At 61.0% G+C, this 61,131-nt stretch overlaps 1 protein-coding gene across 1 annotated transcript; it reads right to left on the reverse strand.

The window, feature by feature from the left end:
• Window positions 1–24,321: 24,321 nt before the first annotated feature.
• LOC140396063 (branched-chain alpha-ketoacid dehydrogenase kinase-like) lies at window positions 24,322–57,261 on the reverse strand. The gene is made up of 10 exons (XM_072484163.1): window positions 57,141–57,261; window positions 52,788–52,898; window positions 52,003–52,050; window positions 50,608–50,727; window positions 49,715–49,813; window positions 46,372–46,445; window positions 37,426–37,554; window positions 35,063–35,152; window positions 26,504–26,665; window positions 24,322–25,264 (listed from the first exon to the last, which is right to left on the reverse strand). The coding sequence occupies exons 1-10, from the start codon at window positions 57,180–57,182 to the stop codon at window positions 25,120–25,122; spliced, it is 1,020 nt and encodes a 339-aa protein (XP_072340264.1). The 5' UTR covers window positions 57,183–57,261; the 3' UTR covers window positions 24,322–25,119.
• Window positions 57,262–61,131: the final 3,870 nt, after the last annotated feature.

Here is a 61,131-nt window from a genome sequence, read left to right on the forward strand (position 1 = left end):
GGGTGGAGACGGGCTCTGTGGGTAAGGGAGGAGACGGGCTCTGTGGGTAAGGGAGGAGACGGGCTCTGTGGGTAAGGATGGAGGCGGGCTCAGTGGGTAAGGGTGGAGACGGGCTCTGTGGGTAAGGGAGGAGACGGGCTCTGTGGGTAAGGATGGAGGCGGGCTCAGTGGGTAAGGGTGGAGACGGGCTCTGTGGGTAAGGGTGGAGGCGGGCTCAGTGGGTAAGGGTGGAGGCGGGCTCAGTGGGTAAGAGTGGAGGCGGACTCAGTGGGTAAGGGTGGAGGCGGGCTCTGTGGGTAAGGGTGGAGGCGGGCTCTGTGGGTAAGGGTGGAGCCGGGCTCAGTGGGTAAGGATGGAGGCGGGCTCGGTGGGTAAGGGTGGAGGCGGGCTCTGTGGGTAAGGGTGGAGCCGGGCTCAGTGGGTAAGGATGGAGGCGGGCTCGGAGGGTAAGGGTGGAAAAGGGCTCAGTGGATAAGGGTGGAGATGGGCTCTGTGGGTAAGGGTGGAGGCGGACTCAGTGGGTAAGAGTGGAGGCGGACTCAGTGGGTAAGAGTGGAGGCGGACTCAGTGGGTAAGGTTGGAGTCGGGCTCTGTGGGTAAGGGTGGAGGCGGGCTCTGTGGGTAAGGGTCGAGGCGGACTCAGTGGGTAAGAGTGGAGGCGGACTCAGTGGGTAAGGTTGGAGGCGGGCTCTGTGGGTAAGGGTGGAGGCGGGCTCTGTGGGTAAGGGTGGAGGCGGGCTCTGTGGGTAAGGGTGGAGACGGGCTCTGTGGGTAAGGGTCGAGGCGGACTCAGTGGGTAAGGGTGGAGGCGGGCTCTGTGGGTAAGGGTGGAGGCGGGCTCTGTGGGTAAGGGTGGAGGCGGGCTCTGTGGGTAAGGATGGGGGCAGGCTCTGTGGGTAAGGGTGGAGGCGGGCTCAGTGGGTAAATGGTGGAGGCGGGCTCAGTGGGTAAGGATGGAGACGGGCTCAGTGGGTAAGGGTGGAGACGGGCTCAGTGGGTAAATGGTGGAGGCGGGCTCAGTGGGTAAGGATGGAGATGGGCTCAGTGGGTAAGGGTGGAGGCGGACTCAGTGGGTAAGGGTGGAGATGGGCTCTGTGGGTAAGGGTGGAAGCGGGCTCTGTGGGTAAGGGTGGAGACGGGCTCAGTGGGTAAGGATGGAGACGGGCTCAGTGGGTAAGGGTCGAGGCGGGCTCTGTGGGTAAGGATGGAGGTGGGCTCGGTGGGTAAGGATGGAGGCGGGCTCAGTGGGTAAGGATGGAGGCGGGCTCAGTGGGTAAGGGTGGAGACGGGCTCTGTGGGTAAGGATGGAGGCGGGCTCGGTGGGTAAGGATGGAGGCGGGCTCGGTGGGTAAGGATGGAGGCGGGCTCAGTGGGTAAGGATGGAGGCGGGCTCAGTGGGTAAGGATGGAGGCGGGCTCTGTGGGTAAGGGTGGAGAGGGGCTCAGTGGGTAAGGGTGGAGAGGGGCTCAGTGGGTAAGGATGGAGGTGGGCTCAGTGGGTAAGGATGGAGACGGGCGCAGTGGGTAAGGATGGAGGTGGGCTCAGTGGGTAAGGATGGAGGTGGGCTCTGTGTCTAAGGATGGAGACGGGCTCTCTGGGTAAGGATGGAGACGGGCTCAGTGGGTCAGGCTGGAGGCGGGCTCAGTGGGTAAGGGTGGAGGCGGGCTCAGTGGGTAAGGATGGAGACGGGCTCAGTGGGTAAGGATGGAGACGGGCTCAGTGGGTAAGGGAAGAGGCGAGCTCAGTGGGTAAGGGTGGAGACGGGCTCAGTGGGTAAGGATGGAGGTGGGCTCAGTGGGTAAGGATGGAGACGGGCGCAGTGGGTAAGGGTGGAGGTGGGCTCAGTGGGTAAGGATGGAGGTGGGCTCTGTGTCTAAGGATGGAGACGGGCTCTCTGGGTAAGGATGGAGACGGGCTCAGTGGGTCAGGCTGGAGGCGGGCTCAGTGGGTAAGGGTGGAGGCGGGCTCAGTGGGTAAGGATGGAGACGGGCTCAGTGGGTAAGGGAAGAGGCGAGCTCAGTGGGTAAGGGTGGAGACGGGCTCAGTGGGTAAGGATGGAGGTGGGCTCAGTGGGTAAGGATGGAGGTGGGCTCTGTGTCTAAGGATGGAGACGGGCTCTGTGGGTAAGGGTGGAGGTGGGCTCAGTGGGTAAGGGTGGAGGCGGGCTCAGTGGGTAAAGATGGAGACGGGCTCAGTGGGTAAGGATGGAGGCGGGCTCAGTGGGTAAGGATGGAGACGGGCTCTGTGGGTAAGGATGGAGGCGGGCTCAGTGGGTAAGGATGGAGGCGGGCTCAGTGGGTAAGGGTGGAGGCGGGCTCAGTGGGTAAGGGTGGAGGCGGGCTCAGTGGGTAAGGGTGGGCTCAGTGGGTAAGGATGGGGGCGGGCTCAGTGGGTAAGGGTGGAGGCGGGCTCAGTGGGTAAAGGTGGAGACGGGCTCAGTGGGTAAAGGTGGAGGCGGGCTCAGTGGGTAAAGGTGGAGGCGGGCTCTGTGGGTAAGGGTGGAGACGGGCTCTGTGGGTAAGGGTGGAGACGGGCTCAGTGAGTAAGGCTGGAGGCGGGCTTTGTGGGTAAGGGTGGAGGCGGGCTCTGTGGGTAAGGGTGGGGGCGGGCTCTGTGGGTAAGGGTGGAGACGGGCTCAGTGGGTAAGGATGGAGGCGGGCTCTGTGGGTAAGGGTGGAGACGGGCTCTGTGGGTAAGGGTGGAGACGGGCTCAGTGAGTAAGGCTGGAGGCGGGCTTTGTGGGTAAGGGTGGAGGCGGGCTCTGTGGGTAAGGGTGGGGGCGGGCTCTGTGGGTAAGGATGGAGACGGGCTCAGTGGGTAAGGATGGGGCGGGCTCAGTGGGTAAGGGTGGAGGCGGGCTCAGTGGGTAAAGGTGGAGACGGGCTCAGTGGGTAAGGATGGAGGCGGGCTCTGTGGGTAAGGGTGGAGACGGGCTCTGTGGGTAAGGGTGGAGAGGGGCTCAGTGGGTAAGGGTGGAGACGGGCTCTGTGGGTAAGGGTGGAGACGGGCTCTGTGGGTAAGGGTGGAGACGGGCTCAGTGAGTAAGGCTGGAGGCGGGCTTTGTGGGTAAGGGTGGAGGCGGGCTCTGTGGGTAAGGGTGGGGACGGGCTCTGTGGGTAAGGGTGGAGACGGGCTCAGTGAGTAAGGCTGGAGGCGGGCTTTGTGGGTAAGGGTGGAGGCGGGCTCTGTGGGTAAGGGTGGGGACGGGCTCTGTGGGTAAGGGTGGAGACGGGCTCAGTGGGTAAGGGTGGGGGTGGTCTCAGTGGGTAAGGGTGGAGACGGGCTCTGTGGGTAAGGAGGAGGCGGGCTCAGTGGGTAAGGATGGAGGCGGGCTCAGTGGGTAAGGATGGAGGCGGGCTCAGTGGGTAAGGATGGAGACGGGCTCAGTGGGAAAAGGTGGAGGCGGGCTCTGTGGGTAAGGATGGAGGCGGGCTCAGTGGGTAAGGGTGGGGGTGGTCTCAGTGGGTAAGGGTGGAGACGGGCTCTGTGGGTAAGGAGGAGGCGGGCTCAGTGGGTAAGGGTGGAGGCGGGCTCAGTGGGTAAGGGTGGAGGTGGTCTCAGTGGGTAAGGGTGGAGGCGGGCTCTGTGGGTAAGGGTGGAGGCGGGCTCTGTGGGTAAGGGTGGAGGTGGTCTCAGTGGGTAAGGGTGGAGGCGGGCTCTGTGGGTAAGGGTGGAGACGGGCTCAGTGGGTAAGGGTGGGGGTGGTCTCAGTGGGTAAGGGTGGAGGCGGGCTCTGTGGGTAAGGATGGAGACGGTCTCAGTGGGTAAGGGTGGAGGCGGGCTCAGTGGGTAAGGATGGAGGCGGGCTCAGTGGGTAAGGGTGGAGACGGGCTCTGTGGGTAAGGATGGAGGCGGGCTCAGTGGGTAAGGGTGGAGACGGGCTCTGTGGGTAAGGGTGGAGACGGGCTCTGTGGGTAAGGGTGGAGGCGGGCTCTGTGGGTAAGGGTGGAGGCGGGCTCTGTGGGTAAGGATGGAGACGGGCTCAGTGGGTAAGGGTGGAGGCGGACTCAGTGGGTAAGGGTGGAGGCGGGCTCTGTGGGTAAGGTTGGAGAGGGGCTCAGTGGGTAAGGGTGGAGGCGGGCTCTGTGGGTAAGGTTGGAGACGGGCTCTGTGGGTAAGGATGGAGGCGGGCTCTGTGGGTAAGGATGGAGGCGGGCTCTGTGGGTAAGGGTGGAGGCGTACTCTGTGGGTAAGGGTGGAGGCGGGCTCTGTGGGTAAGGGTCGAGGCGGACTCAGTGGGTAAGGGTGGAGGCGGGCTCAGTGGGTAAATGGTGGAGGCGGACTCAGTGGGTAAGGGTGGAGGCGGGCTCAGTGGGTAAGGGTGCAGAGGGGCTCAGTGGGTAAGGGTGGGGGTGGGCTCAGTGGGTAAGGGTGCAGAGGGGCTCAGTGGGTAAGGGTGGGGGTGGGCTCAGTGGGTAAGGGTTGAGGCGGGCTCTGTGGGTAAGGGTGGAGGCGGGCTCTGTGGGTAAGGGTGGAGGCGGGCTCTGTGGGTAAGGGTGGGGGTGGGCTCAGTGGGTAAGGGTGGAGACGGGCTCTGTGGGTAAGGGTGGAGGCGGGCTCTGTGGGTAAGGGTGGAGACGGGCTCTGTGGGTAAGGGTCGAGGCGGACTCAGTGGGTAAGGATGGAGACGGGCTCTGTGGGTAAGGATGGAGGCGGGCTCTGTGGGTAAGGGTGGAGGCGGGCTCTGTGGGTAAGGGTGGAGGCGGGCTCTGTGGGTAAGGATGGGGGCAGGCTCTGTGGGTAAGGGTGGAGGCGGGCTCAGTGGGTAAATGGTGGAGGCGGGCTCAGTGGGTAAGGATGGAGACGGGCTCAGTGGGTAAGGGTGGAGACGGGCTCAGTGGGTAAATGGTGGAGGCGGACTCAGTGGGTAAGGGTGGAGGCGGACTCAGTGGGTAAGGGTGGAGGCGGGCTCAGTGGGTAAGGGTGGAGACGGGCTCAGTGGGTAAGGGTGGAGACGGACTCAGTGGGTAAGGGTGGAGGCGGGCTCAGTGGGTAAGGGTGGAGGCGGGCTCAGTGGGTAAGGGTGGAGGCGGGCTCTGTGGGTAAGGGTGGAGACGGGCTCAGTGGGTAAGGATGGAGGCGGGCTCTGTGGGTAAGGGTGGAGGCGGGCTCTGTGGGTAAGGGTGGAGACGGGCTCAGTGGGTAAGGGTGGAGGCGGGCTCTGTGGGTAAGGATGGAGGTGGGCTCGGTGGGTAAGGATGGAGGCGGGCTCAGTGGGTAAGAGTCGAGGCGGGCTCTGTGGGTAAGGATGGAGACGGGCTCAGTGGGTAAGGGTCGAGGCGGGCTCTGTGGGTAAGGATGGAGGTGGGCTCGATGGGTAAGGATGGAGGCGGGCTCTGTGGGTAAGGGTGGAGACGGGCTCTGTGGGTAAGGGTGGAGACGGGCTCTGTGGGTAAGGATGGAGGCGGGCTCGGTGGGTAAGGATGGAGGCGGGCTCGGTGGGTAAGGATGGAGGCGGGCTCAGTGGGTAAGGATGGAGGCGGGCTCAGTGGGTAAGGATGGAGGCGGGCTCGGTGGGTAAGGGTGGAGACGGGCTCTGTGGGTAAGGTTGGAGAGGGGCTCAGTGGGTAAGGGTGGAGAGGGGCTCAGTGGGTAAGGGTGCAGAGGGGCTCAGTGGGTAAGGGTGGGGGTGGGCTCAGTGGGTAAGGGTTGAGGCGGGCTCTGTGGGTGAGGGTGGAGGCGGGCTCTGTGGGTAAGGGTGGGGGTGGGCTCAGTGGGTAAGGGTTGAGGCGGGCTCTGTGGGTGAGGGTGGAGACGGCCTCTCTGGATAAGGATGGAGACGGGCTCTGTGGGTAAGGGTGGTGGAGGGCTCAGTGGGTAAGGATGGAGGCGGGCTCAGTGGGTCAGGCTGGAGGCGGGCTCAGTGGGTAAGGCTGGAGGCGGGCTCAGTGGGTAAGGGAAGAGGCGAGCTCAGTGGGTAAGGGTGGAGACGGGCTCAGTGGGTAAGGATGGAGGTGGGCTCTGTGGGTAAGGATGGGGGCGGGCTCAGTGGGTAAGGATGGAGGTGGGCTCTGTGTCTAAGGATGGAGACGGGCTCAGTGGGTAAGGGTGGAGACGGGCTCAGTGGGTAAGGGTGGAGGTGGGCTCAGTGGGTAAGGGTGGAGGCGGGCTCAGTGGGTAAGGATGGAGGTGGGCTCTGTGGGTAAGGGTGGAGACGGGCTCAGTGGGTAAGGGTGGAGGCGGGCTCAGTGGGTAAGGGTGGAGGTGGGCTCAGTGGGTAAGGGTGGAGGCGGGCTCTGTGGGTAAGGGTAGAGGTGGGCTCAGTGGGTAAGGGTGGAGGCGGGCTCAGTGGGTAAGGATGGAGGCGGGCTCTGTGGGTAAGGATGGAGACGGACTCAGTGGGTAAGGATGGAGGCGGGCTCAGTGGGTAAGGATGGAGGCGGGCTCTGTGGGTAAGGATGGAGGCGGGCTCAGTGGGTCAGGCTGGAGGCGGGCTCAGTGGGTAAGGATGGAGACGGGCTCAGTGGGTAAGGGAAGAGGCGAGCTCAGTGGGTAAGGGTGGAGACGGGCTCAGTGGGTAAGGATGGAGGTGGGCTCTGTGGGTAAGGATGGGGGCGGGCTCAGTGGGTAAGGATGGAGGTGGGCTCTGTGTCTAAGGATGGAGACGGGCTCTGTGGGTAAGGGTGGAGGTGGGCTCAGTGGGTAAGGGTGGAGGCGGGCTCAGTGGGTAAGGATGGAGGCGGGCTCTGTGGGTAAGGATGGAGACGGACTCAGTGGGTAAGGATGGAGGCGGGCTCAGTGGGTAAGGATGGAGGCGGGCTCAGTGGGTAAGGGTGGAGGCGGGCTCAGTGGGTAAGGGTGGAGGCGGGCTCAGTGGGTAAGGATGGAGGCGGGCTCAGTGGGTAAGGGTGGAGGCGGGCTCAGTGGGTAAGGATGGAGGCGGGCTCAGTGGGTAAGGATGGAGGCGGGCTCAGTGGGTAAGGGTGGAGGCGGGCTCAGTGGGTAAGGGTGGAGGCGGGCTCAGTGGGTAAAGGTGGAGACGGGCTCTGTGGGTAAGGGTGGGCTCAGTGGGTAAGGATGGGGGCGGGCTCAGTGGGTAAGGGTGGAGGCGGGCTCAGTGGGTAAAGGTGGAGACGGGCTCAGTGGGTAAGGATGGAGGCGGGCTCTGTGGGTAAGGGTGGAGACGGGCTCTGTGGGTAAGGGTGGAGACGGGCTCTGTGGGTAAGGGTGGAGACGGGCTCAGTGAGTAATGCTGGAGGCGGGCTTTGTGGGTAAGGGTGGAGGCGGGCTCTGTGGGTAAGGGTGGGGGCGGGCTCTGTGGGTAAGGGTGGAGACGGGCTCAGTGAGTAAGGCTGGAGGCGGGCTCAGTGGGTAAGGGTGGAGGCGGGCTCAGTGGGTAAGGGTGGGGGTGGTCTCAGTGGGTAAGGGTGGAGACGGGCTCTGTGGGTAAGGAGGAGACGGGCTCAGTGGGTAAGGATGGAGGCGGGCTCAGTGGGTAAGGATGGAGGCGGGCTCAGTGGGTAAGGATGGAGACGGGCTCAGTGGGTAAAGGTGGAGGCGGGATCGGTGGGTAAGGGTGGGGGTGGTCTCAGTGGGTAAGGGTGGAGACGGGCTCTGTGGGTAAGGAGGAGGCGGGCTCAGTGGGTAAGGGTGGAGGCGGGCTCAGTGGGTAAGGGTGGAGGCGGGCTCAGTGGGTAAGGGTGGAGGTGGTCTCAGTGGGTAAGGGTGGAGGCGGGCTCAGTGGGTAAGGGTGGAGACGGGCTCAGTGGGTAAGGGTGGGGGTGGTCTCAGTGGGTAAGGGTGGAGGCGGGCTCAGTGGGTAAGGATGGAGGCGGGCTCAGTGGGTAAGGATGGAGGCGGGCTCTGTGGGTAAGGGTGGGGGGTGGGCTCTGTGGGTAAGGGTGAAGGCGGGCTCAGTGGGTAAGGGTGGAGACGGGCTCTGTGGGTAAGGGTGGAGACGGGCTCTGTGGGTAAGGGTGGAGGCGGGCTCAGTGGGTAAGGGTGGAGGTGGGCTCAGTGGTTAAGGGTGGAGACGGGCTCTGTGGGTAAGGGTGGAGGCGGACTCAGTGGGTAAGGGTGGAGGCGGGCTCTGTGGGTAAGGGTGGAGGCGTACTCTGTGGGTAAGGGTGGAGGCGGGCTCTGTGGGTAAGGGTCGAGGCGGACTCAGTGGGTAAGGGTGGAGGCGGGCTCTGTGGGTAAGGGTTGAGGCGGGCTCTGTGGGTAAGGGTGAAGGCGGGCTCTGTGGGTAAGGGTGGAGACGGGCTCAGTGGGTAAGGGTGGAGGCGGGCTCAGTGGGTAAGGGTGGAGGCGGACTCAGTGGGTAAGGGTGGAGGCGGGCTCTGTGGGTAAGGGTGGAGGTGGGCTCAGTGGGTAAGGGTGGAGGCGGGCTCTGTGGGTAAGGGTGGAGACGGGCTCTGTGGGTAAGGATGGAGACGGGCTCTGTGGGTAAGGGTGGAGGCGGGCTCAGTGGGTAAGGGTGGAGGCGGACTCAGTGGGTAAGGGTGGAGGCGGGCTCTGTGGGTAAGGGTGGAGGTGGGCTCAGTGGGTAAGGGTGGAGGCGGGCTCTGTGGGTAAGGATGGAGACGGGCTCTGTGGGTAAGGGTGAAGGCGGGCTCTGTGGGTAAGGGTGGAGACGGGATCAGTGGGTAAGGCTGGAGGTGGGCTCAGTGGGCAAGGGTGGAGACGGGCTCAGTGGGTAAGGGTGGAGGCGGGCTCAGTGGGTAAGGGTGGAGGCGGACTCAGTGGGTAAGGGTGGAGGCGGGCTCTGTGGGTAAGGGTGGAGGTGGGCTCAGTGGGTAAGGGTGGAGGCGGACTCAGTGGGTAAGGGTGGAGGCGGGCTCAGTGGGTAAGGGTGGAGGCGGGCTCTGTGGGTAAGGATGGAGACGGGCTCTGTGGGTAAGGATGGAGGCGGGCTCTGTGGGTAAGGGTGGAGGTGGGCTCTGTGGGTAAGGGTGGAGGCGGACTCAGTGGGTAAGGGTGGAGGCGGGCTCTGTGGGTAAGGGTGGAGGTGGGCTCAGTGGGTAAGGGTGGAGGCGGACTCAGTGGGTAAGGGTGGAGGCGGGCTCTGTGGGTAAGGGTGGAGGTGGGCTCTGTGGGTAAGGATGGAGACGGGCTCTGTGGGTAAGGGTGGAGACGGGCTCTGTGGGTAAGGATGGAGACGGGCTCTGTGGGTAAGGATGGAGGCGGGCTCAGTGGGTAAGGGTGGAGGCGGGCTCTGTGGGTAAGGGTGGAGGTGGGCTCAGTGGGTAAGGGTGGAGGCGGACTCAGTGGGTAAGGGTGGAGGCGGGCTCTGTGGGTAAGGGTGGAGGTGGGCTCTGTGGGTAAGGATGGAGACGGGCTCTGTGGGTAAGGGTGGAGACGGGCTCTGTGGGTAAGGGTGGAGGCGGACTCAGTGGGTAAGGGTGGAGGCGGGCTCTGTGGGTAAGGGTGGAGGTGGGCTCAGTGGGTAAGGGTGGAGGCGGGCTCTGTGGGTAAGGGTGGAGACGGGCTCTGTGGGTAAGGATGGAGACGGGCTCTGTGGGTAAGGGTGGAGGCGGGCTCAGTGGGTAAGGGTGGAGGCGGGCTCTGTGGGTAAGGGTGGAGGCGGACTCTGTGGGTAAGGGTGGAGGCGGGCTCAGTGGGTAAGGATGGAGGCGGGCTCTGTGGGTAAGGGTAGAGGCGGGCTCTGTGGGTAAGGGTCGAGGCGGACTCAGTGGGTAAGGGTGGAGGCGGGCTCTGTGGGTAAGGGTGGAGGCGGACTCAGTGGGTAAGGGTGGAGGCGGGCTCTGTGGGTAAGGGTGGAGGCGGGCTCTGTGGGTAAGGGTGGAGGCGGACTCAGTGGGTAAGGATGGGGGCAGGCTCTGTGGGTAAGGGTGGAGGCGGGCTCAGTGGGTAAATGGTGGAGGCGGACTCTGTGGGTAAGGATGGAGGCGGGCTCAGTGGGTAAGGATGGAGAAGGGCTCAGTGGGTAAGGATGGAGGCGGGCTCTGTGGGTAAGGATGGAGGCGGGCTCAGTGGGTAAGGGTGGAGAGGGGCTCAGTGGGTAAGGGTGCAGAGGGGCTCAGTGGGTAAGGGTGGGGGTGGGCTCAGTGGGTAAGGGTTGAGGCGGGATCTGTGGGTAAGGGTGGAGGCGGGCTCTGTGGGTAAGGGTGGGGGTGGGCTCAGTGGGTAAGGGTGGAGGCAGGCTCTGTGGGTAAGGATGGAGACGGGCTCTCTGGGTAAGGGTGGAGGCGGGCTCTGTGGGTAAGAGTGGAGACAGACTCAGTGGGTAAGGGTGGAGGCGGGCTCAGTGGGTAAGGGTGGAGACGGGCTCAGTGGGTAAGGGTGGAGGCGGGCTCTGTAGGTAAGGATGGAGGCGGGCTCAGTGGGTAAGGGTGGAGACGGGCTCAGTGGGTAAGGGTGGAGGCGGGCTCTGTGGGTAAGGATGGAGAAGGGCTCTGTGGGTAAGGGTGGAGACGGGCTCAGTGGGTAAGGATGGAGGCGGGCTCAGTGGGTAAGGCTGGAGGCGGGCTCAGTGGGTCAGGCTGGAGGCGGGCTCAGTGGGTAAGGGTGGAGACGGGCTCAGTGGGTAAGGGTGGAGACGGCCTCAGTGGGTAAGGGTGGAGACGGGCTCAGTGGGTAAGGGTGAAGGCGGGCTCAGTGGGTAAGGATGGAGGCGGGCTCTGAGGGTAAGGGTGGAGACGGGCTCAGTGGGTAAGGGTGGAGGCGGGCTCTGTGGGTAAGGGTGGAGGCGGGCTCAGTGGGTAAGGGTGGGGGTGGGCTCAGTGGGTAAGGGTGGAGACGGGCACAGTGGGTAAGGGTGGAGGCGGGCTCAGTGGGTAAGGGTGGAGGCCGGCTCTCTGGGTAAGGGTGGAGGCGGGCTCTGTGGGTGAGGGTGGAGACGGGCTCAGTGGGTAAGGGTGGAGGTGGGCTCAGTGGGTAAGGATGGAGACAGGCTCTGTGGGTAAGGATGGAGAGGGGCTCAGTGGGTAAGGATGGAGACGGGCTCTGTGGGTAAGGATGGAGACGGGCTCAGTGGGTAAGGGTGGAGACGGGCTCAGTGGGTAAGGGTGGAGACGGGCTCAGTGGGTAAGGATGGAGGCGGGCTCAGTGGGTAAAGATGGAGGCGGGCTCAGTGGGTAAGGATGGAGGCGGGCTCAGTGGGTAAGGGTGGAGACGGGCTCTTTGGGTAAGGGTGGAGGCGGGCTCTGTGGGTAAGGGTGGAGGCGGACTCTTTGGGTAAGGGTGGAGGCGGGCTCTGTGGGTAAGGGTGGAGACGGGCTCAGTGGGTAAGGGTGGAGGCGGGCTCAGTGGGTAAGGGTGGAGGCGGGCTCAGTGGGTAAGGGTGGAGACGGGCTCTTTGGGTAAGGGTGGAGACGGGCTCTTTGGGTAAGGGTGGAGGCGGGCTCTTTGGGTAAGGGTGGAGACGGGCTCTTTGGGTAAGGGTGGAGGCGGGCTCTTTGGGTAAGGGTGGAGACGGGCTCTTTGGGTAAGGGTGGAGGCGGGCTCTCTGGGTAAGGGTGGAGGCGGGCTCTTTGGGTAAGGGTGGAGACGGGCTCTTTGGGTAAGGGTGGAGGCGGGCTCTGTGGGTAAGGGTGGAGGGGGGCTCTCTGGGTAAGGGTGGAGGCGGGCTCAGTGGGTAAGGGTGGAGACGGGCTCAGTGGGTAAGGGTGGAGACGGGCTCAGTGGGTAAGGATGGAGGCGGGCTCAGTGGGTAAGGATGGAGGCGGGCTCAGTGGGTAAGGATGGAGGCGGGCTCAGTGGGTAAGGGTGGAGACGGGCTCTTTGGGTAAGGGTGGAGGCGGGCTCTGTGGGTAAGGGTGGAGGCGGGCTCTTTGGGTAAGGGTGGAGGCGGGCTCTGTGGGTAAGGGTGGAGACGGGCTCAGTGGGTAAGGGTGGAGGCGGGCTCAGTGGGTAAGGGTGGAGACGGGCTCTTTGGGTAAGGGTGGAGACGGGCTCTTTGGGTAAGGGTGGAGGCGGGCTCTTTGGGTAAGGGTGGAGACGGGCTCTTTGGGTAAGGGTGGAGGCGGGCTCTTTGGGTAAGGGTGGAGACGGGCTCTTTGGGTAAGGGTGGAGGCGGGCTCTCTGGGTAAGGGTGGAGGCGGGCTCTTTGGGTAAGGGTGGAGACGGGCTCTTTGGGTAAGGGTGGAGGCGGGCTCTGTGGGTAAGGGTGGAGGGGGGCTCTCTGGGTAAGGGTGGAGGCGGGCTCAGTGGGTAAGGGTAGAGGCGGGCTCAGTGGGTAAGGGTGGAGGCGGGCTCTGTGGGTAAAGGTGGAGACGGGCTCAGTGGGTAAGGGTGGAGACGGGCTCAGTGGGTAAGGGTGGAGGCGGGCTCTGTGGGTAAGGGTGGAGACGGGCTCAGTGGGTAAGGGTGGAGACGGGCTCTGTGGGTAAAGGTGGAGACGGGCTCAGTGGGTAAGGGTGGAGACGGGCTCAGTGGGTAAGGTTGGAGGACGGGCTCAGTGGGTAAGGGTGGAGACGGGCTCTGTGGGTAAGGGTGGAGGCGGGCTCAGTGGGTAAGGGTGGAGACGGGCTCTGTGGGCAAGGGTGGAGACGGGCTCAGTGGGTAAGGGTGGAGACGGGCTCTGTGGGTAAAGGTGGAGACGGGCTCAGTGGGTAAGGGTGGAGACGGGCTCAGTGGGTAAGGGTGGAGACGGGCTCTGTGGGTAAGGGTGGAGGCGGGCTCTGTGGGTAAGGGTGGAGACGGGCTCAGTGGGTAAGGGTGGAGACGGGCTCTGTGGGTAAGGGTGGAGACGGGCTCTGTGGGTAAGGGTGGAGACGGGCTCTGTGGGTAAGGATGGAGGCGGGCTCTGTGGGTAAGGGTGGAGACGGGCTCTGTGGGCAAGGGTGGAGACGGGCTCTGTGGGTAAGGGTGGAGACGGGCTCAGTGGGTAAGGGTGGAGACGGGCTCAGTGGGTAAGGGTGGAGACGGGCTCTGTGGGTAAGGATGGAGGCGGGCTCTGTGGGTAAGGATGGAGGCGGGCTCAGTGGGTAAGGGTGGAGACGGGCTCTGTGGGTAAGGGTGGAGACGGGCTCTGTGGGTAAGGGTGGAGGCGGGCTCTGTGGGTAAGCATGGAGGCGGGCTCTGTGGGTAAGGGTGGAGACGGGCTCTGTGGGTAAGGGTGGAGACGGGCTCAGTGGGTAAGGGTGGAGACGGGCTCTGTGGGTAAGGATGGAGGCGGGCTCTGTGGGTAAGGATGGAGACGGGCTCAGTGGGTAAGGATGGAGGCGGGCTCAGTGGGTAAGGGTGGAGACGGGCTCTGTGGGTAAGGGTGGAGGCGGGCTTTGTGGGTAAGGGTGGAGACGGGCTCAGTGGGTAAGGGTGGAGACGGGCTCTGTGGGTAAGGATGGAGGCGGGCTCAGTGGGTAAGGGTGGAGGCGGGCTCAGTGGGTAAGGGTGGAGACGGGCTCAGTGGGTAAGGGTGGAGACAGGCTCTGTGGGTAAGGGAGGAGGCGGGCTCTGTGGGTAAGGGAGGAGGCGGGCTCTGTGGGTAAGGGTGGAGACGGGCTCAGTGGGTAAGGGTGGAGACGGGCTCAGTGGGTAAGGGTGGAGACGGGCTCTGTGGGTAAGGGTGGAGACGGGCTCTGTGGGTAAGGGTGGAGACGGGCTCTGTGGGTAAGGGTGGAGACGGGCTCTGTGGGTAAGGGAGGAGGCGGGCTCTGTGGGTAAGGGAGGAGGCGGGCTCTGTGGGTAAGGGTGGAGACGGGCTCAGTGGGTAAGGGTGGAGACGGGCTCAGTGGGTAAGGGTGGAGACGGGCTCTGTGGGTAAGGATGGAGGTGGGCTCTGTGGGTAAGGGTGGAGACGGGCTCTGTGGGTAAGGGTGGAGACGGGCTCTGTGGGTAAGGATGGAGGCGGGCTCTCTGGGTAAGGGTGGAGGCGGGCTCAGTGGGTAAGGGTGGAGGCGGGCTCTCTGGGTAAGGGAGGGCGTGGGGTCTTGCAGGGTATCGGGGTTGAGGGCGTTGACACTGCTCCCTATGGCCCAGGAAAGAATTTGGGGAGTCAGGTGGTAGTGACCACAGTGAGGATTTGGAGGCTATTTGATTCCGCTTTAAATTGAGGGCTGGGTCAGGGGGGATGCTGATTAGGGGGAATCACAGGTCCGGGCCAGGAAGGATGGATGCAAGATTTGGAGAACGGCATCAGTGAAATTAAGGATTTGTTTCTTGGGTGCGATTTGAGAGTCCAGAAGAGTTGGGACAGAAATATGGATTGACACAGAGGGATTTAGGTATATGCAGGTACGGGACTTCACAAGTAAGGTATTCCCGACCTTCCCGGTCATGCTGGATTCTTCGTTGTTGGTGGAGTTGTTGTCAGCAGGGAGACTGAAGAAGGGAGTCTTCTCGGTGATTTACAGGAGGATCCTGGGGAGGACGGGGTGTCCATGGAGGAGATTAAGAAGAAATGGGAAGAGAAGATGGGGATGGTGTTTGAAGAGGGGCTGTGGTAAGAGGTGCTACAGAGGGTGAATGCCTTGATGTCTTGTGTGAGGTTGGGACTGATGCAGCTGAAGTTCGTGTATAGGACTCACATCACTAAATCAAGAATGAGCAGGCTGTTTGTGGGTATGGAGGAAACCTGTCAGTGACGTGGGAGGGCGCCCGCAAATCATGTTCACGGGTTTTGGTCCTGTCCGAAACTAGAAAATGTTTGGAGGTCGGCATGCAGGACAGTTTCATGTGGATGTGAAGTCCGGCCCCCAGAAGCCACATTCGGGACAGATGTCTTGGCCTTCGCCTCGTTGATCGCTCGGTGGATCGTGTTGGGGTGGGGGGTCAGCCTCACCACCCTGTGCCTCGGTGTGGAGGGGGGACCTAGAGAAGGTAAAGTTCGAACTGAGTGGGATGAAAGAGGGATTGTACAATTGTTGGGGTTTCTTTATTCTGCATTTTTGGGGATTGGTTACCATCGGCTGTTGGGGGGGGGGGGGGGGGAAAGAGGGGGGGGCGTCTCATTTGCTTGTGGGTTGCGTGGGGCTCTTGTACTATGAAAATGCATTGAATAAAAATAAATTCCACTCTCCCCACCTAATGTAATCACACTACCTCCTCGCTCCCCACATCAGTGTCCCTGCTGATTTCATCTGTGGGAAGTGCACCCATCTCCAGCTCCTCAGAAACCGCGTTAGGGAGCTGCAGCTGGATGAACTTCGGATCATTCGGGAGGCAGAGGTGATCATAGATAGAAGCTTCAGGGATGTAGTTACTCCGAAGAATAAAGATAGATGGGTGACGGTGAGAGGGGCTGGGAGGAAGCAGTCAGCACAGGAATCCAACGACATAGGTAGGAAAAGGGATCGGGATGTAAGGCAGTAATTCAGGGAGCTAGGGTGGAAACTTGGATCTAGGACAGAATAGGGAGAGGAGTTGAACACGTGGCTACAGGGATGGTGCAGGAGGGAGGGTTTCAGATTTCTGGATAATTGGGGCTCATTCTGGGGTAGGTATGACCTCTACAAACGGTATGGTCTACCTCTGGACCAGAGGAGTACCAATATCCTGGGGGGGAAATTTGCTAATGCTCTTCGGGAGGGTTTAAACTAGTTCAGCAGGGGCTTGGGAACCTGAATTGTAGCTCCAGTATACAGGAGGTTGAGAGTAGTGAGGTCATGAGTAAGGTTTCAAAGTTGCAGGAGTGTGCCGGCAGGCAGGAAGGTGGTTTAAAGTGTGTCTTCTTCAATGCCAGGAGCATCCGGAATAAGGTGGGTGAACTTGCAGCATGGGTTGGTACCTGGGACTTCGATGTTGTGGCCATTTCGGAAACATGGATAGAGCAGGGACAGGAATGGTTGTTGCAGGTGCCGGGGTTTAGATATTTCAGTAAGCTCAGGGAAGGTGGTAAAAGAGGGGGAGGGGTGGCATTGTTAGTCAAGGACAGTATTACGATGGCAGAAAGGACGTTTGATGAGGACTCGTCTACTGAGGTAGTATGGGCTGAGGTTAGAAACAGAAAAGGAGGTCACCCTGTTAGGTGTTTTCTATAGGCCTCCGAAAAGTTCCAGAGATGTAGAGGAAAGGATTGCAAAGATGATTCTGGATAGGAGCGAAAGCAACAGGGTAGTTGTTATGGGGGACTTTAACTTTCCAAATATTGACTGGAAACGCTATAGTTTGAGTACTTTCGATGGGTCGGTTTTTGTCCAATGTGATAACAGTATGTAGATAGGCCAATGAGAGGCGAGGCCATATTGGATTTGGTACTGGGTAATGAACCAGGACAGGTGTTAGATTTGGAGGTAGGTGAGCACTTTGGTGATAGTGACCACAATTCGATTACGTTTACTTTAGTGACATAAAGGGATAGGTATATACCGCAGGGCAAGAGTTATATCTGGGGAAAGGCAATTATGATGCGATGAGGCAAAACTTGGGATGTATCGGATGGAGAGGAAAACTGCAGGTTATGGGCACAATGGAAATGTGGAGCTTGTTCAAGGAACAGCTACTGCGTGTCCTTGATAAGTATGTACCTGTCAGGCAGGGAGGAAGTGGTCCAGTAAGGGAACCGTGGTTTACTAAAGCAGTTGAAACACTTGTCAGGAGGAAGCAGGAAGCATATGTAAAGATGAGACATGAAGGTTCAGTTAGGGCGCTCGAGAGTTACAAGTTAGCTAGGAAGGACCTAAAGAGAGAGCTAAGAAGAGCCATGAGAAATCTTTGGCAGGTAGGATCAAGGATAACCCTAAAGCTTTCTATAGATATGTCAGGAATAAAAGAATGACTAGGGTAAGAGTAGGGCCAGTCAAGGACAGTAGTGCGAAGTTATGCGTGGAGTCCGAGGAGTTAGGAGAGGTGCTAAATGAATATTTTTCATCAGTATTCACACAGGAAAAAGACAATGTTGTTGAAGAGAATACTGAGATTCAGGCTACTAGACTAGAAGGGCTTGAGGTTCATAAGGAGGAGGTGAAGCAATTCTGGAAAGTGTGAAAATAGATGTCTCCTGGGCCGGATGGGATTTATCCTAGGATTCTCTGGGAAGCTAGGGAGGAGATTGCTGAGCCTTTGGCTTTGATCTTTAAGTGATCTTTGTCCACAGGAATAGTGCCAGAAGACTGGAGGATAGCAAATGTTGTCCCCTTGTTCAAGAAGGGGAGTAGACAACCCCGGTAACTATAGATCAGTGAGCCTTATTTCCGTTGTGGGCAAAATCTTGGAAAGGTTTATAAGAGATAGGATGTATAATCATCTGGAAAGGAATAATTTGATTAGAGATAGTCAACTCGGTTTTGTGAAGTGTAGGTCGTGCCTCACAAACCTTATTGAGGTCTTTGAGGTGACCAAACAGGTGGATGAGGGTAAAGCAGTTGATGTGGTGTATATGGATTTCAGTCAAGCGTTTGATAAGGTTCCCCACGGTAGGCTACTGCAGAAAATACAGAGGCATGGGATTCAGGGTGATTTAGCAGTTTGGATCAGAAATTGGCTAGCTGGAAGAAGTCAAAGGGTGGTGGTTGATGGGAAATGTTCAGACTGGAGTCCAGTTACTAGTGGTGTACAAGGATCTGTTTTGGAGCCACTGCTGTTTGTCATTTTAGAAATGACCTGGAGGAGGGTGTAGAAGGATGGGCGAATAAATTTGCAGATGACACTAAAGTCGGTGGGAGTTGTGGACAGTGCGGAAGGATGTTACAAGTTACAGAGGGACATAGATAAGCTGCAGTGCTGGGCTGAGAGGTGGCAAATGGAGTTTAATGCAGAAAAGTGTGAGGTGATTCATTTTGGAAGGGATAACAGGAAGACAGAGTACTGGGCTAATGGTAAGATTCTTGGCAGTGTGGATGAGCAGAGAGTTCTCGGTGTCCATGTACATAGATCCCTGAAGGTTGCCACCCAGGTTGAGAGGGTTGTTAAGAAGGCGTACGGTGTGTTAGCTTTTATTGGTAGAGGGATTGAGTTTCGGAGCCATGAGGTCATGTTGCAGCTGTACAAAACTCTGGTGCGGCTGCATTTGGAGTATTGCGTGCAATTCTGGTCGCCACATTATAGGAAGGATGTGGAAGCATTGGAAAGGGTGCAGAGATTTACCAGAATGTTGCCTGGTATGGTGGGAAGATCTTGTGAGGAAAGGCTGCGGGACTTGAGGCTGTTTTCGTTAGAGAGAAGGTTAAGAGGTGACTTAATTGAGTCAGACAAGATGATCAGAGGATTGGATAGGGTGGACAGTGAGAGCCTTTTTCCTCAGATGGTGATGTCTAGCACGAGGGGACATAGCTTTAAATTGAGGGGAGATAGATATAGGACAGATGTCAGAGGTAGGTTCTTTACTCAGAGAGTAGTAAGGGCGTGGAATGGCCTGCCTATAACAGTAGTAGACTCGCCAACACTAAGGGCATTCAAATGATCATTGGATAGACATATGAACGATAAGGGAATAGTGTAGACGGGCTTCAGAGTGGTTTCACAGGTCGGCGCAACATCGAGGGCCGATGGGCCTGTACTGCGCTGTAATGTTCAATATCCCTCCCAGTCTAATCACACACTCCCCCTCATCCATTAATATCCCACCCAGTCTCACCCCACTCCCCACCCTTTATATCCAATCAAATCCCCCTCATTCCAGACACCCTATACTATCCCACCCAGTGGAATCTCACTCTGCCCCTCCCTCTTAAATATCCCACCTAGTCAAATCCCACTCTCACCTTACTCTCCACTACTTTTAATATCTCCCCTCACCCTTTAATATCCCACTCAATCTAATCCTTCTCTCCCCACAACCCTGAACATCCCACCCAGTCTAATCCCACTCTCCGTCTTCACATACTTTTAATATCCCACCCAGTCTAATCCCACTCACCACCTTTACCCTTTAATATCCCACTCGGTCTTATCCAACTCTACCTCTCACCGTTGCGTATCCAATCTAGTCCAATCCCTCTCTCACCTTCACCTCCCCCCCCACCCTTTAAAAGGGCAGTTTAATCCCACTGTCCCTCTCACATCCCACCCCTCAATATCCCACCCAGTCTTATCTCACTTCCCCCCCCCCCCCCCCCCCCCACTACTCCACTTCTTGGCTCAGAGTGCTGATGGTGGAGGATTGAAAGCTTGCCACCGCTCCTCCAGGCGGAGATGTCATCTGCTCCACTGTGGGACTGAGTGGTGGAGTGCCCAAAAGCGTACTTCATAATCTGCATTCAAGTGTGCATATTGGAGCGTCTGAGCACGAGAACTGGTTCCAGGCTGTTCCAAAGTTCTCTCAGAAGCTGGGCCCTAATCCTTTGCAGTGAGGTCACAGGTATAAGTCATAAACACAACAGCCATTTTACCCACAAAAGCTCCCACATACAACGTGATAATGAGCTGTTAATTGTCATCTTCATGAAGGGATAAGACAAGGTCCTCTGTTTCACCTGCCTGTGTAGCTCCCCCTTGACGCTCCGACAGTGCGGCATTGACCCTCCAACAATGCGGTGCTCCCTCAGCGTTGACCCTCCAACAGTGCGACTCTCTCTCAGCGTTGACCCTCCAACAGTGCGACTCTCTCTCAGCGCTGACCCTCCAACAGTGCGACGCTCCCTTGGCGCTGACACTCCGACCGTGCGATGCTCCCTCGGCGCTGACGCTCTGACAGTGTGTGACGCGGAACGTCCAGCAGTACGTCGCTACCTTGGCACTGACCCTCCGACAGTGCGGCACTGTTTCTCTGACTGTGATGCTCCCTTGGCGCTGACCCTCGGACAATGGGACGCCCCTCAGTGCTGACCCTGCGACAGTGCGATGTTCCCTGTGCGCTGACCCTCAGGCAGGACGGCACTCCCTCACCGCTGCCCCTCGGTTAGTGCGACGCTCATTCAGCGCTGATCCTCAGACAGTGCAACCCCCCCCCCTCAGACAGCGCTGACCCTCGGGCAGGGCGGCGCTCCCTCACCGCTGCCCCTCGGTTAGTGCGACGCTCACCCAGCGCTGATCCTCAGACAGTGCAACCCCCCCCTCAGACAGCGCTGACCCTCGGGCAGGGCGACGCTCCCTCACCGCTGCCCCTCGGTTAGTGCGACGCTCACTCAGCGCTGATCCTCAGACAGTGCAACCCCCCCCTCAGACAGCGCTGACCCTCGGGCAGGGCGACGCTCCCTCACCGCTGCCCCTCGGTTAGTGCGACGCTCATTCAGCGCTGATCCTCAGACAGTGCAACCCCCGCCACCCCCCCTCAGACAGCGCTGACCCTCGGGCAGGACAGCGCTCCCTCACCGCTGCCCCTCGGTTAGTGCGACGCTCACTCAGCGCTGATCCTCAGACAGTGCAACCCCCCCCTCAGACAGCGCTGACCCTCGGGCAGGGCGACGCTCCCTCACCGCTGCCCCTCGGTAAGTGCGACGCTCACTCAGCGCTGATCCTCAGACAGTGCAACCCCCCCCTCAGACAGCGCTGACCCTCGGGCAGGGCGGCGCTCCCTCACCGCTGCCCCTCGGTTAGTGCGACGCTCCCATAGCGCTGATCCTCAGACAGTGCAACCCCCCCCTCAGACAGCGCTGACCCTCGGGCAGGGCGGCGCTCCCTCACCGCTGCCCCTCGGTTAGTGCGACGCTCATTCAGCGCTGATCCTCAGACAGTGCAACCCCCCCCTCAGACAGCGCTGACCCTCGGGCAGGGCGATGCTCCCTCACCGCTGCCCCTCGGTTAGTGCGACGCTCACTCAGCGCTTATCCTCAGACAGTGCAACCCCCCCCTCAGACAGCGCTGACCCTCGGGCAGGGCGACGCTCCCTCACCGCTGCCCCTCGGTTAGTGCGACGCTCACTCAGCGCTGATCCTCAGACAGTGCAACCCCCCCCCTCAGACAGCGCTGACCCTCGGGCAGGGCGACGCTCCCTCACCGCTGCCCCTCGGTTAGTGCGACGCTCATTCAGCGCTGATCCTCAGACAGTGCAACCCCCGCCACCCCCCCTCAGACAGCGCTGACCCTCGGGCAGGGCGACGCTCCCTCACCGCTGCTCCTCGGTTAGTGCGACGCTCCCTCAGCGATGATCCTCAGACAGTGCAACCCCCCCCTCAGACAGCACTGACCCTCCGACAGTGCGGCACTGTTTCTCTGACTGTGATGCTCCCTTGGCGCTGACCCTCGGACAATGGGACGCCCCTCAGTGCTGACCCTGCAACAGTGCGATGTTCCCTGTGCGCTGACCCTCAGGCAGGACGGCACTCCCTCACCGCTGCCCCTCGGTTAGTGCGACGCTCATTCAGCGCTGATCCTCAGACAGTGCAACCCCCCCCTCAGACAGCGCTGACCCTCGGGCAGGGCGGCGCTCCCTCACCGCTGCCCCTCGGTTAGTGCGACGCTCACTCAGCGCTGATCCTCAGACAGTGCAACCCCCCCCTCAGACAGCGCTGACCCTCGGGCAGGGCGACGCTCCCTCACCGCTGCCCCTCGGTTAGTGCGACGCTCACTCAGCGCTGATCCTCAGACAGTGCAACCCCCCCCCTCAGACAGCGCTGACCCTCGGGCAGGGCGACGCTCCCTCACCGCTGCCCCTCGGTTAGTGCGACGCTCATTCAGCTCTGATCCTCAGACAGTGCAACCCCCGCCACCCCCCCTCAGACAGCGCTGACCCTCGGGCAGGACAGCGCTCCCTCACCGCTGCCCCTCGGTTAGTGCGACGCTCACTCAGCGCTGATCCTCAGACAGTGCAACCCCCCCCTCAGACAGCGCTGACCCTCGGGCAGGGCGACGCTCCCTCACCGCTGCCCCTCGGTAAGTGCGACGCTCCCATAGCGCTGATCCTCAGACAGTGCAACCCCCCCCTCAGACAGCGCTGACCCTCGGGCAGGGCGACGCTCCCTCACCGCTGCCCCTCGGTTAGTGCGACGCTCCCATAGCGCTGATCCTCAGACAGTGCAACCCCCCCCCCCCCTCAGACAGCGCTGACCTCGGGCAGGGCGACGCTCCCTCACCGCTGCCCCTCGGTTAGTGCGACGCTCCCTCAGCGCTGATCCTCAGACAGTGCAACCCCCCCTCAGACAGCGCTGACCTCGGGCAGGGCGGCGCTCCCTCACCGCTGCCCCTCGGTTAGTGCGACGCTCCCTCAGCGCTGATCCTCAGACAGTGCAACCCCCCCCTCAGACAGCGCTGACCCTCGGGCAGGGCGACGCTCCCTCACCGCTGCCCCTCGGTTAGTGCGACGCTCCCTCAGCGCTGATCCTCAGACAGTGCAACCCCCCCTCAGACAGCGCTGACCTCGGGCAGGGCGGCGCTCCCTCACCGCTGCCCCTCGGTTAGTGCGACGCTCCCTCACCGCTGCCCCTCGGTTAGTGCGACGCTCCCTCAGCGCTGATCCTCAGACAGTGCAACCCCCCCCTCAGACAGCGCTGACCTCGGTTAGTGCGACGCTCCCTCACCGCTGCCCCTCGGTTAGTGCGACGCTCCCTCAGCGCTGATCCTCAGACAGTGCAACCCCCCCCTCAGACAGCGCTGCCCCTCGGTTAGTGCGACGCTCCCTCAGCGCTGATCCTCAGACAGTGCAACCCCCCCTCAGACAGCGCTGACCTCGGGCAGGGCGACGCTCCCTCACCGCTGCCCCTCGGTTAGTGCGACGCTCCCTCAGCGCTGATCCTCAGACAGTGCAACCCCCCCCTCAGACAGCGCTGACCTCGGGCAGGGCGACGCTCCCTCACCGCTGACCCTCGGTTAGTGCGACGCTCCCTCAGCGCTGATCCTCAGACAGTGCAACCCCCCCCTCAGACAGCGCTGACCCTCGGGCAGGGCGACGCTCCCTCAGCGCTGCCCCTCGGTTAGTGCGACGCTCATTCAGCGCTGATCCTCAGACAGTGCAACCCCCCCCCCCACAGACAGCGCTGACCCTCGGGCAGGGCGACGCTCCCTCAGCGCTGCCCCTCGGTTAGTGCGACGCTCCCTCAGCGCTGATCCTCAGACAGTGCAACCCCCCCCTCAGACAGCGCTGACCCTCGGGTCGTGCAACATTCCCTCAGTACTGACCCTCCAACAGTTTGATGCTCCCTCAGCGCTGACCCCCAGACAGTGCGACGCTCCCTCAGCGCTGAGGCTCCGACAGTGCGGCATTGACCCTCCAACAATGCGGTGCTCCCTCGGCGCTGACCCTCCGACAGTGCAACGCTCCCTCAGCGCTGACCCCCAGACAGTGCGACGCTCCCTCAGTACTGACCCTCCAACAGTTTGACGCTCCCTCGGCGCTGACCCCCAGACAGTGCGACGCTCCCTCGGCACTGACCCCCAGACAGTGCGACGCTCCCTCAGCGCTGAGGCTCCGACAGTGCGACGCGGAACCTCCAGCAGAACGTCGCTACCTTGGAACTGACTCTCCGACAGTGTGATGCTCCCTTGGCCTGGACCCTCGGGCAATGCGACACCCCCTCGGCACTGACCCTCAGGCAGTGGGACGCACCCTCAGCGCTGACCCTCAGTGTGACGTTCCCTCGCTGGCCCTCGGGTAGTGTGACATTCCCTCAGTACTGACCCTCCAACAATTCGACGCTCCCTCAGTACTGACCCTCCAACAATTTGATGCTCCCTCAGTACTGACCCTCCAACAATTCGATGCTCCCTCAGCACTGACCCTCAGACAGTGCGATGCTCCCTCGGTGCTGATCCTCTGACAGTGCGACGCTCCCTCAGAGTTGACCGTCAGACATTGCGACGCTCACTGAGCACAGACCCTCAGACAGTGCGACGCTCCCTCGGTGCTGATCCTCTGACAGTTCGACGCTCCCTCGGCGCTGACCCTCAGACAGTGCGACGCTCCCTCGGCGCTGACCCTCAGACAGTGCGACGCTCATTGAGCACAGACCCTCAGACAGTGCGACGCTCCCTCAGCGCTGACCCTCAGACAGTGCGGCGCTCCCTCAGCGCTGACCCTCAGACAGTGCGACGCTCCCTCGGTGCTGATTCTCTGACAGTTCGACGCTCCCTCGGCGCTGACCCTCAGACAGTGCGACGCTCCCTCGGCGCTGACCCTCAGACAGTGCGACGCTCATTGAGCACAGACCCTCAGACAGTGCGACGCTCCCTCAGCGCTGACCCTCAGACAGTGCGGCGCTCCCTCAGCGCTGACCCTCAGACAGTGCGACGCTCACTGAGCACTGACCCTCCCGACAGAGGGTCAGCTCTGTGGGGTGCCGCACTGACAGTGCGGCTCTCCCTCACGCTGACCCTCCGACAGAGAGCCGAAGGTTGGGAAGCACCCATTTTCTAGGCCTGCCCATCGATTGCCTCCACGCCGATGGCCTTGCTCAGTGGGAGACAGCCTCATCTTGAAGAATCAGGCCAGGAACGGGCAATGGTCCATGCCACCATGTCCTTGTTCCCAGCTTCAACCTCTCCACCAGCCACAGAGAGAGGGAGAGAGAGAGAGAGAGAGAGGTGCACCTGCAACCAATGCCAGACTTTCCTGTCGGGGGACGGCTGCTCGCAAACATGAACAGCAACAAAAAACACAAAGACAGATAGTTGTGACAGGCTGAGAAGAGAGAGAGAGAGAGATTGATTCTTGCCAATTGGCATCACTCACAGCAAAATGGCTTCTAATTGAAAATTAAATGAAAATCGCTTATTGTCACAAGTAGGCTTCAAATGAAGTTACTGTGAAAAGCCCCTAGTCGCCACATTCCGGCGCCTGTTCGGGGAGGCTGGTACGGGAATTTGGCCCAAACATCTTGGGGCAGAGCGAGAAGTGGTGGTCTGGGGGAAGCAGAGAGCAGGCCCCAACAAAATGGCCACCAGCTTGATGATTCGCTAATTGGAGTGTTGTTGATCCTGTCCAAAGGGTCCCAAAAGTTTGAAAATGGAATGCCGTTGGGAGTTGAAGGGAAAGTGGTCTGGGAATTTATGGGAGATGCCAGACTTGTCGATGCATTAATTGGAGTGTCATGGTCCCTGTATTTCTCAATGGCTGTGATGTTAACAGGTGGTGTGTCGGGGGGGGGGGGGGACGCGAAAGAGGGATGGCTTGGGAACGCCAAAATGGCCGACAGACTAACAAAGCCCAACTCGGGATGCCATGTTGCACCTCGTGGAAAAAAAGGCGCACTGACGACCTCCGCACGAGCCAACACCATGCAGTGGACGGGCTACATTGTAAACTCTCTCTCAATCCTCCTGCTCCTTTTATTTTCCTCAGTTTGGTTTCTTACTGTTATTTCCTCCCTCGCCCTGTCCCCAATCTAACCCCGTTCCCCACCCCCCCATCCTCTCAACACGTGGCGACCTCAGGAGATCGCGGCGACCCCCACCAATCCTATCCATCCATCAAATTCGGAAGCTCTCCTCCTTCCCATCGATGTGTCTCAGGCGCAGGTAGATATCAGTCCCGATGCCCTGGAGCGATTGGACCACCAGAGAGCCGCCCAGGTACTCGGAGTAAGCATGTGAGGTGGGCAGTCCGAATCCAAATCTGCAGGCAAAACGTAGAGAAAGGAGGCATCAGATTTGGGACTCCTCCTATTAAACACGCAACAGTAGTGAATGGCAAGATGTCTGGGTCCATTGGGATTGTGTACAGTGGGAGTGAATGGCAAGATGTCTGGGTCCATTGGGATTGTGTACAGTGGGAGTGAATGGCAAGATGTCTGGGTCCATTGGGATTGTTACAGTGGGAGTGAATGGCAAGATGTCTGGGTCCATTGGGATTGTTACATGGGAGTGAATGGCAAGATGTCTGGGTCCATTGGGATTGTTACAGTGGGAGTGAACGGGAAGGGGTTTGGGTCCATTGGGATTGTTACAGTGGGAGTGAACGGGAAGGGGTTTGGGACAATTGGGATTGTGTAGAGTGGGAGTTAACGGGGAGGAATTTGGGTCCATTGGGACTGTGTACAGTGGGAGTGAACGGGAAGAGGTTTGGGTCCATTGGGATTGTGTACAGTGGGAGTGAACGGGAAGGGGTTTGGGTCCATTGGGATTGTTACAGTGGGAGTGAACGGGAAGGGGTTTGGGTCCATTGGGATTGTGTACAGTGGGAGTGAACGGGAAGGGGTTTGGGACAATTGGGATTGTGTAGAGTGGGAGATAACGGGGAGGGATTTGGGTCCATTGGGACTGTGTACAGTGGGAGTGAACGGGAAGGGGTTTGGGTCCATTGGGACTGTGTACAGTGGGCGTGAACAGGAAGGGGTTTGGGTCCATTGGGATTGTGTGCAGTGGGAGTGAATAGGAAGGGGTTTGGGTCCATTGGGACTGTGTACAGTGGGAATGAACGGGGAGGGGTTTGGGTCCATTGGTACTGTGTACAGTGAGTGTGAACGGGAAGGGGTTTGGGTCCATTGGGACTGTGTACAGTGGGAATGAACGGGAAGGGGTTTGGGTCCATTGGGATTGTGTACAGTGGGATTGAACGGGAAGGGGTTTGTGTCCATTGGGATTGTGTACAGTGGGAGTTAACGGGAAGGGGCTTGGGTCCATTGGGACTGTGTACAGTGGGAGTGAATGGGAAGGGGTTTGTGTCCATTGGGATTGTGTACAGTGGGAGAGAATGGGAAGGTATTTGTGTCCATTGGAATTGTGTAGAGTGGGAGTGAACGGGAAGGGTATTGGGTCCATTGGGACTGTGTACAGTGGGAGTGAATGGGAAGGGGATTGGGTCCATTGGGACCGCGTACAGTGGGAGTTACTCGGGAAGGGTCAGACTACATACCCATGCATAGGGTTGGACTGCCCACTGTTGACCATGTCCACCATGTTCCCCAGGATGGTGTTGTTCGGCAGTTCCTGAGTGCTGCTCTCTACCGTGGTGAAGTGGTAATCCATGACTTTATCCAAGTGTTTGTGTGGGATTCCTCCTCCCCGGTCGGAAATCCTGTCAGAAATCAGGAAGGTTGGGGGGAGAGGGGTAGAAACAAAAATGATTGGTTGAAGAAACTCTTTCCTCCCAGAACAATCAACGCACCGCATCCAGTGGGGCTATTGGAGGGAGATAAGAAATCGGACCCCATTCGGCCTCTCAAGCCAGCTCTGCTATCCAATACAATATTGGCTATCCTTTCGCCTCAACTCCGCCCGCCTGGCTGATCCCCCTCGATTTCCCCGAGAGACCAGAGATCAATCGATCCTGGTCTTGAACCTCCTCTGCGACGGAGCACCCACATTCCTCTGGGGTAGAGAATTCCAAAGATTGACGACCTTCCGAGTGAAGACATTTCCCCTCAGCTCAGTCCAAAATGGCCGACTGCTTACCTTAGACTGTCTCCACTCCCCATCGTCCGTGTTCGAGATTCCCGAGCCCGGGGCGGGTGGGTAAACAAATTCTGTGTCTATCCTGTCACACCCGGTCAGAACCGTGAATGTTTCAATCAGATCGGCTCTCTCTTATAAACTCCAGAGAAAATGGAATTGACTCAGCCTCTCATTATGGGGATGGCACGGTAGCACAGTGGTCAGCATTATTGCCTCACAGCACCTGGGTCCCAGGTTCGACTCCCGGCTTGGGTCACTACTGATGTGGAATCTGCATGTTCTCCCCGTGTCTGTGTGGGTTTCCTCCGGGTGCTCCGGTTTCCTCCCACAGTCCAAGGATGTGCAGGTTAGGTGGATTGGCCACGCTAAATTGCCCTTTGTGTCCAAAAAGGCTAGTTGGGGTTACTGGGATAGTTGGAGGTGTGGGCTTAGGGAGGGTGCTCTTTCCGAGGGCTGATGCAGACTCAATGGGCCGAGTGGCCTCCTTCTGCACTGTAAATTCTGTGATTCTATAGGACCAGATCCTCATCCCAGGGACCAATCCAGTGAACCTTCTCTGCCACCTCCGATGCAAGTGTATCCTTCTTTGAACATGGAGACCAAAACTGACCCCGTTATTCCGGGTGTGGCCGCATCAAAGTCCCGTAGAATTGTAGCAAGCGTTCCTGAATCCTGCAATCAAATTCCCTTGCAATAAAGGGGAACACACCATTGCACATCTCAATTGCCTCCTGCACCTGTAGCTAACTTTCTGCATTCCAGGCGGTGGGTGTTGCCCATGTGTCTGCTGCCCCTTGTCCCTCTAGATGGTAGAGGTGGCGGGTTTGGAGGGTGGCGGTGGCGAGGGCGGCGGAGAGGGCGGCGGCGGCGAGGGCGGCGGCGGCGAGGGTGGCGGTGGTGAGGGCGGCGGTGGTGAGGGCGGCGGTGGTGAGGGCGGCGGTGGTGAGGGCGGCGGCGGCGAGGGCGGCGGCGGTGAGGGCGGCGGTGGTGAGGGCGGCGGCGGTGAGGGCGGCGGCGGCGAGGGTGAGGGCGGCGGCGGTGAGGGCGGCGGCGGCGAGGGCGGCGGTGGTGAGGGCGGCGGTGGTGAGGGCGGCGGTGGTGAGGGCGGCGGTGGCGAGGGCGGCGGTGGCGAGGGCGGCGGCGGCGAGGGTGGTGGCGGTGGCGGCGGTGAGGGCGGCGGCGGTAAGGGCGGCGGCGGCGGCGAGGGCGGCGGCGGTGAGGGCGGCGGTGGTGAGGGCGGCGGTGGCAAGGGCGGCGGCGGCGAGGGCGGCGGTGGTGAGGGTGGCGGTGGCGAGGGCGGCGGCGGCGGCCAGGGCGGCGAGGGTGGCGGTGGCGAGGGCGGCGGCGGTGAGGGCGGCGGTGGCGAGGGCGGCGGTGGTGAGGGTGGCGGCGGCGAGGGTGGTGGCGGTGGCGAGGGCGGCGGCGGCGAGGGTGGCGGCGGCGGTGGCGAGGGTGGCTGCGGCGGTGGCGAGGGCGGCGGTGGCGAGGGCGGCGGCGGCGAGGGCGGCGGCGGCGAGGGCGGCGGTGGCGAGGGCGGCGGCGGAGAGGGTGGCGGTGGTGAGGGCGGCGGTGGTGAGGGCGGCGGTGGTGAGGGTGGCGGTGGCGAGGGCGGCGGTGGTGAGGGTGGCGGTGGCGAGGTCGGCGGTGGTGAGGGTGGCGGTGGCGAGGGCGGCGGTGGTGAGGGCGGCGGTGGCGAGGGCGGCGGTGGCGAGGGCGGCGGTGGTGAGGGCGGCGGTGGTGAGGGCGGCGGCTGCGAGGGCGGCGGCGAGGGCGGCGGCGGCGGTGAGGGCGGCGGTGGTGAGGGCGGCGGTGGCGAGGGCGGCGGCGGCGAGGGTGGTGGCGGTGGCGGCGGCGGCGGTGAGGGCGGCGGCGGTGAGGGCGGCGGCGGTGAGGGCGGCGGCGGTGAGGGCGGCGGCGGCGAGGGTGGTGGCGGTGGCGAGGGCGGCGGTGGTGAGGGTGGCGGTGGCGAGGGCGGCGGCGGCAAGGGCGGCGGCGGCGGTGGCGAGGGTGGCTGCGGCGGTGGCGAGGGCGGCGGTGGCGAGGGCGGCGGTGGCGAGGGTGGCGGCGAGGGCGAGGGCGGCGGTGGAGAGGGCGGCGGCGGAGAGGGTGGCGGTGGCGAGGGCGGCGGTGGCGAGGGCGGCGGTGGTGAGGGCGGCGGTGGTGGCGAGGGCGGCGGTGGCGAGGGCGGCGAGGGTGGTGGCGGTGGCGAGGGCGGCGGCGGCGGTGGTGAGGGCGGCGGCGGCGAGGGCGGCGGCGGCGAGGGCGGCGGCGGCGAGGGTGGTGAGGGCGGCGGTGGTGAGGGCGGCGGCGGCGAGGGCGGCGGCAGCGGCGAGGGCGGCGGCGGCGAGGGCGGCGGCGGCGAGGGCGGCGGTGGCGAGGGCGGCGGTGGTGAGGGCGGCGGCGGCGAGGGCGGCGGCAGCGGCGAGGGCGGCGGCGGTGAGGGCGGCGGTGGTGAGGGCGGCGGTGGTGAGGGTGAGGGCGGTGGCGAGGGTGAGGGCGGCGGCGGTGAGGGCGGCGGCGGCGAGGGCGGCGGTGGCGAGGGCGGCGGTGGTGAGGGTGGCGGTGGCGAGGGCGGCGGTGGCGAGGGCGGCGGTGGCGAGGGCGGCGGCGGCGAGGGCGGCGGCGGTGAGGGCGGCGGCGGTGAGGGCGGCGGTGGCGAGGGCGGCGGCGAGGGCGGCGAGGGTGGTGGCGAGGGCGGCGGTGGCGAGGGCGGCGGTGGCGAGGGCGGCGGTGGTGGCGAGGGCGGCGGCGGCGACGGTGGCGAGGGCGGCGGTGGCGAGGGCGGCGAGGGTGGTGGCGGTGGCGAGGGCGGCGGCGGCGGTGGTGAGGGCGGCGGCGGCGAGGGCGGCGGCGGCGAGGGCGGCGGCGGCGAGGGCGGCGGCGGCGAGGGCGGCGGCGGCGAGGGCGGCGGCGGCGAGGGCGGCGGCAGCGGCGAGGGCGGCGGCGGCGAGGGCGGCGGCGGCGAGGGCGGCGGCGGCGAGGGCGGCGGTGGTGAGGGCGGCGGTGGTGAGGGCGGCGGCGGCGAGGGCGGCGGCAGCGGCGGCGGTGAGGGCGGCGGCGGCGAGGGCGGCGGTGGTGAGGGCGGCGGCGGCGAGGGTGAGGGTGGCGGCGGTGAGGGCGGCGGCGGCGATGGTGGCGGTGGCGAGGGTGGCGGTGGTGAGGGCGGCGGTGGTGAGGGCGGCGGTGGTGAGGGTGGCGGTGGCGAGGGCGGCGGTGGCGAGGGCGGCGGTGGCGAGGGCGGCGGTGGCGAGGGCGGCGGTGGCGAGGGCGGCGGTGGCGAGGGCGGCGGCGGTGAGGGCGGCGGTGGCGAGGGCGGCGGCGGCGGCGAGGGCGGCGATGGTGGTGGCGAGGGCGGCGGTGGTGAGGGCGGCGGCGGTGAGGGCGGCGGTGGTGAGGGCGGCGGCGGCGGCGGCGAGGGCGGCGCGGTGAGGGCGGCGGCGGTGAGGGCGGCGGTGGTGAGGGCGGCGGCGGCGAGGGCGGCGGCGGCGAGGGTGAGGGCGGCGGCGGTGAGGGCGGCGGCGGTGAGGGCGGCGGCGGCGAGGGCGAGGGCGGCGGCGGCGAGGGCGGCGGTGGTGAGGGCGGCGGCGGCGACGGTGAGGGCGGCGGCGGCGAGGGCGGCGGTGGTGAGGGCGGCGGCGGCGAGGGTGAGGGCGGCGGCGGTGAGGGCGGCGGCGGCGAGGGCGGCGGCGGCGAGGGCGGCGGCGGTGAGGGCGGCGGTGGCGACGGTGGTGGCGGTGGCGGCGGCGGTGAGGGCGGCGGCGGCGAGGGCGGCGGCGGCGGTGAGGGCGGCGGTGGAGAGGGCGGCGGCGGAGAGGGTGGCGGTGGTGAGGGCGGCGGTGGTGAGGGCGGCGGTGGTGAGGGTGGCGGTGGCGAGGGCGGCGGTGGTGAGGGTGGCGGTGGCGAGGGCGGCGGTGGTGAGGGTGGCGGTGGTGAGGGTGGCGGTGGCGAGGGCGGCGGTGGTGAGGGTGGCGGTGGCGAGGGTGGCGGTGGCGAGGGCGGCGGTGGCGAGGGCGGCGGTGGTGAGGGCGGCGGTGGTGAGGGCGGCGGTGGTGAGGGCGGCGGTGGCGAGGGCGGCGGCGGCGAGGGCGGCGGCGGCGGTGAGGGCGGCGGTGGTGAGGGCGGCGGTGGCGAGGGCGGCGGCGGCGACGGTGGCGAGGGCGGCGGCGGCGACGGCGGTGAGGGTGGCGGCGGCGAGGGCGGCGGCGGCGAGGGCGGCGGTGGAGAGGGCGGCGGCGGAGAGGGTGGCGGTGGTGAGGGCGGCGGTGGTGAGGGTGGCGGTGGCGAGGGCGGCGGTGGTGAGGGTGGCGGTGGCGAGGTCGGCGGTGGTGAGGGTGGCGGTGGCGAGGGCGGCGGTGGTGAGGGCGGCTGTGGCGAGGGCGGCGGTGGCGAGGGCGGCGGTGGCGAGGGCGGCGGTGGCGAGGGCGGCGGTGGTGAGGGCGGCGGTGGTGGCGAGGGCGGCGGCGGCGACGGTGGCGAGGGCGGCGGTGGCGAGGGCGGCGAGGGTGGTGGCGGTGGCGAGGGCGGCGGCGGCGGTGGTGAGGGCGGCGGCGGCGAGGGCGGCGGCGGCGAGGGCGGCGGCGGCGAGGGCGGCGGCGGCGAGGGCGGCGGTGGTGAGGGCGGCGGCGGCGAGGGCGGCGGCAGCGGCAGCGGCGAGGGCGGCGGCGGCGAGGGCGGCGGCGGCGAGGGCGGCGGTGGTGAGGGCGGCGGTGGTGAGGGCGGCGGCGGCGAGGGCGGCGGCGGCGGTGGCGAGGGTGGCTGCGGCGGTGGCGAGGGCGGCGGCGGCGAGGGCGGCGGTGGTGAGGGTGGCGGTGGCGAGGGCGGCGGCGGCGAGGGCGGCGGTGGTGAGGGCGGCCGTGGCGAGGGCGGCGGCGGCGAGGGCGGCGGCGGCGAGGGTGGTGGCGGGTGGCGAGGGCGGCGGCGAGGGCGGCGGCGGCGGCGAGGGCGGCGGTGGTGAGGGCGGCGGCGGCGAGGGCGGCGGCGGCGAGGGCGGCGGTGGCGAGGGCGGCGGCGGCGAGGGCGGCAGTGGTGAGGGCGGCGGTGGCGAGTGCGGCGGCGGCGAGGGTGGTGGCGGTGGCGAGGGCGGCGAGGGCGGCGGCGGCGGTGGGGGCGGCGGCGGTGAGGGCGGCGGCGGCGAGGGCGGCGGCGGCGAGGGCTGCGGCGGCGGCGAGGGCGGCGGCGGCGAGGGTGGTGGCGGTGGCGAGGGCGGCGGCGGCGGTGGGGGCGGCGGCGGTGAGGGCGGCGGCGGTGGCGAGGGCGGCGGCGGCGAGGGTGGTGGCGGTGGCGAGGGCGGCGGCGGCGGTGGGGGCGGCGGCGGTGAGGGCGGCGGCGGCGAGGGCGGCGGCGGCGAGGGCGGCGGCGGCGAGGGCGGCGGCGGCGAGGGCGGCGGCGAGGGCGGCGGCGGCGAGGGTGGTGGCGGTGGCGAGGGCGGCGAGGGCGGCGGCGGCGGTGGGGGCGGCGGCGGCGAGGGCGGCGGCGGCGAGGGCGGCGGTGGTGAGGGCGGCGGCGGCGGTGGTGAGGGCGGCGGCGGTGAGGGCGGCGGCGGCGAGGGCGGCGGTGGCGGTGGTGAGGGCGGCGGTGGCGAGGGTGGTGGCGGTGGCGAGGGCGGCGGCGGCGAGGGTGGTGGCGGTGGCGAGGGCGGCGGCGGCGGTGGTGAGGGCGGCGGCGGCGGTGGTGAGGGCGGCGGCGGTGAGGGCGGCGGTGGCGAGGGCGGCGGTGGCGAGGGCGGCGGTGGCGAGGGTGGCGGCGGCGAGGGTGGTGGCGGTGGCGGTGGTGAGGGCGGCGGCGGCGAGGGTGGCGGCGGCGAGGGCGGCGGTGGTGAGGGCGGCGGTGGCGGCGAGGGTGGTGGCGGTGGCGAGGGCGGCGGCGGCGAGGGTGGCGGCGGCGGCGAGGGCGGCGGCGGCGAGGGCGGCGGTGGCGAGGGCGGCGGTGGTGAGGGTGGCGGCGGCGGTGGTGAGGGTGGCGGCGGTGAGGGTGGCGGCGGCGAGGGCGGCGGTGGTGAGGGCGGCGGTGGCGGCGAGGGTGGTGGCGGTGGCGAGGGCGGCGGCGGCGAGGGTGGCGGCGGCGGCGAGGGCGGCGGTGGCGAGGGCGGCGGCGGCGAGGGTGGTGGCGGTGGCGAGGGCGGCGGCGGCGAGGGTGGTGGCGGTGGCGGCGGCGGTGAGGGCGGCGGCGGCGAGGGCGGCGGTGGTGAGGGTGGCGGCGGTGAGGGTGGCGGCGGCGAGGGCGGCGGCGGTGAGGGCGGCGGCGGCGAGGGCGGAGGTGGTGAGGGCGGCGGCGGCGGCGAGGGCGGCGGTGGCGAGGGCGGCGAGGGTGGCGGCGGCGGTGGCGAGGGTGGCTGCGGCGGTGGCGAGGGCGGCGGCGGCGAGGGCGGCGGTGGTGAGGGCGGCGGCGGCGAGGGCTGCGGTGGTGAGGGCGGCGGCGGCGAGGGTGGTGGCGGTGGCGAGGGCGGCGGCGGCGGTGGTGAGGGCGGCGGCGGCGAGGGCGGCGGTGGCGAGGGCGGCGGCGGCGAGGGCGGCGGTGGTGAGGGCGGCGGTGGCGAGGGCGGCGGCGGCGAGGGTGGTGGCGGTGGCGAGGGCGGCGGCGGCGAGGGCGGCGGCGGCGGTGGGGGCGGCGGCGGTGAGGGCGGCGGCGGCGGTGGTGAGGGCGGCGGTGGTGAGGGCGGCGGCGGTGAGGGCGGCGGCGGCGAGGGCGGCGGTGAGGGCGGCGGTGGTGAGGGCGGCGGCGGCGAGGGTGGTGGCGGTGGCGAGGGCGGCGGCGGCGAGGGTGGTGGCGGTGGCGAGGGCGGCGGTGGTGAGGGCGGCGGCGGCGAGGGCGGCGGTGGTGAGGGCGGCGGTGGTGAGGGCGGCGGCGGCTTTTGGAGTGCCTTTCGTGGCACTTTTGTGGCGTGAATGTAACTTGCCACTTGTCAGCCCGAGCCTGGATATTGTTCAGGTCTTGCTGCATATGGACAAGGACTGGTCAGTATCTGAGGAGCTTGAATGGTGCTGAACCTGGTGCAGTCATCGGCAAACATCCCCGTTTCTTTTTTTTTTTAAATTTAGGGTACCCAATTCATTTTTTCCAATTAAGGGGCAATTTAGCGTGGCCAATCCACCAGCCCTGCACATCTTTGGGTTGTGGGGGCGAAACCCACGCAAACACGGGGAGAATGTGCAAACTCCACACGGGCAGTGGCCCAGAGCCGGGATCGAACCTGGCACTGTGATACAGCAGTGCTAACCCGGGCCCCTGGCGCTGTGAGGCAGCAGTGCTAACCCGGGCCCCTGACGCTGTGAGGCAGAAGTGCTAACCCGGGTCCCTGGCACAGTGAGACAGCAGTGCTAACCCGGGTCCCTGGCGCTGTGAGGCAGCAGTGCTAACCCGGGTCCCTGGCGCTGTGAGGCAGCAGTGCTAACCCGGGTCCCTGGCGCTGTGAGGCAGCAGTGCTAACCCGGGTCACTGGCACTGTGAGACAGCAGTGCTAACCCGGGTCCCTGGCGCTGTGAGACAGCAGTGCTAACCCGGGTCCCTGGCGCTGTGAGACAGCAGTGCTAACTCGGGTCCCTGGCGCTGTGAGACAGCAGTGCTAACCCGGGTCCCTGGCACAGTGAGGCAGCAGTGCTAACCCGGGACCCTGGCACTGTGAGGCAGTAGTGCTAACCACTACGCCGCCTGGGTCTCTGGGTTCTCACCCAATGATACCATCCACTCCCCTGCCATTGTAGTTTCCAGTGCCGAGGTCACAGGTGGTCAGGGGCATTGTTAACTAAGCATGAAGAGCACTTATAAAGAGAGACTGCTGGGGACCTGGCTGATTCGGTATGGAGCTGGTGCACGTAATGCTGTGTTCTGTGAATAAACCCAGTGTCAGGAAGGTTTTCGTGTCCAGTTTCCCACTTTACCCACCGGCCTAGGATTGAGCAAACAGCTTGGACAGTCACGCCCAGGTCCTTGAGAACGCTAGTGTCTCGAGGTGTTGCGCCTTCAGGAAATTCCGCCTGGGGCAGCGTGTGAATGGAGACAAAGTGTTTCCGGAGATGCTTACCGGATGATGAAGTCAACGTCATTATTGGCAATTGTCACCACGATGTCTGGCACGTTGTATGGTGTGTCCAGGTGACTCTCCATTGTGGCTCTGGGGATAACACAGGATGGTGCGATTAAATCGGTCTAATGTTGACCGTGCTCATTCACTCCCCCCCCCAACCAAAATTGGAAAGCAGCAGGGAACTCCTTGGGACACCAAACGGAGCACACATGCAAGCCCGATAGGGGTGTCACAGTGTGTTAGATACACTGTCCTTTCCCCCTCTGGGACCGGGTGTCACAATGTGTTAGATACACTGTCCTTTGCCCCTCTGGGACTGGGTGTCACAGAGTGTTAGATACACTGTCCTTTCCCGCTCTGGGACCGGGTGTCAGTGTGTTAGATACACTGTCCTTTCCCCCTCTGGGACAGTGTCACAGTATGTTAGATACACTGTCCTTTGCCCCTCTGGGACTGGGTGTCACAGAGTGTTAGATACACTGTACTTTCCCGCTCTGGGACCGGGTGTCAGTGTGTTAGATACACTGTCCTTTCCCGCTCTGGGACCGGGTGTCAGTGTGTTAGATACACTGTCCTTTCCCCCTCTGGGAGAGTGTCACAGTGTGTTAGATACACTGTCCTTTCCTCCTCTGGGACCGGGTGTCACAGTGTGTTAGATACACAGACGTTTCCCCCTCTGGGACTGGGTGTCAGTGTGTTAGATACACTGTCCTTTCCCCCTCTGGGACCGGATGTCACAGTGTGTTAGATACACTGTCCTTTCCTCCTCTGGGACTGGGTGTCTCAGTGTGTTAGATACACTGTCCTTTACCCCTCTGGGACCGGGTGTCACAGTGTGTTAGATACACTATCCTTTCCCCCTCTGGGACTGGGTGTCACAGTGTGTTAGATACATTGTCCTATCCCCCTCTGGGACCGGGTGTCACAGTGTGTTAGATACATTGTCCTCTCCCCCTCTGGGACCGGGTGTCACAGTGTGTTAGATACACTGTCCTTTCCCCCTCTGGGACCGGGTGTCACAGTGTGTTAGATACATTGTCCTCTCCCCCTCTGGGACTGGGTGTCACAGTGCGTTAGATACACTGTCCTTTCCCCCTCTGGGACCGGGTGTCACAGTGTGTTAGATACACTGTCCTTTCCTCCTCTGGGACTGGGTGTCTCAGTGTGTTAGATACACTGTCCTTTACCCCTCTGGGACCGGGTGTCACAGTGTGTTTGACACACTGTCCTTTCCCCCTCTGGGACCGGGTGTCACAGTGTGTTAGATACACTGTCCTTTCCCCCTCTGGGACCGGGTGTCACAGTGTGTTAGATACACTGTCCTTTCCCCCTCTGGGACCGGGTGTCACAGTGTGTTAGATACACTATCCTTTCCCCCTCTGGGACAGTGTCACAGTGTGTTAGATACACTGTCCTTTCCCCCTCTGGGACCGGGTGTCACAGTGTGTTAGATACATTGTCCTCTCCCCCTCTGGGACTGGGTGTCACAGTGCGTTAGATACACTGTCCTTTCCCCATCTGGGACCGGGTGTCACAGTGTGTTAGATACACTGTCCTTTCCCTCTCTGGGACCGGGTGTCACAGTGTGTTAGATACACTGTCCTTTCCCCCTCTGGGACTGGGTGTCACAGTGTGTTAGATACACTGTCCTTTCTCCCTCTGGGGCCGGGTGTCACAGTGTATTAGCTACACTGTCCTTTCCCTCTCTGGGACCGGGTGTCACAGTGTGTTAGATACACTGTCCTTTCCCCCTCTGGGACTGGGTGTCACAGTGTGTTAGATACACTGTCCTTTCCCTCTCTGGGACCGGGTGTCACAGTGTGTTAGATACACTGTCCTTTCCCCCTCTGGGACTGGGTGTTACAGAGTGTTAGATACACTGTCCTTTCCCCCTCTGGGACTGGGTGTCACAGTGTGTTAGATACACTGTCCTTTCCCCCTCTGGGACCGGGTGTCACAGTGTGTTAGATACACAGTCCTTTCACCCTCTGGGACCGGGTGTCACAGTGTGTTAGATACTCTGTCCTTTCCCCCTCTGGGACCGGGTGACACGGTGTGTTAGATACACTGGCCTTTCTTCCTCTGGGGCCTGGTGTCACAGTGTGTTAGATACACTGGCCTTTCTCCCTCTGGGGCCGGGTGTGACAGTGTGTTAGATACACTGTCCTTTCCCCCTCTGGGACAGTGTCACAGTGTGTTAGATACACTGTCCTTTCCCCGACTGGGACCGGGTGTCACAGTGTGTTAGATACACTGGCCTTTCTCCCTCTGGGGCCGGGTGTGACAGTGTGTTAGATACACTGTCCTTTCCCGCTCTGGGACCGGATGTCACCATGCAAGACTACAGACTGCGCTCTGACCTCATTGCGTTCTTCAGCAGCTCAGGTAGGATGTAGTCAAGGGGCATTGGAATGTAAGGGAACCTCGCTGCCACGTGCCCACTGATCCGGACGCGGGGAGCATTCCCGTACTTGTGCTCACACAGGCGCCTGGAAAACAGAGGGAAGCCAGGGGTCAGTGTGTGTGTTGTGAAGCTGTGCAAGGCACAACCAACAGTCGGTATGTTCTGAAAGACGTTGGCAAGTCCCACCCTCCTATGCCCACCCCACTCATATTAGGTCCCTTCCTCAACCCCCATCTCTCTCTCTCCCTGTCCGAGGAGTGTTTCAACCCCCATCTCTCTCTCTCCCTGTCCGAGGAGTGTTTCAACCCCCATCTCTCTCTCTCTCTGTCCGAGGAGTGTTTCAACCCCCATCTCTCTCTCTCTCATTTCCGAGTATTTCAACCCCCATCTCTCTCTCTCCCTGTCCGAGGAGTGTTTCAACCCCCATCTCTCTCTCTCTCTGTCCGAGGAGTGTTTCAACCCCCATCTCTCTCTCTCTCTCTGTCCGAGGAGTGTTTCAACCCCCATCTCTCTCTCTCTCTGTCGGAGGAGTGTTTCAACCTCCATCTCTCTCTCTCCCTGTCCGAGGAGTGTTTCAACCCCCATCTCTCTCTCTCTGTCCGAGGAGTGTTTCAACCCCCATCTCTCTCTCTCTCTGTCCGAGGAGTGTTTCAACCCCCATCACTCTCTCTCCCTGTCCGAGGAGTGTTTCAACCCCCATCTCTCTCTCTCTGTCCGAGGAGTGTTTCAACCCCCATCTCTCTCTCTCTCTCTGTCCGAGGAGTGTTTCAATCCCCATCTCTCTCTCTCTCTGTCGGAGGAGTGTTTCAACCCCCATCTCTCTCTCTCTCTGTCCGAGGTGTGTTTCAACCCCCATCTCTCTCTCCGAGGAGTGTTTCAACCCCCATCTCTCTCTCTCTGTCCGAGGAGTGTTTCAACCCCCATCTCTCTCTCTCTCATTTCCGAGTATTTCAACCCCCATCTCTCTCTCTCTCTGTCCGAGGAGTGTTTCAACCCCCATCTCTCTTTCTCTCTGTCCGAGGAGTGTTTCAACCCCCATCACTCTCTCTCCCTGTCCGAGGAGTGTTTCAACCCCCATCTCTCTCTCCGAGGAGTGTTTCAACCCCCATCTCTCTCTCTCTGTCGGAGGAGTGTTTCAACCCCCATCTCTCTTTCTCTCTGTCCGAGGAGTGTTTCAACCCCCATCTCTCTCTCCGAGGAGTGTTTCAACCCCCATCTCTCTCTCTCTCTCTCTCTCTGTCCGAGGAGTGTTTCAACCCCCATCTCTCTCTCTCTGTCCGAGGAGTGTTTCAACCCCCATCTCTCTCTCTCTCATTTCCGAGTATTTCAACCCCCATCTCTCTCTCTCTCTGTCCGAGGAGTGTTTCAACCCCCATCTCTCTCTCTCTGTCCGAGGAGTGTTTCAACCCCCATCTCTCTCTCTCTCTCTCTCTCGCCGAGGAGTGTTTCAACCCCCATCTCTCTCTCTCTGTCCGAGGAGTGTTTCAACCCCCATCTCTCTCTCTCCCTGTCCGAGGAGTGTTTCAACCCCCATCTCTCTCTCTCTCTGTCCGAGGAGTGTTTCAACCCCCATCTCTCTCTCTCTCATTTCCGAGTATTTCAACCCCCATCTCTCTCTCTCCCTGTCCGAGGAGTGTTTCAACCCCCATCTCTCTCTCTCTCTGTCCGAGGAGTGTTTCAACCCCCATCTCTCTCTCTCTCTCTGTCCGAGGAGTGTTTCAACCCCCATCTCTCTCTCTCTCTGTCGGAGGAGTGTTTCAACCTCCATCTCTCTCTCTCCCTGTCCGAGGAGTGTTTCAACCCCCATCTCTCTCTCTCTGTCCGAGGAGTGTTTCAACCCCCATCTCTCTCTCTCTCTGTCCGAGGAGTGTTTCAACCCCCATCACTCTCTCTCCCTGTCCGAGGAGTGTTTCAACCCCCATCTCTCTCTCTCTGTCCGAGGAGTGTTTCAACCCCCATCTCTCTCTCTCTCTCTGTCCGAGGAGTGTTTCAATCCCCATCTCTCTCTCTCTCTGTCGGAGGAGTGTTTCAACCCCCATCTCTCTCTCTCTCTGTCCGAGGTGTGTTTCAACCCCCATCTCTCTCTCCGAGGAGTGTTTCAACCCCCATCTCTCTCTCTCTGTCCGAGGAGTGTTTCAACCCCCATCTCTCTCTCTCTCATTTCCGAGTATTTCAACCCCCATCTCTCTCTCTCTCTGTCCGAGGAGTGTTTCAACCCCCATCTCTCTCTCTCTGTCGGAGGAGTGTTTCAACCCCCATCTCTCTTTCTCTCTGTCCGAGGAGTGTTTCAACCCCCATCTCTATCTCCGAGGAGTGTTTCAACCCCCATCTCTCTCTCTCTCTCTCTCTCTGTCCGAGGAGTGTTTCAACCCCCATCTCTCTCTCTCTGTCCGAGGAGTGTTTCAACCCCCATCTCTCTCTCTCTCATTTCCGAGTATTTCAACCCCCATCTCTCTCTCTCTCTGTCCGAGGAGTGTTTCAACCCCCATCTCTCTCTCTCTGTCCGAGGAGTGTTTCAACCCCCATCTCTCTCTCTCTCTCTCTCTCGCCGAGGAGTGTTTCAACCCCCATCTCTCTCTCTCTGTCCGAGGAGTGTTTCAACCCCCATCTCTCTCTCTCTCTCTCGCCGAGGAGTGTTTCAACCCCCATCTCTCTCTCTCTCCGAGGAGTGTTTCAACCCCCATCGCTCTCTCTCTCTCCGAGGAGTGTTTCAACCACCATCTCTCTCTCTTATTTCCAAGTGTTTCAACCCCCATCTCTCTCTCTCTCTGAGGAGTGTTTCAACCCCCATCTCTCTCTCCGAGGAGTGTTTCAACCATCTCTCTCTCCCTCTCTCCGAGGAGTGTTTCAACCCCCATCTCTCTCTCTCTCTGTCCGAGGAGTGTTCAAACCCCCATCTCTCTCTCTCTCATTTCCGAGTATTTCAACCCCCATCTCTCTCTCTCTCTGTCCGAGGAGTGTTTCAACCCCCATCTCTCTCTCTCTCATTTCCGAGTATTTCAACCCCCATCTCTCTCTCTCTCTGTCCGAGGAGTGTTTCAACCCCCATCTCTCTCTCTCTGTCCGAGGAGTGTTTCAACCCCCATCTCTCTCTCTCTCATTTCCGAGTATTTCAACCCCCATCTCTCTCTCACTCTCTCTGAGGAGTGTTTCAACCCCCATATCTCTCTCACTCCGAGGAGTGTTTCAACCCCCATCTCTCTCTCTCTCTCTCTCTCCGAGGAGTGGCTCAACCCCTATCTCTCTCTCTGTCCGAGGAGTGTTTCAACCCCCATCTCTCTCTTTCCCGAGGAGTGTTTCAACCCCCATCTCTCACTCTCTCTCTCTCTCTCATTTCCGAGTATTTCAACCCTCATCTCTCTCTCACTCTCTCTGAGGAGTGTTTCAACCCCCATATCTCTCTCACTCCGAGGAGTGTTTCAACCCCCATCTCTCTCTCTCTCCGAGGAGTGGCTCAACCCCTATCTCTCTCTCTCTCTCTGTCCGAGGAGTGTTTCAACCCCCATCTCTCTCTCTCTCTGTCCGAGGAATGTTTCAACCCCCATCTCTCTCTCTCTCTGTCCGAGGAGTGTTTCAACCCCCATCTCTCTCTCTCTCCGAGGAGTGGCTCAACCCCTATCTCTCTCTCTCTCCCTCTCTGAGGAGTGTTTCAACCCCCATCTCTCTCTCTCTGTCCGAGGAGTGTTTCAACCCCCATCTCTCTCTCTCTCTCTCTCTCTGAGGAGTGTTTCAACCCCCATCCCTCTCTCTTCCTCTCTACGAGGAGGGACTCAACCCCCATCTCTCTCTTTCCCGAGGAGAGTTTCAACCCCCATCTCTCTCTCTTTCTCCGAGGAGCATTTCAACCCCCATCTCTCTCCCGCTCTCTCGGAGGAATGTTTCAACCCTCATCTCTCTCTCGGAGTGTTTCAACCCAGAACTCTCTCTCTCTCCGAGAAGTGGCTCAACCCCCATCTCTCTCTCCGAGGAGTGTTTCAACCCCGATCTCTCTCTCTCTCTCTCTCTCCGAGAAGTGGCTCAACCCCCATCTCTCTCTCTGAGGAGTGTTTCAACCCCCATCTCTCTCTCACTCTCTCTGAGGAGTGTTTCAACCCCCATATCTCTCTCTCTCTCTCTCTCTGAGGAGTGGCTCAACCCCTATCTCTCTCTCTCTGTCCGAGGAGTGTTTCAACCCCCATCTCTCTCTCTGAGGAGTGTTTCAACCCCCATCTCTCTCTTTCCCGAGGAGTGTTTCAACCCCCATCTCTCTCTCTGAGGAGTGTTTCAACCCCCATCTCTCTCTTTCCCGAGGAGTGTTTCAACCCCCATCTCTCTCTCTCTCTCTCTCATTTCCGAGTATTTCAACCCCCATCTCTCTCTCACTCTCTCTGAGGAGTGTTTCAACCCCCATATCTCTCTCACTCCGAGGAGTGTTTCAACCGCCATCTCACTCTCTCTCCGAGGAGTGGCTCAACCCCTATCTCTCTCTCTCTGTCCGAGGAGTGTTTCAACCCCCATCTCTCTCTCTCTCACTCCGAGGAGTGTTTCAACCCCCATCTCTCTCTCTCTCCGAGGAGTGGCTCAACCCCTATCTCTCTCTCTCTCTCTCCGAGGAGTGGCTCAACCCCTATCTCTCTCCCTCTGTCCGAGGAGTGTTTCAACCCCCATCTCTCTCTCTCTGTCCAAGGAGTGTTTGAACCCCCATCTCACTCTCTCTCTGAGGAGTGTTTCAACCCCCATCTCTCTCTCTCTCCGAGGAGTGTTTCAACCCCCATCACTCTCTCTTTCTACGAGGAGTGTTTCAACCCCCATCACTCTCTTTCTACGAGGAGTGTTTCAACCCCATCTCTCTCTCTCTCTCCCTCTCTCTCTCTGAGGAGTGTTTCAACCTCCATCTCTCTCTCTCCCGCTCTCTCCGAGGAGTGTTTCAACCCCATCTCTCTCTCTCCGAGGAGTGTTTCAAACCCCATCTCTCTCTCTCTCTCCCTCTCTTTCTTTGAGGAGCGTTTCAACCTCCATCTCTCTCTCTCCCGCTCTCTCCGAGGAGTGTTTCAACCCCATCTCTCTCTCTCTCTTTCCGAGTGGCTCAACCCCCATCTCTCTCTCTCTCTCTCTCCGAGGAGTGTTTCAACCCCATCTTTCTCTCTCTTTCCGAGCGGCTCAACCCCCATCTCTCTCTCTCTCTCTCCGAGGAGTGTTTCAACCCCCATCTCTCTCTCTCTCTTTCCGAGTGTTTCAACCCCCATCTCTCTCTCTCTCACTCTCTCTCCAAGGAATGTTTCAACCTCCATCTCTCTCTCTCTCCGAGGGGTGTTTCAACCCCCATCTCTCTCTCTCTCTTTCCGAGTGTTTCAACCCCCATCTCTCTCTCTCTCACTCTCTCTCCAAGGAGTGTTTCAACCTCCATCTCTCTCTCCGAGGAGTGTTTCAACACCCATCTCTCTCTCTCTCTCTCTCCGAGGGGTGTTTCAACCCCAATCTCTCTCTCTCTCTCCGAGGAGTGTTTCAACACCCATCTCACTCTCTCTCTCTCGGAGGAGTGTTTCAACACCCATCTCACTCTCTCTCTCTCGGAGGAGTGTTTCAACCCCAATCTCTCTCTCTCTCTCTCCGAGGAGTGGCACAACCCCCATCTCTGTTTCTCTCTCCAAGGACTGGCTCAACCCCCATCTCTCTCTCGGAGGAGTGTTTCAATCCCCATCTCTCTCTCTCTCTCTCTCCGAGGAGTGGCACAACCCCCATCTCTGTTTCTCTCTCCAAGGACTGGCTCAACGCCCATCTCTCTCTCTCCGTCCAAGGACTGTTTCAACCCCCATCTCTCTCTCTCGGAGGAGTGTTTCAACCCCCATCTCTCTCTCTCTCCGTCCAAGGACTGTTTCAACCCCCATCTCTCTCTCTCGGAGGAGTGTTTCAACCCCCATCTCTCTCTCTCTCCGTCCAAGGACTGTTTCAACCCCCATCTCTCTCTCTCGGAGGAGCGTTTCAACCTCCATCTCTCTCTCTCCCGCTCTCTCCGAGGAGTGTTTCAACCCCATCTCTCTCTCTCTCTTTCCGAGTGGCTCAACCCCCATCTCTCTCTCTCTCTCTCCGAGGAGTGTTTCAACCCCATCTTTCTCTCTCTTTCCGAGCGGCTCAACCCCCATCTCTCTCTCTCTCTCTCCGAGGAGTGTTTCAACCCCCATCTCTCTCTCTCTTTCCGAGTGTTTCAACCCCCATCTCTCTCTCTCTCCAAGGAATGTTTCAACCTCCATCTCTCTCTCTCTCAGAGGGGTGTTTCAACCCCCATCTCTCTCTTTCCGAGTGTTTCAACCCCCATCTCTCTCTCTCTCACTCTCTCTCCAAGGAGTGTTTCAACCTCCATCTCTCTCTCTCTCTCCGAGGAGTGTTTCAACACCCATCTCTCTCTCTCTCTCTCCGAGGAGTGTTTCAACCCCAATCTCTCTCTCTCTGTCCGAGGGGTGTTTCAACCCCAATCTCTCTCTCTCTCTCCGAGGAGTGTTTCAACCCCAATCTCTCTCTCTCTGTCCGAGGGGTGTTTCAACCCCAATCTCTCTCTCTCTCTCCGAGGGGTGTTTCAACCCCAATCTCTCTCTCTCTCTCCGAGGAGTGTTTCAACACCCATCTCTCTCTCTCGGAGGAGTGTTTCAACCCCCATCTCTGTTTCTCTCTCCAAGGACTGGCTCAACGCCCATCTCTCTCTCTCCGTCCAAGGACTGTTCCAACCCCCATCTCTCTCTCTCGGAGGAGTGTTTCAACCCCCATCTCTCTCTCTCTCCGTCCAAGGACTGTTTCAACCCCCATCTCTCTCTCTCGGAGGAGTGTTTCAACCCCCATCTCTCTCTCTCCGTCCAAGGACTGTTTCAACCCCCATCTCTCTCTCTCTCTCTCGGAGGAGTGTTTCAACCTCCATCTCTCTCTCTCCCGCTCTCTCCGAGTAGTGTTTCAACCCCATTTCTCTCTCTCCCCGAGTGTTTCAACCCCCGTCTCTCCCTCTCCGAGGATTGGCTCAACCCCCATCTCTCTCTCTCTCTCCGTGGAGTGTTTCAATCCCCATCTCTTTCTCTCTCTCTCTCTCCGAGGAGTGTTTTAACCCCCATCTCTCTCTCTGTCCGAGGAGTGTTTCAACCCCCATCTCTCTCTCTCTCTCTGTCCAAGTGTTTCAACCCCCATCTCTCTCTCTGTCCGATAAGTGGCTCAACCCCCATCTCTCTCTCTGTCCGAGGAGTGTTTTAACCCCCATCTCTCTCTCTGTCCGAGGAGTGTTTCAACCCCCATCTCTCTCTCTCTCTCTGTCCGAGGAGTGTTTCAACCCCCATCTCTCTCTCTCTCTGTCCGAGTGTTTCAACCCCCATCTCTCTCTCTGTCCGAGAAGTGCCTCAACCCCCATCTCTCTCGCTCTCTCTCCGAGGAGTGTTTCAACCTCCATCTCTCTCTCTCCGTGTATTGTTTCAACCCCCAACTCTCTCTCTGTCCGAGGATTGGCTCAACCCCCATCTCTCTCTCTCTGTCCGAGGAGTGGCTCAACCCCCATCACTCTCTCTCTCTCCGAGGATTGGCTCAACCCCCATCTCTCTCTCTCTGTCCGAGGAGTGGCTCAACCCCCATCACTCTCTCTCTCTCCGAGGATTGGCTCAACCCCATCTCTCTCTCTCTCTCTCCGTGGAGTGTTTCAATCCCCATCTCTTTCTCTCTCTCTGTCCGAGGAGTGTTTCAACCCCCATCTCTCTCTCTCGCTCTCTTTCCGAATGGCTCAACCCCCATCTGTCTCTCTGTCCGAGGAGTGTTTCAACCCCCATCTCTCTCTCTCTCTCTCTCCCTCCGAGGAGTGTTTCAACCCCCATCTCTCTCTCTCTCTGTCCGAGGAGTGTCTCAACCCCCTCATTGCTCTCTCTCGCCTAGTGCTGTGTCTTAAACTGCCCATCTCTCCCTCTCTCCTCCAGAACTGTCTCATTCCCCATCTCACTCTCTCCCCCAGAGCCGTGTCTCACCCCCGATCTCTCTCTCTCTCCTCCAGAGCGTGTCTCACCCCCGATCTCTCTCTCTCTCCTCCAGAGCCGTGTCTCACCCCCGATCTCTCTCTCTCTCCTCCAGAGCCGTGTCTCACCCCCGATCTCTCTCTCTCCTCCAGGGCTGTGTCGCAACCCCCATCTCTCTCCTCCAGAGCCGTTGTCTCATCCCCCATCTCACTCTCCCCCAGAGCCGTGTCTCACCCCCGATCTCTCTCTCTCTCCTCCAGAGCGTGTCTCACCCCCGATCTCTCTCTCTCTCCTCCAGAGCCGTGTCTCACCCCCGATCTCTCTCTCTCCTCCAGAGCCGTGTCTCACCCCCGATCTCTCTCTCTCTCCTCCAGAGCCGTGTCTCACCCCCGATCTCTCTCTCTCCTCCAGAGCGTGTCTCACCCCCGATCTCTCTCTCTCTCTCCTCCAGAGCCGTGTCTCACCCCCGATCTCTCTCTCTCTCTCCTCCAGAGCTGTGTCTCAACCCCCGTCTCTCTCTTTCCGAGGAGTGTTTCAACCCCCATCTCTCTCTCTGACACAACCCTTGTTGCTCCGGCTGTGAGCTGGTGAAAGCCGAGGCAGAGACAGCGACCTCCGGTGTGACTGCTTGCAGTCTTGCTGTGCAAGCGCCCACAAACTGCTCGCTAAATGCAGCACCCGCCATAGCTCGGCCTACGTTTCAGTGTGATGTAACTGTTCGCTTCCTCTCACTGGGCAAAAAAGTGAAAATACTTGCTGATCCGAGATTTCCTCTTCCCGAGACAGCGATGCCCACCTCCTGGAATTCATTTTGTAACAGTATACCGAATCATGAGGCAGAAAGCAGGCCTTCCTCACACACCAGCACCACCACAGCCCCCCCCCCCCCACACAACTTCCATGAGCTCTCTCACTGCAACCACATTCGTGTAGCAAGGCTGTGTCACCTGGCAAAGTCCACCCACTTCTCGATGATCTTCTTGGGCGAGAGGCGTGTGCAGATGATGCCAACAAAGTCGGGCTGGAAGGAAAAGGCAAGGAGGGTTAGAGGACAGGTGGCGATGGGGCCAGAGGAGGGGGTTCATTCAGCTCCAAGAGGCCCCACCTGAAAACTGTTGGCCCCCCCCCCCCCCAACTCTGGGGGAAGTCTTCACTTCCACCACCATCGTCTCTCTATCGAGAGGAGACAGCTATTTCATCATAGAATTTACAGTGCAGAAGGAGGCCATTCGGCCCATCGAGTCTGCACCGGCTCTTGGAAAGAGCACCCTACCCAAGGTCAACACCTCCACCCTATCCCCATAACCCAGTAACCCCACCCAACACTAAGGGCAATTTTGGACACTAAGGGCAATTTATCACGGCCAATCCACCTAACCTGCACATCTTTGGACTGTGGGGGGAAACCGGAGCACCCGGAGGAAACCCACGCACACACGGGGAGGATGTGCAGACTCCGGACAGACAGTGACCCAAGCCGGGAATCGAACCGGGGACCCTGGAGCTGTGACGCAATTGTGCTATCCACAATGCTACCGTGCTGCCCCAAACAGGGGCTTATTGGGATTTAACAGTGGGGGCTCGCCACATGCTGAAACCTGCATGGTGTGGTTGGGAAAGTGACTACGGGCAGGAAGCCCAGTTCTCATGTTGACCCTCCAGTGGCAGGCCCTGCTGTTAACCCACCAGAACACGACCCAGAGTCGAGGACAGCTGACTCGACGCCAGGCCAAGTGAGGTCCTTTCCTGCCTTGTGTGTGTGGGGCTGCGGAGGGGGCGGGGCGGGGGGGGTGGAAGAGGCTCAATTACTTCAACATCAAGAGGATTTCCAAGATAACAGTCGCACGGAACGGGGTTCATGAAAACACATAAAACGCAACAGGACAAAGACGGCATCGAATGGGACTTTGTCCACTGCAACGGTGCCAGCGCCAGGAAGAGATTTCGCTTAATGGCGATTGTGAGAGAGTGATAGGAAGGGGTTTGGGTCCATTGGGATGGTGTACAGTGGGAGTGAACGGGAAGGGGTTTGTGTCCATTGGGATTGTGTACAGTGGGAGTGAACAGGAACGGGTTTGGGTCCATTGGGATGGTGTACAGTGGGAGTGAACGGGAAGGGGTTTTGGTCCATTGGGATTGTGTACAGTGGGAGGGAAGCGGTTTGAGTCCATTGGGATTGTGTACAGTGGGGGTGAACGGGAAGGGGTTTGGGTCCATTGGGATTGTGTACACTGGGAGTGAACGGGAAGGGGTTTGGGTCCATTGGGATTGTGTACAGTGGGAGTGAACGGGAAGGGGTTTGTGTCCATTGGGATGGTGTACAGTGGGAGTGAATGGGAAGGGGTTTGGGTCCATTGGGATTGTGTACAGTGGGAGTGAACGGGAAGGGGTTTGGGTCCATTGGGACTGAGTACAGTGAGAGTGAACGGGAAGGGGTTTGGGTCCATTGGGATTGTGTACAGTGGGAGTGAACGGGAAGGGGTTTGGGTCCATTGGGACTGTGTAGAGCGGGAGTGAACGGGAAGGGGTTTGGGTCCATTGGGATTGTGTACAGTGGGAGTGAATGGGAAGGGGTTTGGGTCCATTGGGATTGTGTACAGTGGGAGTAAACTGGAAGGGGTTTGTGTCCATTGGGATTGTGTACAGTGGGAGTGAACGGGAAGGGGTTTGGGTCCATTGGGATTGTGTACAGTGGGAGTAAACTGGAAGGGGTTTGTGTCCATTGGGATTGTGTACAGTGGGAGTGAATGGGAAGGGGTTTGGGTCCATTGGGATTGTGTACAGTGGGAGTAAACTGGAAGAGGTTTGTGTCCATTGGGATTGTGTACAGTGGGAGTGAACGGGAAGGGGTTTGGGTCCATTGGGACTGTGTACAGTGGGAGTGAACGGGAAGGGGTTTGGGTCCATTGGGATTGTGTAGAGCGGGAGTGAACGGGAAGGGGTTTGTGTCCATTGGGATTGTGTACAGTGGGAGTGAACAGGAACGGGTTTGGGTCCATTGGGATGGTGTACAGTGGGAGTGAATGGGAAGGGGTTTTGGTCCATTGGGATTGCGTACAGTGGGAGGGAAGCGGTTTGGGTCCATTGGGATTGTGTACACTGGGAGTGAACGGGAAGGGGTTTGGGTCCATTGGGATTGTGTACAGTGGGAGTGAACGGGAAGGGGTTTGTGTCCATTGGGATGGTGTACAGTGGGAGTGAATGGGAAGGGGTTTGGGTCCATTGGGATTGTGTACAGTGGGAGTGAACGGGAAGGGGTTTGGGTCCATTGGGACTGAGTACAGTGAGAGTGAACGGGAAGGGGTTTGGGTCCATTGGGATTGTGTACAGTGGGAGTGAACGGGAAGGGGTTTGGGTCCATTGGGACTGTGTAGAGCGGGAGTGAACGGGAAGGGGTTTGGGTCCATTGGGATTGTGTACAGTGGGAGTGAATGGGAAGGGGTTTGGGTCCATTGGGATTGTGTACAGTGGGAGTAAACTGGAAGGGGTTTGTGTCCATTGGGATTGTGTACAGTGGGAGTGAACGGGAAGGGGTTTGGGTCCATTGGGATTGTGTACAGTGGGAGTAAACTGGAAGGGGTTTGTGTCCATTGGGATTGTGTACAGTGGGAGTGAATGGGAAGGGGTTTGGGTCCATTGGGATTGTGTACAGTGGGAGTAAACTGGAAGAGGTTTGTGTCCATTGGGATTGTGTACAGTGGGAGTGAACGGGAAGGGGTTTGGGTCCATTGGGACTGTGTACAGTGGGAGTGAACGGGAAGGGGTTTGGGTCCAATGGGATTGTGTACAGTGGGAGTGAACGGGAAGGGGTTTGGGTCCATTGGGATTGTGTACAGTGGGAGTGAACGGGAAGGGGTTTGGGTCCATTGGGATTGTGTACAGTGGGAGTAAACTGGAAGGGGTTTGTGTCCATTGGGATTGTGTACAGTGGGGGTGAACGGGAAGGGGTTTGTGTCCATTGGGATTGTGTACAGTGGGAGTGAACGGGAAGGGGTTTGGGTCCAATGGGATTGTGTACAGTGGGAGTGAACGGGAAGGGGTTTGGGTCCATTGGGATTGTGTACAGTGGGAGTAAACTGGAAGGGGTTTGTGTCCATTGGGATTGTGTACAGTGGGGGTGAACGGGAAGGGGTTTGAGTCCATTGGGATTGTGTACAGTGGGGGTGAACGGGAAGGGGTTTGAGTCCATTGGGACTGTGTACATTGGGAATGGGGTTTGGTTCCATCCAGATTGAGGACAGTCCTGCCGCTAACCCACCCTTGGCTGTCGTGTGACGTTGCTCCGCTTACCCTGTCCTCGTGCAGCGCCAGGTGGTGAGTCGCCAGCATTCGCATTCCCAGCCGTGACGTCAACGTCTTGTCCAGAAACTGGCGAATCACTGCCTCATCCTTAAAAGGTGAAAGAAAATCCCTCGGTGAATGAAGGAGCCTGAATGACGGGGCCCCGACATTCCTCCGCGGTGCTGTACCCTTCGACAGGTACCCTCCTCGGTGGGGGGGGGGCACATCGGGTCCGAGGGCGGCCAACTCAGCACGAGGCCCAAAATGGAGCCTCTCCTGTTCCATGTGGGTGTGTCTGTGTAAACTAAGAATTCTGTTATTTGTTGAAGAAACCTGGGTGTGGTCGTGCGGAGATCTGTGGGTCACGTACAGATTTAACCGTATGGCTAGCTGGAGAAATCGTTTTGATACACATCTCGGCCCGTCGTGCAGTAGAGCCAGAGACAGACAGTGCACTCCTTCCATGTCCATCTGAACAAGATGGCAGAGGCCACAAAGGGACACAGGCAGATCAAGCGAGTGGATGCTGCAAAGGCAACAGATGAAATATCGCGTGTGAAAGCGCAATGTCATTTACTTTGGTCAGAAGGATGGAAAGGCAGAATATCTCCACCCCCCCAAACCTCCCCGTCCAACAAGGTACAACATTTGTAAGTGGGTGCGCTCGTGACGCACGTACAGCAAGCCATTAGGTGGGCGAATAAAGGAGTTATAGTTGTGTAGGGAGGGGTCAGGTCTGGAATTGTAATCTCCCTCTCTTTCTCTGGGAGTTGATATATTAGTTATAATCTCTGGAGTTTCGAAGAACGCGAGGCGACCGCCTTGAAACATTCACGGTTCTGAAGGAGCTGTATGAAGGCCGGGATTGAAGCCTGGGCCTTTCCTGCAGACGTCCTGCTCACCTTGACGTGCCGGCGGCTCTCCCGGAAACCCTCGGCCAGCAGGGTGACCACGTCCTTGTGGTCATCGAGGAGCTGCTGCAGCAGCCGACAGTATTGCCCCTCCACTTCGCTGTTCTTAATCTGGAGGGGGAAAAAACAAAGCGGGAAAAGGAGACGAGGGTCACACACACACACACACACACACACACACACACTCGCATGCGCACAGACCCACTGAGCATGCCGGTTCCCTCCCCTTGCGCCCACGGCCACTTTTCAGGACTCCTTTGTTGGTTGGGGTTTTACCCAGGCCGCGTTGGTGCCGCCACATTCCTCTTACCCGCCGACCTGCCTCAACCTATCACTCGCGAGCACGCCCCCAACGAGACTTGCGGCTTTCCTGAACCGCTGCCCGATGCTGAGTCAAGAGAACGGGGAAGGACCTGGTTCTGAAGTGGGGTGAGGGTGGGGGCAGGTGCCGCCTCTCCGTCGCCGAGCGTCTCCATCGGAGAGACTCGGAGGGGAACTGGGAGGAGGGAGTGATCTTCCAGTGGGACCACCAGCCCCTTTCCCCAACCCCCACGCCCGCAGTTCCACTCAAGACATCAATCGACCGATCAGATACCGCTGTCACAATAGGAGAACGCTCCCCGCACACCAGGAGCAATGGCACGTGTTATGGGTCAGGGTTTGGAAAACTCCAAAGTATATCATTGAGTTCACCTGACCTACAATTGTTTATCGATGTTGGTTCCGATGAGCACAAGGGCCTGACTTTCAGGTGTTATTCAACAGAGGCTTTAAGCACTTTTAATCAAAAAAGAAAACTTTATTCTACGAATTTAGTTAACATTTTTATAAACACACACAGTAAGAATTATCAACTACAAACATAAATACCCCACACAGCTACAGTACTCTATGTATAACCCTTAATAAATTCCCCTTTACTGTTCCAGTTTAAAAACAAGATCCCTTAAACGCCTTTTCAAAGGAGTGGCCCCACACACGGCACTCTTCCTGCCTTGGTACGGATACGCTAGTGTCCTTTCCAAAACAGCAGGTATGGATTCCTTCCAGAAGACAGTTATCGCTTTTAAGTTATCAATTAGTCTGCAAACAGCTTTTAAACTGCAGTTAGAGAGACACTTCGTTTCAACCTGTGCAGTACACCAGTTCAAACTCAAAACAAAAGTAAAACTCAGAGCCACAGCCCAGCTCCTCCCACATGACATCACTGAAGCCATGTGATAAGACAAAAACATTTCTTAAAGGGACGCTCCCGTGACACACGGAAAGTGAGCGAAAAGTAAGTCTCGCGCCATCAGAAAGGCCACAAGTTGTAGCTAGCAGCGTGAGCATAGCCCTCGGTGGAGTAATAACCCATTGTCATGGAGTGGTGACGCCTTTACTTACCGGAGGAAACTCACTGAGCTTCTGGAAGGCGCGAATGTATAACTCATGCTGCAAAAAAAAAAAGACAAATTAGTGCAGGGAAGAAAGAAATCCACCAGAATGTGGGCCGCAAAAGACAGATTGATAAGGAGATTAGCGCAAACTCTGTCCATGTTACCCTCTAGCAGGGTTAGCCTTGAGGGGGCGCTGTGCCACTGGAGAAAAGAGTGCTGCATTGCCGGTGCTGAGGGAGCATCGCACTGGCAGAGAGTCAATACTGAGGGAGCGCCACTGTCTGAGGGTCAGTACTGAGGGAGCGCGGCATTGTCGGAGGGTCAGTACTGAGGGAACGCCGCACTGTCGGCGGGTCAGTGCTGAGGGAGCGCCGCACTGTTGGAGGATTGGTGCTGAGGGTGCACAGCACTATCGGAGGGTCAGTGCTGAGGGAGCGCTGTACTGTCAGAGGGTCAGTGCTGAGGGAGCACTGCACTGTCGGTGGGTCGGTGTTGAGAGAGCGCCGCACTGTCGGAGGGTCTGTACGGAGGGAGCACCGCATAATAATAGATCTCACTGTCGGGCTCTGCTCACTATGGGCCAATCGACTGTGCAATCTCCTACATCCCAACAGTGATGAGGCTCCGGAGTCCGGACACAAAGTCTCGGGCGGTTCTCGGGTCGCCGATGGATATATTTTCTGCTTTACTCGCCCTCACCGACCCCTACCAGTCGAAGCCCTTCCATAAACTTAAAGAACTGCTGAGAGGACCCTTTCGGTGTGTTTGAAATCCCTGTGACGTGACACTCACCACCTGCAGAAGGGTCGGGTTACAGCCCATGATGAATGGAAGGTTCCGGATGCTCTTTATTCGATGCGCGATACGGACAGGCAGCTCCTTGAGCAAGTAGCGGGCACTTTTCTACAAATGCAAGAGGGGGAGAATTAGAACGCCACATCGAGGACTAGCAGTCCCCGCACCCTTTAATATCCCACCCAGACTAATCCCACTCTCCCGCCTCACTCCCCGCACCCTTTAATATCCCACCCAGACTAATCCCACTCTCCCCCTCACTCCCCGCACCCTTTAATATCCCACCCAGTCTAATCCCACTCTCCCCCCTCACTCCCCGCACCCTTTAATATCCCACCCAGTCTAATCCCACTCTTCCCCCCTCACTCTTTAATATCCCACCCAGTCTAATCCCACTCTCCCCCCGCACCCTTTAATATCCCACCCAGTCTAATCCCACTCTCCCGCCTCACTCTCCGCACCCTTTAATATCCCACCCAGTCTAATCCCACTCTCCCGCCTCACTCTCCGCACCCTTTAATATCCCACCCAGTCTAATCCCACTCTCTCCCTCACTCCCCGCACCCTTTAATATCCCACCCAGTCTAATCCCACTCTCCCGTCTCACTCTCCGCACCCTTTAATATCCCACCCAGTCTAATCCCACTCTCCCCCCTCACTCTCCGCACCCTTTAATATCCCACCCAGTCTAATCCCACTCTCCCGCCTCACTCTCCGCACCCTTTAATATCCCACCCAGACTAATCCCACTCTCCCCCCGCACCCTTTAATATCCCACCCAGTCTAATCCCACTCTCCCCCTCACTCCCCGCACCCTTTAATATCCCACCCAGACTAATCCCACTCTCCCGTCTCACTCTCCGCACCCTTTAATATCCCACCCAGACTAATCCCACTCTCCCGTCTCACTCTCCGCACCCTTTAATATCCCACCCAGTCTAATCCCACTCTCCCCCTCACTCCCCGCACCCTTCAATATCCCACGCAGTCTAATCCCACTTCCCCCCCCACCCCTCACTCCCCACACCCTTTAATATCCCACCCAAACTAATCCCACTCTCCCCCTCATTCCCCGCACCCTTTAATATCCCACCCAGTCTAATCCCACTCTCCCCCTCACTCCCCGCACCCTTTAATATCCCACCCAGTCTAATCCCACTCTCCCCCTCTCACTCCCCACACCCTTTAATATCCCACCCAGTCTAATCCCACTCTCCCCCTCACTCCCCGCACCCTTTAATATCCCACCCAAACTAATCCCACTCTCCCGCCTCACTCTCCGCACCCTTTAATATCCCACCCAGTCTAATCCCACTCTCCCCCTCACTCCCCGCACCCTTCAATATCCCACGCAGTCTAATCCCACTTCCCCACCCCACCCCTCACTCCCCACACCCTTTAATATCCCACCCAGTCTAATCCCACTCTCCCCCTCACCCTTTAATATCCCACCCAGTCTAATCCCACTCTCCCCCCTCACCCTTTAATATCCCACCCAGTCTAATCCCACTCTCTCCCTCACTCCCCACACCCTTTAATATCTCACCCAGTCTAATCCCACTCTCTCCCTCACTCCCCACACCCTTTAATATCCCACCCAGTCTAATCCCACTCTCTCCCTCACTCCCCGCACCCTTTAATATCCCGCCCAGTCTAATCCCACTCTCCCTCACTCCCCGCACCCTTTAATATCCCACCCAGTCTAATCCCACTCTCCCCCCTCACCCTTTAATATCCCACCCAGTCTAATCCCACTCTTCCCCCCTCACTCTTTAATATCCCACATAGTCTAATCCCTCTCTCAACCTCACTCCCCACACCCTTTAATACCCTACCCAGTCTAATCCCACTCTCCCCCCTCACTCCCCGCACCCTTTAATATCCCACCCAGTCTAATCCCACTCTCCCCCCTCACTCCCCGCACCCTTTAATATCCCATCCAGTCTAATCCCGCTACCCCCCCTCGCTCCCCTCACCCTTTAATATCCCACCCAGTCTAATCCCACTCTCCCACCACTCTTTAATATCCCACCCAATCTAATCCCACTCTACCACCCTCACCCTTTAATATCCCACCCAGTCTAATCCCACTCTCCTCCCTCGTTCCCCGCACCCTTTAATATCCCACCCAGTCTAATCCTACTCTCCCCCTTTCACTCCCCTCACCCTTTAATATCCCACATCAGTCTAATCCCACTCTCCCCGTCACTCCCCGCACCCTTTAATATCCCACCCAATCTAATCCCACTCTCCCACCTCACCCTTTAATATCCCACCCAGTATAATTCCACTCCCCCCTCACTCTTTAATATACCACCCAGTCTAATCCCACGCTCCCCCCTCACTCCCCGCACCCTTTAATATCCCATCCAGTCTAATCCAACTCCACCCACTCACTCCCCTCGCCCTTTAATATCCCACCCAGTCTAATCCCACTCTCCCCCCTCGTTCCCCGCACCCTTTAATATCCCACCCAGACTAATCTCACTCTCCCCCAACTCTTTAATATCCCACCCAATCTAATCCCACTCTCCCCCCCTCACCCTTTAATATCCCACCCAGTCTAATCCCACTCTCCCCCCTCGTTCCCCGCACCCTTTAATATCCCACCCAGTCTAATCCCACTCTCCCCCTCTCACTCCCCTCACCCTTTAATATCCCACCCAGTCTAATCCCACTCTCCCCCTCACTCCCCGCACCCTTTAATATCCCACACAGTCTAATCCCACTCTCCCCCCCCGTTCCCCGCACCCTTTAATATCCCACCCAGTCTAATTCCACTCCCCTCACCCTTTAATATCCCACCCAGTCTAATCCCACTCTCCCCCTCACTCCCCGCACCCTTTAATATCCCACCCAGTCTAATCCCACTCTCCCCCCCCTCACCCTTTAATATCCCACCCAGTATAATCCCACTCTCTCCCTCACTCTTTAATATCCCAACCAATCTAATTCCACTCTCCCCCCTCACTCTTTAATATCCCACCCAGTCTAATCCCACTCTCCCCCCTCGTTCCCCGCACCCTTTAATATCCCACCCAGTCTAATCCCACTCTCCCCCCTCACACACTTTAATATCCCACCCAGTCTAATCCCACTCTCCCCCTCGTTCCCCGCACCCTTTAATATCCCACCCAGTCTAATCCCACTCTCCCCCCGCACCCTTTAATATCCCACCCAGTCTAATCCCACTCTCATCTCACCCTTTAATATCCCACCCAGTCTAATCCCACTCTCCCCCTCACTCCCCACACCCATTAATATCCCACCCAGTCTAATCCCACTGCCCCCCCCCTCACTCCCCACACCCATTAATATCCCACCCAGTCTAATCCCACTGCCCCCCCTCACTCCCCGCACCCTTTAATATCCCACCCAGTCTAATCCCCCCCTCCCCCCCGTCACTCCCCGCACCCTTTAATATCCCACCCAGTCTAATCCCACTCTTCCCCCTCACTCTCCACACCCTTTAATATCCCACCCAGTCTAATTCCACTCTCCCCCCTCGTTCCCCGCACCCTTTAGTATCACACATAGTCTAATCCCACTCTCAACCTCACTCCCCACACCATTTAATATCCAACCCAGTCTAATCCCACTCTCCCCCTCACTCACCACACACTTTAATATCCCACTCAGTCTAATCCCACTTCCCCCCCACCCCACACCCTTTAATATCCCACCCAGTCTAATCCCACTCTTCCCCCCTCACCCTTTAATATCCCACCCAATCTAATCCCACTCTCTCCCTCACCCCCCACACCCTTTAATATCCCACCCAGTCTAATTCCACTCTCCCCACTCACTTTAATATCCCACCCAATCTAATCCCACTCTCCCCCCTCACTCTTTAATATCCCACCCAGTCTAATCCCACTCTCTCCCTCACTCCCCACACCCTTTAATATCCCACCCAGTCTAATCCCACTCTCCCCCCTCGTTCCCCGCACCCTTTAATATCCCACCCAGTGTAATTCCACTCTCCCCACTCACTCTTTAATATCCCACCCAATCTAATCCCACTCTCCCCACTCGTTCCCCGCACCCTTTAATATCCCACCCACTCTCCCCCCTCACTCTTTAATATCCCACCCAGTCAAATCCCACTCTCCCCCCTCACTCCCCTCACCCTTTAATATCCCACCCAGTCTAATTCCACTCTCCCCACTCACTCTTTAATATCCCACCCAATCTAATCCCACTCTCCCCCCTCACTCTTTAATATCCCACCCAGTCTAATCCCACTCTCTCCCTCACTCCCCGCACCCTTTAATATCCCACCCAGTCCAATACCCATTCCTGTTCATCTCATGCACCCAGAGATCCTCAGTCACACATATCTCCAGTTACCAACAAATGGGATCCGTCTGGTGACTTTCCTGCATACAACATTGTAGTTGGAGTGAGACGGACTGACGCCTGGAGAGAGAGAGAGAGAAAGCAAATTCAAATCTGTTCTCATTGCAGATCCCCTCCGAAAGCCCACCCACAGCCCCCACTGCCCACCCACAGCTCCCGCTGACCCCCAGCCCACCCACAGCTCGCGCTGCCCCCCCCACAGCACCCGGAGCCCTCCAGCCCACCCACAGCCCCCGCTGCCCCCCCAGCCCACCCACAGCCCCCGCTGCCCCCCCACAGCCCCCTCAGCCCACCCACAGCTCCCGCTGCCCCCCAGCCCACCCACAGCTCCCGCTGCCCCCCCAACCCACCCACAGCTCCCGCTGCCCCCCCCACACCAGCCCACCCACAGCTCCCGCTGCCCCCCCAACCCACCCACAGCTCCCGCTGCCCCCCCCACACCAGCCCACCCACAGCACCTGCTGCCCCCCCACACCAGCCCACCCACAGCACCCGCTGCCCTCCAGCCCACCCAGAGCCCCCGCTGTCCCCCCAGCCCCCGCTGTCCCCCCAGCCCACCCACAGCCCCCGCTGTCCCTCCAGCCCACCCACAGCCCCCGCTGTCCGCCCCAGCCCACCCACAGCCCCCGCTGTCCGCCCCAGCCCACCCACAGCCCCCGCTGTCCGCCCCAGCCCACCCACAGCCCCCGCTGTCCGCCCCAGCCCACCCACAGCTCCCACTGCACCCCCCCAGCCCCCGCTGTCCCCTGAGCCCCCGCTGTCCCTCCAGCCCACCCACAGCCCCCGCTGTCCCTCCAGCCCACCCACAGCCCCCGCTGTCCGCCCCAGCCCACCCACAGCCCCCGCTGTCCCCCCAGCCCCCGCTCTCCCTCCAGCCCACCCACAGCCCCCGCTGTCCCCCCAGCCCACCCCCAGCCCCCGCTGTCCGCCCCAGCCCACCCACAGCCCCCGCTGTCCCCCCAGCCCACCCCCAGCCCCCGCTGTCCGCTCCAGCCCACCCACAGCCCCCCAGCCCACCCACAGCTCCCCCTGCGCCGCTCCAGCCCACCCACAGCTCCCACTGCACCCCCCCAGCCCACCCACAGCCCCCGCTGTCCCCCCAGCCCACCCCCAGCCCCCGCTGTCCCTCCAGCCCACCCACAGCCCCCGCTGTCCCTCCAGCCCACCCACAGCCCCCGCTGTCCGCCCCAGCCCACCCACAGCCCCCGCTGTCCCCCCAGCCCACCCACAGCCCCCTGCGCCGCTCCAGCCCACCCACAGCCCCCGCTGTCCGCCCCAGCCCACCCACAGCCCCCGCTGTCCCCCCAGCCCACCCACAGCCCCCGCTGTCCCCCCAGCCCACCCACAGCCCCCGCTGTCCGCTCCAGCCCACCCACAGCCCCCCAGCCCACCCACAGCCCCCGCTGTCCCTCCAGCCCACCCACAGCCCCCGCTGTCCGCCCCAGCCCACCCACAGCCCCCGCTGTCCGCCCCAGCCCACCCACAGCCCCCGCTGTCCCTCCAGCCCACCCACAGCCCCCGCTGTCCGACCCAGCCCACCCACAGCCCCCGCTGTCCGCCCCAGCCCACCCACAGCTCCCGCTGCACCCCCCCAGCCCACCCACAGCCCCCGCTGTCCCTCCAGCCCACCCACAGCCCCCGCTGTCCGCCCCAGCCCACCCACAGCCCCCGCTGTCCCTCCAGCCCACCCACAGCCCCCGCTGTCCCTCCAGCCCACCCACAGCCCCCGCTGTCCGCCCCAGCCCACCCACAGCCCCCGCTGTCCCCCCAGCCCACCCCCAGCCCCCGCTGTCCCTCCAGCCCACCCACAGCCCCTGCTGTCCCTCCAGCCCACCCACAGCCCCCGCTGTCCGCCCCAGCCCACCCACAGCCCCCGCTGTCCGCCCCAGCCCACCCACAGCCCCCGCTGTCCACCCCAGCCCACCCACAGCTCCCACTGCACCCCCCCAGCCCACCCACAGCCCCCGCTGTCCCTCCAGCCCACCCACAGCCCCCGCTGTCCCTCCAGCCCACCCACAGCCCCCGCTGTCCGCCCCAGCCCACCCACAGCCCCCGCTGTCCCCCCAGCCCCCGCTGTCCCTCCAGCCCACCCACAGCCCCCGCTGTCCGCCCCAGCCCACCCACAGCTCCCATTGCACCCCCCCAGCCCACCCACAGCCCCCGCTGTCCCCCCAGCCCCCGCTGTCCCTCCAGCCCACCCACAGCCCCCGCTGTCCCTCCAGCCCACCCACAGCCCCCGCTGTCCCTCCAGCCCACCCACAGCCCCCGCTGTCCGCCCCAGCCCACCCCCAGCCCCCGCTGTCCTCCAGCCCACCCACAGCCCCCGCTGTCCCTCCAGCCCACCCACAGCCCCCGCTGTCCGCCCCAGCCCACCCACAGCTCCCATTGCACCCCCCCAGCCCACCCACAGCCCCCGCTGTCCCCCCAGCCCACCCCCAGCCCCCGCTGTCCCTCCAGCCCACCCACAGCCCCCGCTGTCCCCCCAGCCCACCCACAGCCCCCGCTGTCCCCCCAGCCCACCCACAGCCCCCGCTGTCCGCTCCAGCCCACCCACAGCCCCGCTGTCCCCCCAGCCCACCCACAGCCCCCGCTGTCCGCTCCAGCCCACGCACAGCCCCCCAGCCCACCCACAGCTCCCCTGCACCGCGCCAGCCCACCCACAGCCCCCGCTGTCCGCCCCAGCCCACCCACAGCCCCCGCTGTCCGCCCCAGCCCACCCACAGCCCCCGCTGTCCGCTCCAGCCCACCCACACCCCCCCAGCCCACCACAGCCCCCCCAGCCCACCCACAGCCCCCCCACGGACCCCCAGCCCACCCACAGCTCCCCTGCGCCGCTCCAGCCCACCCACAGCCCCCGCTGTCCGCCCCAGCCCACCCACAGCTCCCACTGCACCCCCCCAGCCCACCCACAGCCCCCGCTGTCCCCCAGCCCCCGCTGTCCCTCCAGCCCACCCACAGCCCCCGCTGTCCGCCCCAGCCCACCCACAGCCCCCGCTGTCCCCCCAGCCCACCCACAGCCCCCGCTGTCCGCCCCAGCCCACCCACAGCCCCCCCTGTCCGCCCCAGCCCACCCACAGCCCCCGCTGTCCGCCCCAGCCCACCCACAGCCCCCGCTGTCCGCCCCAGCCCACCCACAGCCCCCGCTGTCCGCCCCAGCCCACCCACAGCTCCCCCTGCACCGCTCCAGCCCACCCACAGCCCCCAGCCCACCCACAGCCCCCCCACGGACCCCCAGCCCACCCACAGCTCCCCTGCGCCGCTCCAGCCCACCCACAGCCCCCCAGCCCACCTGCCCCCCCCAGCCCCCCCCTCAGCTCCCCTGCGCCGCTCCTGCCGGCTGATATGGGCCAGGGTTTCGAAAACTACAAATATATCATGGAGTTCACCTGACCAACAACTGTCTATTGATTTTGGTTACGATGAGCACATGTGTTATTCAACAGAGGTGTGAAGCACTTTTAAACAAAATTAAGCTTTATTCAACGAATTTAATGAACATTTTTATAAACGCACACAGTAACCATTTTTACCTACTACAAACATAAATACCCCACACAGCTACAGTACTCAATGTATAACCTTAATAAATTACCCCTTTAACAGTTCCAATTTAATAACAAGATCCCATAAGGAGGGGGTAAAGGGCGGCGTGCAAGGCGGCGTAAAGGCGGGGGGGGGCGTAAAGGCGGGGGGGGGGGGCGTAAAGGCGGGGGGGGGGGGGCGTAAAGGCGGGGGGGGGCGTAAAGGCGGGGGGGGGGGCGTAAAGGCGGGGGGGGGCGTAAAGGCGGGGGGGGGCGTAAAGGCGGGGGGGGGCGTAAAGGCGGGGGGGGGCGTAAAGGCGGGGGGGGCGTAAAGGCGGGAGGGGCGTAAAGGCGGGAGGGGCGTAAAGGCGGGAGGGGGCGTAAAGGCGGGAGGGGCGTAAAGGCGGGAGGGGCGTAAAGGCGGCTGTGTGGAGGCTTTTTGTTTGTAGTTGATAATAATT

The sequence above is a fragment of the Scyliorhinus torazame genome, chromosome 19 (assembly GCF_047496885.1).
Source record: "Scyliorhinus torazame isolate Kashiwa2021f chromosome 19, sScyTor2.1, whole genome shotgun sequence".
In the NCBI taxonomy this organism is placed as follows: domain Eukaryota; kingdom Metazoa; phylum Chordata; class Chondrichthyes; order Carcharhiniformes; family Scyliorhinidae; genus Scyliorhinus; species Scyliorhinus torazame.

What these genes read in the sequence shown, in the direction of transcription:
- LOC140396063 (XM_072484163.1), bottom strand. Translation starts at nt 57,182, where the DNA reads ATGTTGTATGCAGGAAAGTCACCAGACGGATCCCATTTGTTG. An exon ending in CTGCTGAAGAACGCAATGAG is followed by an intron (nt 35,153 to 37,425) that starts GTCAGAGCGCAG and finishes TGTTATCCCCAG; the next exon opens with AGCCACAATGGAGAGTCACC. An exon ending in CAGTCCAACCCTATGCATGG is followed by an intron (nt 25,265 to 26,503) that starts GTATGTAGTCTG and finishes TTTTGCCTGCAG; the next exon opens with ATTTGGATTCGGACTGCCCA.